The sequence below is a fragment of the Zea mays genome, chromosome 1 (assembly GCF_902167145.1).
Source record: "Zea mays cultivar B73 chromosome 1, Zm-B73-REFERENCE-NAM-5.0, whole genome shotgun sequence".
NCBI classification, from domain to species: domain Eukaryota; kingdom Viridiplantae; phylum Streptophyta; class Magnoliopsida; order Poales; family Poaceae; genus Zea; species Zea mays.
The window spans coordinates 265,451,497-265,523,248 of record NC_050096.1 but is presented as its reverse complement, the minus strand read 5'-3'; the positions used below and the strand labels follow the sequence as shown (position 1 = coordinate 265,523,248).

Below are 71,752 nucleotides of genomic sequence, written 5' to 3'. Positions count from 1 at the left end.
GATGATGAAGTCGTCCTTCAGAGTGGAGACCCTCGGACCGCGTCGCCGCCCGAGGCTAGGTCGGACCTCGCCGAAGGTGTTGTTGACGCTGAGGGTGCTGCTGCTCCCTTCGACCGTCAAGATCCGAGCCTGCAGGATCGGATTATCTTGTAGCGTGTGTTTTCTGCGGCCGCCGAGGCCCAAACACACCCTCGCCGTGTTGTAAAGCTGCGTTTCTTTTCCTCTTGTTTTGAGTATCTGGTCTTCTTTGTCGGTAACAGAATTGTCTGTGTGAGCGAGAGTTGCTTCTCGCGGAAGGTGATGAGTGAGGTATCCGTATCCCGGAGGCGTAGGAGTCCCTCGGCTCGGTCGGCCTTGCCGCTTACGCGCACTCTTACCCGTCCATGGGGTTCTGCCACCGACGCAGTCGACAAGGCTCGAAGAATCGCTTCGACAGAGGAGCTTTCGAACGTGAAGACTTGTTCGGTCCGCGGAATCACTTATCCGAACGTGAGTTACTTATCGCAGAAGGTGATGAGTGAGGTATACGTATCCCGGAGGCGTAGGAGTCCCTCGGCTCGGTCAGCCTTGGCTGCTTACGTGTACTCCGTCGTTTTCAGGATCCACTTTCGAAGTAGTCGAAAAGCACGAAAGACATTCTGGCAGAAAAGATCTTTTTTCGAGGAAAATTTCGACGCAGAGGGGGTTCCCCCCCTTTTAGCCCCCGAGGGAGGGTCGGGCTTTGCCGAGGCGAGGCCGACCCTTCCTTGATGACTAAACTTTGCGTGGGAGCGAGGCATATGAATAACTTGAAAGCATCTTAAGGGTAGAAGCGACGTAGCTGTTGGATGTTCCAAGCGTTGCTGTAGACCTCGCCTTGACTGTTGGCCAGCTTGTACGTTCCGTGCTTCAGAACTTTGGTGATGACGAACGGCCCCTCCCAGGGGGGCGTGAGCTTGTGCCGCCTTCGGGCGTCTTGTCGCAGCCGAAGCACCAGGTCACCCACTTGGAGGTCTCGAGACCGGACCCCTCGGGCATGGTAGCGTCGCAGGGACTGCTGGTACCGCGCTGAGTGTAGCAAGGCCTTATCCCGAGCCTCTTCCAGCTGGTCCAGCGAGTCTTCTCGACTAGCTTGGTTGCTTTGGTCGGCGTAGGCCCTCGTCCTTGGGGAACCGTATTCCAGGTCTGTGGGCAAGATGGCCTCGGCCCCATAGAGTAGAAAGAACGGCGTGAAGCTGAGAGCACCTAGAGGGGGGTGAATAGGTGATCCTGTGAAACTTAAACTTATAGCCACAAAAACTTATTAAGTGTTAGCACAATAATCACCAAGTGGCTAGAGAGAAGGTCTTGCACAATACGATAATCACAAAGAATTCAACACAGAGAAGACACAGTGATTTATCCCGTGGTTCGGCCAAGTACAAAACTTGCCTACTCCACGTTGTGGCGTCCCAACGGACGAGAGTTGCACTCAACTCCTCTCAAGTGATCCAATGATCAACTTGAATACCACAGTGTTATGCTTTTCTTTTCTTATCCCGTTCGCGAGGAATCTCCACAACTTGGAGCCTCTCGCCCTTACACTTTTGATGTTCACAAAGAATCACGGAGTAAGGAAGGGAAGCAACACACACAAATCCACAGCAAAATGCGCACACACACGGCCAAGAATCAAGCTCAAAAGACTATCTCAAAGTTCTCACTAGAATGGAGCTCGAATCACTGAGAATGACAAACGAATGCGCAAAGACTGAGTGTGGATGATCAAGAATGCTCTAAGGTTGCTTGGTGTCATCCTCCATGCGCCTAGGGGTCCCTTTTATAGCCCCAAGGCAGCTAGGAGCCGTTGAGAGCAAATCTGGAAGGCCAATCTTGCCTTCTGTCGTCGGGTGCACCGGACAGTCCGGTGCACACCGGACACTGTCCGGTGCCCGATTTCTTTCCTTAAATGGCGCAGCCGACCGTTGGCCGCCAGAGAGCCGTTGGCGCACCGGACATGTCCGGTGCACACCGGACAGTCCGGTGCCCCCTTCTAGCCGTTGGCTCGGCCACGTGTCCCGCGCAGATCGCGCGGCCGACCGTTGGCCCGGCCGACCGTTGGCTCACCGGACAGTCCGGTGCACACCGGACAGTCCGGTGAATTATAGCCGTACGTCGTCGGTAAATTCCCGAGAGCGGCCACTTCGCTCGAGGCAGCCTGGCGCACCGGACACTGTCCGGTGCACCGCCGGACAGTCCGGTGCCCTAGACCGAAACAGCCTCTTGGCTGTACACAGCCAACTCTTCTCTTTTCTTCTTCTTTCTGTTTCTGATACTTAGACAAGTATATTAGTACACAAAACCAATGTACTAAGACTTAGAAACATACCTTTGCTCTTGATTTGCACTTTGTTCATCCATTGGCATAGATTCACATTTAAGCACTTGTGTTGACACTCAATCACCAAAATACTTAGAAATGGCCCAAGGGCACATTTCCCTTTCAATCTCCCCCTTTTTGGTGATTTATGCCAACACAACATAAAGCGACTAGAACAAGTGCAATATCACTTCAAATAAAACTCAAATTTATTTTGATACAATTTTGGCATATATGGATCCTCCTTTGCCACCACTTGGTTTGTTTTTGCAAATCAAACTCAAATCTCTATCTCTAAGTCAAACACACATGTTGAAGCATAAAGAGTGTCATTCCAAAAGAGATTGATCAAAGATTTCAAAAACTCCCCCTATTTCCCATAATCAACACTTCTCCCCACAAGAAGCCAACTTTTGACAAGAGAGACAATAAAAGAGTTTTGTCAAAACAAAAAGCTCTATTCTACTATTTTCAAAATCTCTCAAGTGGTAGCTGATCCATTTATCGCTTTGGCCTTTATTTTCTCCCCCTTTGGCATCAAGCACCAAAACGGGATCAATCTTGGCCCTTTAACCCCATTGCCTCACCAAATTCTTCAATTAAGAGCAAAATAGGCAATAAGAGTTTAAAGATGAACTTTGAAAAGTTACTCTTTTCATCGGAGTGCAGTGGAAGTCTTGCATGGTCCAAGTCCACCTTTTCCCTTTCAATCCTCCTTGGAGACTAAAACAACCAAACTCAAGCATATGGTTAGTCTCAAAGGGTCAAGTTGTAGCACAACTCCCCCTAAATATGTGCATCACTTACACAAGGACCTGTGAGGTCCGGGGAATGTTTGTACAACTTGAGCACCACAATAAGCAACAAAATGCAGAATGAACATGATCAAAGGCATAAACACATGTATGCTACAATTCAATCCAAGTTCCACGAATCTAAGACATTTAGCTCACTACGTAACCTGCAAAAGGTCTTCTCATCTAGAGGCTTGGTAAAGATATCGGCTAGCTGGTTCTCGGTGCTAACATGAAACACTTCGATATCCCCCTTTTGCTGGTGGTCTCTCAGAAAGTGATGCCGGATGTCTATATGCTTTGTGCGGCTGTGCTCAACAGGATTTTCCACCATGCGTATAGCACTCTCATTATCACATAGGAGTGGGACTTTGCTCAGATTGTAGCCAAAGTCCCCGAGGGTTTGCCTCATCCAAAGCAGTTGCGCGCAACACTGTCCTGCGGCAACGTACTCGGCCTCAGCGGTGGATAGGGCAACGGAGGTTTGTTTCTTAGAGTTCCATGACACCAGGGACCTTCCTAAGAATTGGCACGTCCCCGATGTACTCTTCCTATCGACCTTACATCCAGCATAGTCGGAGTCTGAGTATCCAACCAAGTCAAAGGTAGACCCCTTTGGATACCAGAGCCCGAAGCAAGGCGTAGCAACCAAATATCTAAGAATTCGCTTCACCGCCACTAAGTGACACTCCTTAGGATCGGATTGAAATTTAGCACACATGCATACGCTAAGCATGATATCCGGTCTACTAGCACATAAATAAAGTAAAGACCCTATCATTGACCGGTATGCTTTTTGATCAACGGACTTACCTCCTTTGTTGAGATCGGTGTGTCCGTCGGTTCCCATCGGAGTCTTTGCGGGCTTGGCGTCCTTCATCCCAAACCGCTTCAGCAAGTCTTGCGTGTACTTTGTTTGGGAGATGAAGGTGCCATCCTTGAGTTGCTTCACTTGGAACCCAAGGAAGTAGTTCAACTCGCCCATCATCGACATCTCGAATTTCTGCGTCATCACCCTGCTAAACTCTTCACAAGACTTTTGGTTAGTAGAACCAAATATTATGTCATCGACATAAATTTGGCACACAAACAAATCACCATCACATGTCTTAGTAAACAGAGTTGGATCGGCTTTCCCAACCTTGAAAGCATTAATAATTAGAAAGTCTCTAAGGCATTCATACCATGCTCTTGGGGCTTGCTTAAGTCCATAGAGCGCCTTAGAGAGCTTACACACGTGGTCGGGGTATCGTTCATCCTCGAAGCCAGGGGGTTGCTCCACGTACACCTCCTCCTTGATTGGCCCGTTGAGGAAAGCGCTCTTCACATCCATTTGAAACAACCTGAAAGAATGGTGAGCGGCATATGCTAGCAAGATACGAATTGATTCTAGCCTAGCCACAGGAGCAAACGTCTCCTCAAAGTCCAAACCTGCGACTTGGGCATAACCTTTTGCCACAAGTCGAGCCTTGTTCCTCGTCACCACCCCGTGCTCGTCCTGTTTGTTGCGGAACACCCACTTGGTTCCCACAACATTTTGCTTGGGACGAGGCACCAGTGTCCAAACTTCATTGCGCTTGAAGTTGTTGAGTTCCTCCTGCATGGCCAGTACCCAATCTGGATCTAGCAAGGCCTCCTCTACCCTGAAAGGCTCAATAGAAGAGACAAAGGAGTAATGCTCACAAAAATTAACTAATCGAGATCGAGTAGTTACTCCCTTGCTAATGTCACCCAAAATTTGGTCGACGGGATGATCCCTTTGAATCACCGCTCGAACTTGGGTTGGAGGTGCCGGTTGCGCTTCTTCCTCCATCACGTGATCATCTTGTGCTCCCCCTTGATCACACTCCTCTTGATGAACCTGTTCATCGTTTTGAGTTGGGGGATGCATCATTGTTGAGGAAGAAGGTTGATCTTGCTCCAATTGTTCCTGTGGTCGCACATCACCAATCGCCATGGTGCGCATAGCGGCCGTTGGAACGTCTTCTTCATCTACATCATCAAGATCAACAACTTGCTCTCTTGGAGAGCCATTAGTCTCATCAAATACAACGTCGCTAGAGACTTCAACCAAACCTGATGATTTGTTGAAGACTCTATACGCCTTTGTATTTGAGTCATAACCTAACAAAAACCCTTCTACAGCTTTGGGAGCAAACTTAGAATTTCTACCCTTCTTTACTAGAATGTAGCACTTGCTCCCAAATACACGAAAGTAAGATACATTGGGTTTGTTACCGGTTAGTAGCTCATATGAAGTCTTCTTGAGGAGACGATGAAGGTAGACCCTGTTGATGGCGTGGCAAGCCGTGTTCACGGCTTCCGACCAAAAACACTCGGGGGTCTTGAATTCTCCAAGCATAGTCCTCGCCATATCTATGAGCGTCCTGTTCTTCCTCTCTACCACACCATTTTGCTGAGGTGTGTAGGGAGCGGAGAACTCATGCTTGATCCCTTCCTCCTCAAGGAACTCCTCCACTTGAAGGTTCTTGAACTCGGACCCGTTGTCGCTCCTTATCTTCTTCACCTTGAGCTCAAACTCATTTTGAGCTCTCCTGAGGAAGCGCTTAAGGGTCCCTTGGGTTTCAGACTTATCCTGCAAAAAGAACACCCAAGTGAAGCGGGAAAAGTCATCAACAATAACTAAACCATACTTACTTCCTCCTATGCTCAGATAGGCGACGGGTCCGAAGAGATCCATATGTAGCAGCTCCAGGGGTCTTGATGTTGTCATCACATTTTTGGTGTGATGAGAGCTTCCCACCTGTTTCCCTGCTTGACAAGCTGCATAAGGTCTATCTTTTTCGAAATGAACATTGGTTAGACCTATCACGTGTTCTCCCTTTAGAAGCTTGTGGAGGTTCTTCATCCCCACATGTGCTAAGCGGCGATGCCACGGCCAGCCCATGCAAGTCTTAGCCATTAAGCATGCATCTAGACCGACCTCTTCTTTTGCAAAATCAACTAAGTAAAGCTTGCCGTCTAGAATACCCTTAAAAGCTAGTGAACCATCACATCTTCTAAAGACAGACACATCTACATTTGTAAACAAACAGTTATATCCCATATTGCATAATTGACTAACAGATAGCAAATTATATCCAAGAGACTCTACTAAAAACACATTAGAGATAGAGTGCTCATTTGAGATTGCAATTTTACCTAACCCTTTTACCTTGCCTTGATTCCCATCACCGAATATTATTGAATCTTGGGAATCTTTATTCTTGACGTAGGAGGTGAACATCTTCTTCTCCCCCGTCATATGGTTTGTGCATCCGCTGTCAATAATCCAGCTTGAACCCCCGGATGCATAAACCTGCAAGGCAAATTTAGGCTTAGGTCTTAGGTACCCAACTCATGTTGGGTCCTACAAGGTTAGCACAAATATCCTTAGGGACCCAAATGCAAGTTTTGTCTCCCTTGCATTTTGCCCCTAATTTTCTAGCAACTATCTTCCTATCCTTTCTACAAATAGCAAAAGAAGCATGTAAAGCATGATATATTGTAGAAGGTTCATCTACTTTCCTAGGAACATTAACAACATTTCTCCTTGGCAAATTATGAACAACATTTCTTTTACCAACATGCACATAAGAAGAACTAGAAGCAAACATGGCATGAGAATCAAAGGCATTATATGCATTACAACTCCTATAAGCATTTCTAGATTGTCTCCTATCTTGGTACATAAAAGCATGGTTCTTTTGCATACTACTAGCCATAGGGGCCTTTCCTTTCTCCTTGGCGGAGATGGGGGCCTTATGGTTTGTCAAGTTCCTGGCTTCCCTCTTGTAGCCAAGTCCATCCTTAATTGAGGGGTGTCTACCAATTGTGTAGGCATCCCTTGCAAATTTTAGCTTATCAAAATTACTCTTGCTAGTCTTAAGTTGAGCATTAAGACTAGCCAATTCATCATTAAGTTTGGAAATTGAAACTAGGTGTTCAGTGCAAGCATCAATGTCAAAATCTTTACACCTATTACAAGTTTCAACAATTTCTACACAAGATGTTGATTTACTAGCTATTTCTAACTTAGCATTTAAATCATCATTAAAACTTTTTAACTTAGCAATAGTTTCATGACAAGAAGATAATTCACTAGAGAGCATTTCATTCCTTTTACTTTCTAGAGCAAGAGAATTTTGTGCACTAACAAATTTATCATGCTCCTCATATAAAAGATCCTCTTGTTTTTCTAGTAATCTATTCTTGTCATTCAAAGCATCAATCAACTCATTAATCTTATTAATTTTAGATCTATCCAATCCCTTAAATAAGCATGAGTAATCTATCTCATCATCATCACTAGACTCATCCTCACTTGAAGAAGCATAAGTACTAGCATCATGAGTACTTACTTTCTTCTCCCTTGCCATGAGGCAAGTGTGACGCTCGTTGGGGAAGAGGAATGACTTGTTGAAGGCGGTGGCAGCGAGTCCTTCATTGTCGGAGTCGGAGGAGGAGCAATCCGAATCCCACTCCTTTCCGATATGTGCCTCGCCCTTGGCCTTCTTGTAATGCTTCTTCTTCTCCCTTTTGTTTCCCTTTTCCTGGTCACTTTCATTATCGGGACAGTTAGCAATGAAATGACCAATTTTACCACATTTGAAGCATGAGCGCTTCTCCTTTGTCTTGGTCTTGCTTGGCTGTCCCTTGCGACCTTTAAGCGCCGTCTTGAAGCGCTTAATGATGAGGGCCATCTCCTCATTGTTTAGCCCTGCCGCCTCAACTTGCGCCACCTTGCTCGGTAGCGCCTCCTTGCTCCTCGTTGCCTTGAGAGCAATGGGTTGAGGCTCATGAATAGGACCGTTCAACGCGTCGTCCACATATCTTGCCTCCTTGATCATCATTCGCCCGCTTACGAACTTCCCAAGAACTTCTTCGGGCGACATCTTGGTGTACCTAGGATTTTCACGAATATTGTTCACCAAATGAGGATCAAGAACGGTAAAGGACCTTAGCATTAGGCGGATGACGTCGTGATCCGTCCATCGCGTGCTTCCGTAGCTCCTTATTTTGTTGATAAGAGTCTTGAGCCGGTTGTATGTTTGAGTTGGCTCCTCGCCCCTTATCATCGCGAACCGTCCAAGCTCGCCCTCCACCAACTCCATCTTGGTGAGCAAGGTGACATCATTCCCCTCATGAGAGATCTTGAGGGTGTCCTAGATTTGCTTGGCATTGTCCAAGCCGCTCACCTTATGGTACTCGTCCCTGCACAAAGAGGCTAGCAACACAGTAGTAGCTTGTGCATTTTTATGTATCTGTTCATTAATAAACATGGGACTATCCGTACTATCAAAGTGCATTCCACTTTCTACAATCTCCCATATGCTAGGATGGAGAGAGAACAAGTGACTACGCATTTTGTGACTCCAAAATCCGTAGTCCTCTCCATCAAAATGAGGAGGTTTACCAAGTGGAATAGATAATAAATGAGTATTAGTACTTTGAGGAATATGAGAGTAATCAAAAGAAAAGTTCGAATTGACCGGTTTCTTTGTCTCGTATTCGTTGTGGTCGTCGTCCTTTTGGGAGGAAGTAGACTCATCGCTGTCGTAGTAGACGATCTCCTTGATGCGTCTTGTCTTCTTCTTCTTCCCATCTTTGCGTCTGTGGCCCGAGCCCGAGTCGTTGGACTTGTCATCCCTTGGCTCGTTGACGAAGGACTCCTCCTTGTCGTTGATCACGGTTCCCTTCCCTTTAGGATCCATCTCTTCGGGCGGTTAGTCCCTTTGTGAAGAGAACGGCTCTAATACCAATTGAGAGCACCTAGAGGGGGGGGGGTGAATAGGTGATCCTGTGAAACTTAAACTTATAGCCACAAAAACTTATTAAGTGTTAGCACAATAATCACCAAGTGGCTAGAGAGAAGGTCTTGCACAATACGATAATCACAAAGAATTCAACACAGAGAAGACACAGTGATTTATCCCGTGGTTCGGCCAAGTACAAAACTTGCCTACTCCACGTTGTGGCGTCCCAACGGACGAGAGTTGCACTCAACTCCTCTCAAGTGATCCAATGATCAACTTGAATACCACAGTGTTATGCTTTTCTTTTCTTATCCCGTTCGCGAGGAATCTCCACAACTTGGAGCCTCTCGCCCTTACACTTTTGATGTTCACAAAGAATCACGGAGTAAGGAAGGGAAGCAACACACACAAATCCACAGCAAAATGCGCACACACACGGCCAAGAATCGAGCTCAAAAGACTATCTCAAAGTTCTCACTAGAACGGAGCTCGAATCACTGAGAATGACAAACGAATGCACAAAGACTGAGTGTGGATGATCAAGAATGCTCTAAGGTTGCTTGGTGAAAGGGAATTAGGCTTACACCTAGTCCCTAATTAATTTTTGGTGGTTGAATTGCCCAACACAAATCTATTGGACTAACCAGTTTGCCCAAGTGTATAGATTATACAGGTGTTAAAGGTTCACACTCAGCCAATAAAAAGATCAAATTTTGGATTCAACAAAGGAGCAAAGGGCCAACCGAAGGCACCTCTGGTTTGGCGCACCGGACTGTCCGGTGTGCCACCGGACAGTGTCCGGTGCACCACCGGACATGTCCGGTGCACCAGAGGACTCCAACGCCAACTCGCCACCTTCGGGAATTTCCAGAGGCACTCGCGCTATAATTCACCGGACTGTCCGGTGTACACCGGACAGTGTCCGGTGCGCCATGGAGAAGCGGCCTCAGGAACTCGTCAGCTTCGGGAAACTCCAACGGCTAGTCCGCTAAAATTCACCGGACTGTCCGGTGTGCACCGGACTGTCCGGTGCGACTCCGGAGCAACGGCTATCTCCGCGCCAACGGCTCTCTGCCGCACATTTAATGTGCGCTCTGCGCGCGCAGAAGTCAGGCGCGCCCATACTGGCACACCGGACAGCAAATAGTACCTGTCCGGTGTGCACCGGACACTGAGGCGGGCCCACAAGTCAGAAGCTCCAACGGTCAGAATCCAACGGCAGTGATGACGTGGCAGGGGGCACCGGACTGTCCGGTGTGCACCGGACTGTCCGGTGCGCCATCAAACAGACGGCCTCCACCAACGGTCAAGTTGGTGGTTGGGGCTATAAATACCCCAACCACCCCACCATTCATTGCATCCAAGTTTTCCAACTTCCAACCACTATACAAGAGCTAGTATTCATTGCAAAGCACACCAACAAGAGATCAAATCCTCTCCCAATCCCATTCAAAACCCTAGTGACTAGAGAGAGTGATTTGTAGTGTTCATTTGAGCTCTTGCGCTTGGATCGCTTCTTTTCTTTCTTGATTCTTTCTTGTGATCAAACACTCACTTGTAATTGAGGCAAGAGGCACCAATTGTGTGGTGGCCCTTGCGGGAAGTTTGATTCCCAAGTGATTTGAGAAGAGAAGCTCACTCGGTCCGAGGGACCGTTTGAGAGAGGGAAGGGTTGAAAGAGACCCGGCCTTTGTGGCCTCCTCAACGGGGAGTAGGTTTGCAAGAACCGAACCTCGGTAAAACAAATCCGCGTGTCACACTCTTCATTTGCTTGCGATTTGTTTTGCTCCCTCTCTCGTGGACTCGTTTATATTTCTAACGCTAACCCGGCTTGTAGTTGTGATTATTTTTGAGAATTTCAGTTTCGCCCTATTCACCCCCCCTCTAGGCGACTTTCAATTGGTATCAGAGCCCGGTTCTTCATTAGAGCCTAATCGCTCGAAGTGATGTCGGGAGATCACGCCAAGAAGGAGATGGAGACCGGCGAAAAGCCCACTACAAGCCACGGGAGCACTTCATCGGAAGAGTCCCGCACCAAAAGGAAGGAGAAGAAGAAGAGCTCCTCCAACAAAGGGAAGGAGAAGAAATCTTCTTCGCACCACAAAGAGAAGAAGAAGAGATCTTCCTCCCACAAGCCACATCGGAGAGGGGACAAGCACAAAAGGATGAGGAAAGTGGTCTACTACGAGACCGACACTTCATCAACATCGACCTCCGACTCCGATGCGCCCTCCGTAACTTCTAAACGCCAAGAGCGTAAGAAGTTTAGTAAGATCCCCCTACATTACCCTCGCATTTCTAAAAATGCACCTTTACTTTCCGTCCCATTAGGCAAACCACCAACTTTTGATGGTGAAGATTATGCTAGGTGGAGTGACTTAATGCGATTTCATCTAACCTCACTCCACAAAAGTATATGGGATGTTGTTGAGTTTGGTGCACAGGTACCATCCGTAGGGGATAAAGACTATGATGAGGATGAGGTGGCCCAAATCGAGCACTTCAACTCTCAAGCGACAACAATACTCCTTGCCTCTTTAAGTAGAGAGGAGTATAACAAAGTTCAAGGGTTGAAGAGCGCCAAGGAGGTTTGGGATGTGCTCAAAACCGCGCACGAAGGAGATGAACTCACCAAGATCACCAAGCGGGAAACGATCGAGGGGGAGCTCGGTCGGTTCCGGCTTCGCAAAGGGGAAGAGCCACAACACATGTACAACCGGCTCAAGACTTTGGTGAACCAAGTGCGCAACCTCGGGAGCGTCAAGTGGGACGACCACGAAATGGTTAAGGTTATTCTAAGATCTCTCATTTTCCTTAACCCCACTCAAGTTCAATTAATTCGTGGTAATCCTAGATATACTAAAATGACCCCCGAGGAAGTTATCGGGAATTTTGTAAGTTTTGAGTGCATGATCGAAGGCTCAAGGAAGATCAACGAGCTTGATGATTCCACCACATCCGAAGCTCAATTCGTCGCATTCAAGGCGACGGAGGAAAAGAAGGAGGAGGCTACACCAAGTCGACAACCAATCGACGCCTCCAAGCTCGACAATGAGGAAATGACGCTCGTCATCAAGAGCTTCCGCCAAATCCTCAAACAAAGGAGAGGGAAAGACTACAAGTCCCACTCCAAGAAGGTTTGCTACAAGTGTGGTAAGCCCGGTCATTTTATTGCAAAATGTCCTATGTCTAGTGACAGTGACAGGGGCGACGACAAGAAGGGAAAGAGGAGAGAAAAGAAGAAGTACTACAAGAAGAAGGGCGGCGATGCCCATGTTTGCCGGGAGTGGAACTCCGACGAGAGCTCCACCGACTCCTCCTCCGACGATGAGGACGCCGCCAACATCGCCGTCACCAAGGGACTCCTCTTCCCCAACGTCGGCCACAAGTGCCTCATGGCAAAGGACGGCAAAAGGAAGAAGGTAAAATCAAGATCCTCCACTAAATATGAAACCTCTAGTGATGAGGATGATGCTAGCAATGAGGAGGATAACTTGCGCGTTCTTTTTGCCAACCTTAACATGGAACAAAAGGAAAAACTAAATGAGCTAATTAGTGCCATCCATGAAAAGGATGACCTCTTGGACTCCCAAGAGGACTTCCTTATTAAGGAAAACAAAAAGCATGTTAAGGTTAAGAATGCATATGCTCTAGAAGTAGAAAAATGTGAAAATTGTCTAGTGAGCTAAGCACTTGCCATGAGACCATTGACAACCTTAGAAATGAAAATGCTAGATTAAATGCTAAGGTTGATTCTCATGTTTGTGATGTTTCAATTCCCAATCCTAGAAATAATAATGATGATTTGCTTGCTAGGATTGAAGAATTAAACATTTCTCTTGCTAGCCTTAAAGTAGAAAATAAAAATTTGATTGCTAAGGCTAAAAACTTTGATGTCACTACTTCCGATCTTAGAGATAATAATGATATCTTGCGTGCTAAGATCGTTGAACTTAATTCATGCAAACCCTCTACATCTAGTGTTGAGCATGTTTCCATTTGTACTAGATGTAGAGATGTTGATATTGATGCTATTCATGATCACATGACTTTGATTAAACAACAAAATGATCATATAGCAATATTAGATGCAAAAATTGCCGAGCATAACTTAGAAAATGAAAAGTTTAAATTTGCTAGAAGTATGCTCTATAATGGGAGACGCCCTGACATCAAGGATGGCATTGGCTTCCAAAGGGGAGAAAATGTCAAACTTAATGCCCCTCCAAAGAACTTATCCAACTTTGTTAAGGGCAAGGCTCCCATGCCTCAGGATAACGAGGGTTACATTTTGTACCCTGCCGGCTATCCTGAGAGCAAAATTAGGAAGTTTCATTCTAGGAAGTCTCACTCTGGCCCTAATCATGCTTTTATGTATAAGGGTGAGACATCTAGCTCTAGGCAACCAACCCGTGCCAAGTTGCCTAGGAAGAAAACTCCTAATGCATCAAATGATCATGATATTTCATTTAAAACTTTTGATGCATCTTATGTTCTGACTAATAAATCTGGCAAGGTAGTTGCCAAATTTGTTGGGGGCAAACACAAGGGCTCCAAGACTTGTGTTTGGGTACCCAAAGTTCTTGTTTCTAATGCCAAAGGACCCAAAACTGTTTGGGTACCTAAAGTCAAGAACTAAAATTGTTTTGTAGGTTTATGCATCCGGGGGCTCAAGTTGGATACTCGACAGCGGGTGCACAAACCACATGACAGGGGAGAAGAAGATGTTCTCCTCTTATGAGAAAAACCAAGATCCCCAACGAGCTATCACATTCTGGGATGGAAATCAAGGTTTGGTCAAAGGATTGGGTAAAATTGCTATATCACCTGATCATACTATTTCCAATGTTTTTCTTGTTGATTCATTAGATTACAATTTGCTTTCCGTTTCACAATTATGTCAAATGGGCTACAACTGTCTATTCACTGATATAGGTGTTACTGTCTTTAGAAGAAGTGACGATTCAATAGCATTCAAGGGAGTGTTAGAGGGTCAGCTATACTTGGTAGATTTTGATAGAGCTGAACTCGACACTTGCTTGATTGCTAAGACTAACATGGGTTGGCTCTGGCACCGCCGACTAGCCCATGTTGGAATGAAGAATCTTCATAAGCTTCTAAAGGGAGAACACATTTTAGGATTAACAAATGTTCATTTTGAGAAAGACAGGATTTGTAGCGCATGTCAAGCCGGGAAGCAAGTTGGAACCCAACATCCACACAAGAACATCATGACGACCGACAGGCCGCTTGAGCTACTCCACATGGATCTATTCGGCCCGATTGCGTACATAAGCATCGGTGGGAGTAAGTATTGTCTTGTAATAGTGGATGATTATTCTCGCTTCACTTGGGTATTCTTTTTACAGGAAAAATCTCAAACCCAAGAGACCTTAAAGGGATTCTTGAGACGGGCTCAAAATGAGTTCGGCTTAAGGATCAAGAAAATAAGAAGCGACAACGGGACGGAGTTCAAGAACTCTCAAATTGAAAGCTTTCTTGAGGAAGAGGGCATCAAGCATGAATTCTCTTCTCCCTACACTCCACAACAAAATGGTGTAGTGGAGAGGAAGAATCGAACTCTATTGGATATGGCAAGAACCATGCTTGATGAGTACAAGACTTCGGATCGGTTTTGGGCGGAAGTAGTCAACACCGCTTGCTACGCCATCAACCGGTTATATCTACACCGAATCCTCAAGAAGACATCATATGAACTCCTAACCAGTAAAAAGCCCAACATTTCATATTTTAGAGTCTTTGGTAGCAAATGCTTTATTCTTGTTAAAAGAGGTAGAAAATCTAAATTCGCTCCTAAGACTGTAGAAGGCTTTTTACTTGGTTATGACTCAAACACAAGGGCATATAGGGTCTTTAACAAGTCCACTGGACTAGTTGAAGTCTCATGTGACGTTGTGTTTGATGAAACTAACGGCTCTCAAGTAGAGCAAGTTGATCTTGATGAGATAGGTGAAGAACAGGCTCCATGCATAGCGCTAAGGAACATGTCCGTTGGGGATGTATGTCCTAAGGAATCCGAAGAGCCTCCACATGCACAAGATCAACCATCCTCCTCCACGCTAGCATCTCCACCAACTCAAAATGAGGATGAAGCTCAAGTTGATGAAGTAGAAGATCAAGCAAATGAGCCACCTCAAGATGACGGCAATAATCAAGGGGGAGATGCAAATGATCAAGACAAGGAGGATGAAGAGCAAAGGCCGCCACACCCAAGAGTCCACCAAGCAATACAACGAGATCACCCCGTCGACACTATCCTCGGCGACATTCATAAGGGGGTAACTACTAGATCTCGTGTTGCACATTTTTGTGAGCATTACTCGTTTGTTTCCTCTATTGAGCCACACAGGGTAGAGGAAGCACTACAAGATTCGGATTGGGTGGTGGCAATGCAAGAGGAGCTCAACAACTTCACTAGAAATGAGGTATGGCATTTAGTTCCACGTCCTAACCAAAATGTTGTAGGAACCAAATGGGTCTTCCGCAACAAGCAAGATGAGCATGGTGTGGTGACAAGGAACAAAGCTCGACTTGTGGCCAAAGGATACTCCCAAGTCGAAGGTTTGGATTTCGATGAAACCTATGCACCCGTAGCTAGGCTTGAATCAATTCGCATATTATTAGCCTATGCTACTTACCATGGCTTCAAGCTTTATCAAATGGACGTAAAGAGTGCCTTCCTCAACGGACCAATCAAGGAAGAGGTCTATGTTGAGCAACCTCCCGGCTTTGAAGACAGTGAGTATCCTAACCATGTCTATAAGCTCTCTAAGGCGCTTTACGGGCTAAAGCAAGCCCCAAGAGCATGGTATGAATGCCTTAGAGATTTTCTTATTGCTAATGGCTTCAAAGTCGGAAAAGCCGATCCTACACTCTTTACTAAAACTCTTGAAAATGACTTGTTTGTATGCCAAATTTATGTTGATGATATTATATTTGGGTCTACTAACGAGTCTACATGTGAAGAGTTTAGTAGGATTATGACACAGAAATTCGAGATGTCTATGATGGGGGAGTTGAAGTATTTCTTAGGATTCCAAGTAAAGCAACTCCAAGAGGGCACCTTCATTAGCCAAACGAAGTACACTCAAGACATTCTAAACAAGTTTGGGATGAAGGATGCCAAGCCCATCAAGACACCCATGGGAACCAATGGGCATCTCGACCTCGACACGGGAGGTAAGTCCGTGGATCAAAAGGTATATCGGTCGATGATTGGTTCATTGCTTTATTTATGTGCATCTCGACCGGACATTATGCTTTCCGTATGCATGTGTGCAAGATTCCAATCCGACCCTAAGGAGTCCCACCTTACGGCCGTAAAACGAATCTTGAGATATCTGGCTTATACTCCTAAGTTTGGGCTTTGGTACCCTCGGGGATCCACATTTGATTTACTTGGTTATTCCGATGCCGATTGGGCGGGGTGTAAGATTAATAGGAAGAGCACATCGGGGACTTGCCAGTTCTTGGGAAGATCCTTGGTGTCATGGGCTTCAAAGAAGCAAAATTCGGTCGCTCTTTCTACCGCCGAAGCCGAGTATATTGCCGCAGGCCATTGTTGCGCGCAATTACTTTGGATGAGGCAGACCCTGCGGGACTATGGTTACAAATTAACCAAAGTTCCTTTGCTATGTGATAATGAGAGTGCAATCAAAATGGCCGACAATCCTGTCGAGCATAGCCGCACCAAACACATAGCCATTCAGTATCATTTTCTTAGGGATCACCAACAAAAGGGGGATATCGAGATTTCATACATTAACACTAAAGATCAATTAGCCGATATCTTTACCAAGCCACTTGATGAACAAACTTTTACCAAACTTAGGCATGAGCTCAATATTCTTGATTCTAGAAATTTCTTTTGCTAGTTTGCACACATAGCACACAAGTATACCTTTGATCATATCTTTTTTGTATATGCTATGACTAATGTGTTTTCAAGAGTATTTCAAACCAAGTCATAGGTATATTGAAAGGGAATTGGAGTCTTCGGCGAAGACAAAGGCTTCCACTCTGTAACTCATACTTCGCCATCACTCCAAGCAACTCTCTATTCTTTGGGGAGAAATGAGCATTCAAGAAAAGGACTTCGTCTTTGGGAGAGAGTAAGAGCCCAAAGCTAAAGGACCGGACTTCGCCTTTGGTATAATCTTAACTCATTTATTTATGACCAAAGGGGAAGATAGCACTTCGAGGGCTCTAATGATTCCGTTTTTGGCGATTCATGCCAAAAAGGGGGAGAAATGAGCTCAAAGCAAAAGGACCGCACCACCACCGATTTCAAAAACCTAGTGTTGAATATTTATCAATTGATTTTCCTATTGTGTTCAAAAAGGGGGAGAAAGTAGTATTTCAAAATGATATATCAAAACCCTCTTGAACACTAAGAGGTGGATCTCTTCTAGGGGGAGTTTTGTTTAGTCAAAGGAGAAGCATTTGAAACAAGGCAAGAAGAATTTTAAATCTTGAAAATGCTTTGCATAATCTTATTCATTTACCTGTGACTATTTGCAAAAGAACTTTGAAAAGGATTTCCAAAAGAGTTTGCAAAAACAAAACATGTGGTGCAAGCGTGGTCCAAAATGTTATCTAAGAAAGAAACAATCCATGCATATCTTGTAAGTATTAATATTGGCTCAATTCCAAGCAACCTTTACACTTACATTATGCAAACTAGTTCAATTATGCACTTCTATATTTGCTTTGGTTTGTGTTGGCATCAATCACCAAAAAGGGGGAGATTGAAAGGGAATTAGGCTTACACCTAGTCCCTAATTAATTTTTGGTGGTTGAATTGCCCAACACAAATCTATTGGACTAACCAGTTTGCCCAAGTGTATAGATTATACAGGTGTTAAAGGTTCACACTCAGCCAATAAAAAGATCAAATTTTGGATTCAATAAAGGAGCAAAGGGCCAACCGAAGGCACCTCTGGTTTGGCGCACCGGACTGTCCGGTGTGCCACCGGACAGTGTCCGGTGCACCACCGGACATGTCCGGTGCACCAGAGGACTCCAACGCCAACTCGCCACCTTCGGGAATTTCCAGAGGCACTCGCGCTATAATTCACCGGACTGTCCGGTGTACACCGGACAGTGTCCGGTGCGCCATGGAGAAGCGGCCTCAGGAACTCGTCAGCTTCGGGAAACTCCAACGGCTAGTCCGCTAAAATTCACCGGACTGTCCGGTGCGACTCCGGAGCAACGGCTATCTCCGCGCCAACGGCTCTCTGCCACGCATTTAATGCGCGCTCTGCGCGCGCAGAAGTCAGGCGCGCCCATACTGGCACACCGGACAGCAAACAGTACCTGTCCGGTGTGCACCGGACACTGAGGCGGGCCCACAAGTCAGAAGCTCCAACGGTCAGAATCCAACGGCAGTGATGACGTGGCAGGGGGCACCGGACTGTCCGGTGCGCCATCAAACAGACGGCCTCCACCAACGGTCAAGTTGGTGGTTGGGGCTATAAATACCCCAACCACCCCACCATTCATTGCATCCAAGTTTTCCAACTTCCAACCACTATACAAGAGCTAGTATTCATTGCAAAGCACACCAACAAGAGATCAAATCCTCTCCCAATCCCATTCAAAACCCTAATGACTAGAGAGAGTGATTTGCAGTGTTCATTTGAGCTCTTGCGCTTGGATCGCTTCTTTTCTTTCTTGATTCTTTCTTGTGATCAAACACTCACTTGTAATTGAGGCAAGAGGCACCAATTGTGTGGTGGCCCTTGCGGGAAGTTTGATTCCCAAGTGATTTGAGAAGAGAAGCTCACTCGGTCCGAGGGACCGTTTGAGAGAGGGAAGGGTTGAAAGAGACCCGGCCTTTGTGGCCTCCTCAACGGGGAGTAGGTTTGCAAGAACCGAACCTCGGTAAAACAAATCCGCGTGTCACACTCTTCATTTGCTTGCGATTTGTTTTGCTCCCTCTCTCGTGGACTCGTTTATATTTCTAACGCTAACCCGGCTTGTAGTTGTGATTATTTTTGAGAATTTCAGTTTCGCCCTATTCACCCCCCCTCTAGGCGACTTTCACTTGGTGTCATCCTCCATGCGCCTAGGGGTCCCTTTTATAGCCCCAAGGCAGCTAGGAGCCGTTGAGAGCAAATCTGGAAGGCCAATCTTGCCTTCTGTCGTCGGGTGCACCGGACAGTCCGGTGCACACCGGACACTGTCCGGTGCCCGATTTCTTTCCTTAAATGGCGCAGCCGACCGTTGGCCGCCAGAGAGCCGTTGGCGCACCGGACATGTCCGGTGCACACCGGACAGTCCGGTGCCCCCTTCTAGCCGTTGGCTCGGCCACGTGTCCCGCGCATATCGCGCGGCCGAACGTTGGCTCACCGGACAGTCCGGTGCACACCGGACAGTCCGGTGAATTATAGTCGTACGTCGTCGGTAAATTCCCGAGAGCGGCCACTTCGCTCGAGGCAGCCTGGCGCACCGGACACTGTCCGGTGCACCGCCGGACAGTCCGGTGCCCCAGACCAAAACAGCCTCTTGGCTGTACACAGCCAACTCTTCTCTTTTCTTCTTCTTTCTGTTTCTGATACTTAGACAAGTATATTAGTACACCAAACCAATGTACTAAGACTTAGAAACATACCTTTGCTCTTGATTTGCACTTTGTTCATCCATTGGCATAGATTCACATTTAAGCACTTGTGTTGACACTCAATCACCAAAATACTTAGAAATGGCCCAAGGGCACATTTCCCTTTCAGAAGCCCGTGGCTCGGCTCGGCGTTGTCCTCAGGCTCCAGACCACCGAGGGGAGTTCCTTCATCCATCGCTTGCCGAACTTGTTGAGGTCGTTGTAGATCCGAGGCTTGAGTCCTTGTAGAATCATGCCGTTGGCACGTTCTACTTGCCCATTCGACATGGGGTGAGCCACGGCGGCCTAGTCCACCCGGATGTGGTGATCCTCGCAGAAGTCTAGGAACTTCCTGCCGGTGAACTGGGTGCCATTGTCGGTGATGATGGAGTTCAGGACCCCGAAACGATGGATGATGTTGGTGAAGAACGCCACCGCCTGCTCGGACCTGATGCTGTTTAGGGGTCGGACCTCGATCCACTTGGAGAATTTGTCGATGGCGACCAACAGGTGCGTGTAGCCCCCGGGTGCCTTCTGCAAGGGGCCGACGAGGTCCAGACCCCACACAGCAAAAGGCCAGGTGATGGGTATCGTCTGCAGAGCCTGAGCAGGCAGGTGGGTCTGCCTTGCGTAGAACTGACACCCTTCGCAGGTGCGAACAATTCTGGTGGCGTCGGCCACCGCCGTTGGCCAGTAGAAACCTTGTCGGAAGGCATTTCCGACAAGGGCTCGAGGTGCTGCGTGGTGGCCGCAAGCCCCCGAGTGTATCTCTCGTAGGAGTTCCTGACCTTCAGCGATGGAGATGCATCGGTGGAGGATGCCTGAGGGGCTGCGGTGGTAGAGCTCCTTCCCATCTCCCAGCAAGACGAACGACTTGGCGCGCCGCGCCAACCGCCGAGCTTCGGCTCGGTCGAGGGGTAGCTCTCCTCGGTGGAGATATTGCAGGTACGGGGTCTGCCAGTTTTGATCAGGCGTGACCCCGCTTCGCTCCCCCTCGACGTGCAGCGTCTTGCCCTCTGGGGCCGAGGGTACCTCGGGCTGAACCGAGGGTGCCTCGGGCTCGGGCGTGTCGTCGATCTTGACGGAGGGTTGATGCAGGCCTCGGGAGAAGGCTTCCGGGGGAACCGTTATTCGCCCCGAGGTGGTACAGAGGCAGGCCTCTTTCGCCGAGGTGCGAGATGAAACGGCTCAGGGCCGCAGGACATCCCATGACTCTCTGTACGCCTTTTAAGTCCTTGTTGGGCCCCATGCTGGTGATGGCTGCGATCTTCTCCGGGTTGGCTTCGATGCCCCGCTCGGAGACGATAAACCCCAAGAGCATGCCTCGGGGTACCCCGAAGACACACTTTTCGGGATTGAGCTTCACGCCTTTCGCCTTGAGACATCGGAATGTCACTTCAAGGTCGGAAAGGAGGTCGGAGGCTTTTCTCGTCTTGACTACGATGTCATCGACGTAGGCCTCGACCGTTCGGCCAATGTGTTCGCCGAACACATGGTTCATGCACCGCTGGTACGTTGCGCCCGCATTCCTCAAGCCGAACGGCATGGTGACATAGCAGTACATGCCGAAGGGCGTGATGAAAGAAGTCGCGAGCTGGTCGGACTCCTTCATCCTGATTTGGTGATACCCTGAGTAGGCATCGAGGAAAGACAGGGTTTCGCACCCAGCAGTGGAATCCACGATCTGATCGATGCGAGGCAGAGGGTAGGGAACCTTCGGACATGCTTTGTTTAGACCAGTGTAGTCTACACACATCCGCCATTTCCCTCCTTTCTTTTTCACAAGCACAGGGTCGGCAAGCCATTCAGGATGGAATACCTCTTTGATGAACCCTGCCGCCATTAGCTTGTGAATCTCCTCGCCTATGGCTCTACGCTTCTCCTCGTCGAATCGGCGCAGAGGCTGCTTGACGGGTCGGGCTTCGGCTCGGATATCCAGCGAGTGCTCGGCGACATCCCTCGGTATGCCGGGCATGTCCGAGGGACTCCACGCGAAGACGTCGGCGTTCGCGCGGAGAAAGTCGACGAGCACTGCTTCCTATTTGGGATCGAGCTCGGAGCCGATCCGGATCTGCTTGGAGGCGTCGCTGTTGGGGTCGAGGGGGACAGACTTAACCGTCTCTGCTGGCTCGAAGTTGCCGGCGTGACGCTTCACGTCTGGCACCTCCTTAGAGAGGCTCTCCAGGTCGGTGATGAGGGCCTCGGACTCGCCAAGGGCCTCAGCGTACTCCACGCACTCCACGTCGCATTCGAACGCGTGTTTGTATGTGGGGCCGACGGTGATGACCCCGTTGGGGCCCGACATCTTGAGCTTGAGGTAGGTGTAGTTGGGGACGACCATGAACTTCGCGTAACATGGCCTTCCCAGTACCGCGTGGTAGGTTCCTCGGAACCCGACCACCTCGAACGTCAGGGTCTCCCTTCGGAAGTTGGAGGGTGTTCCAAAGCAGACGGGAAGGTCGAGTTGTCCGAGGGGCTGGATGCGCTTCCCGGGGATGATCCCATGGAAAGGCGCAACGCCTGCCCGGACCAAGGACAGATCGACACGCAGGAGCCCGAGGGTCTTGGCGTAGATGATGTTGAGGCTGCTGCCTCCGTCCATGAGGACCTTGGTGAGCCTGACGTCGCCGATGACGGGGTTGGCAACGAGCGGGTATTTTCCCGGGCTCGGCACGTAGTCGGGGTGGTCGGCTTGGTCGAAGGTGATGGGCTTGTCGGACCAGTCTAGGTAGACTGGCGCCGCCACCTTCACCGAACAGACCTCCCGACGCTCTTGCTTGTGGTGCCGAGCCGAGGCGTTCGCCGCTTGCCCACCATAGATCATGAAGCAGCCGCAGACCTCGGGGAACTCTCCTGCCTAGTGATCTTCCTTCTTGTCGTCGTCGCGAGCCCTGCCACCCTCCGCGGGTGGCCCGGCCCTGTGGAAGTGGCGCCGAAGCATGGCGCACTCCTCTAGGGTGTGCTTGACGGGCCCCTGGTGATAGGGGCACGGCTCCTTGAGCATCTTGTCGAAGAGGTTGGCACCTCCAGGGGGTTTCCGAGGGTTCTTTTACTCGGCGGCGGTGACAAGGTCCGCGTCGGCGGCGTCGCGTTTCGCTTGCGACTTCTTCTTGCCCTTCTTCTTGGCGCCATGCTGAGTTGACGCCTCGGGGGCATCTTCCGATGGGCGGCCCTGGGGCTGCTTGTCCTTCCGGAAGATAGCCTCGACCGCCTCCTGGCCAAAGGCGAACTTGGTGGCGATGTCCATCAGCTCGCTCGCCCTGGTGGGGGTCTTGCGACCCAGCTTGCTCACCAGGTCGCGGCAGGTGGTGCCGGCGAGGAACGCGCCGATGACATCCGAGTCGGTGATGTTGGGCAGCTCGGTGCGCTGCTTCGAGAATCGCCGGATGTAGTCCCGGAGATACTCTCCCGGCTGCTGTCAGCAGCTTCGAAGGTCCCAGGAATTCCCAGGGCGCACGTACGTGCCCTGGAAATTGTCGGCGAAGGCTTGGACCAGGTCATCCCAGTCGGAGATCTGCCCCGGAGGCAGGTGCTCCAACCAGGCGCGAGCGGTGTCGGAGAGGAACAGGGGGAGGTTGCGGATGATGAGGTTGTCATCGTCCGTTCCACCCAGTTGGCAGGCCAGCCGATAGTCCGCGAGCCACAGCTCCGGTCTCGTCTCCCCCGAGTACTTTGTGATAGTAGTCGGGGGTCGGAACTGTAGGATTACGGGGAGGCTACGCTAGCGCAAAACAAAAATTTTCATCCCCATAATACCAAGAACTACTGCGGTTATAGGTCATGGAATTACCACTAGACGCGCAGAGCAGCGGAAGACGTCTCGATGTAGACGAACGCGTCGAGCAGTGTCGTGCAGTCGCCGGCGTCCTTCACGTCCTCGCACGGTTCGCCCAAGTGCTCCAGATGTAGCACCTCCGAGGTATCCACACGTACAGGGAGGAAGCGCCGCGTACCGAACTGCTAGGTTCGCGACGGCGGCTTGGCGAGGGCGAGATGTGGGCGGCGGCTGTTAGTTCGCTGGTGGCGAATTAGGTTATCCTTAACCGCGCCCCCGCCCCTCATTATATAGGCGTTATGGTGGGCTTCTGACGCCGAGGCCCATCATTAACCCTAAAGCCCAGTCTAATTTCGGATCTAATCCGAATTAGGCTTCCTTCCCCTTAAGTGTGTGACCCTATAGGTTCACGTACAAATAGACATAGCCCGAGTACTCTTACTTGGCCCAATAATTGACAGTGGCCTCTAGCAAGACATGTCAACTCCTATGTGTACGTAAAGATCATATCAGACGAACCATTGCGACATTACGTACATGTTGTTCCCTTTGTCTCACGATATTTGGTCTGGCTCTAAGCTGACCTCTCTTTCTCGATACTGTGAATTGGAATCCTTTCAATGGTTAACTCTTAACCCTAGCACGGCCATGCATTTCTTGATCCAATCACTCGAGGGGCCCAGAGATATCTCTCTCACAAAGAGAGGGACAAATTCCATCTTGACTGACCATGCCTCATAGCATGCTTCCTGACAAACCCAAAACTACCTTTATAACTACCCAGTTACGGGATAGCGTTTGATAGTCCCTAAGTAAGTCAATTCACATCTTGAGAACATGCGACAATCTCAGGTCTAAGGATACAGTATTCATGTTGCAAGAAGAGAACTATATTACAATATCTCACGTTGGGTCGGTCCAGCCTCATGTCATACATGCGCCCACATTATTAGTTTAACATCTCCATGTTCATGACTTGTGAAATGTAGTCATCAACTAATACATGTGCTAGTCATCGACTCTGACTAGGGACATCATTTAGAATAACCATATAAGTAAAGAATCTCACAAACAATTCACATAATTGCTAATCAATACAAGGTGCCTTCCATGGATATTCAATTAAGCAATATATATATCATGGATACAAAGAAATATGCTCATCTCTATGATTATCTCTAGGGCATATTTCTAACAGTCTCCCACTTGCACTAGAGTTAATCTAGAAGATATCTAATACCCATAGATCTCACGTGTGCCTCATGCTTAGGTTGTGGAAGAGGTTTTGTCAAAGGATCAGCAACATTCAAATCCGTATGTATTTTGCATATCTTTATCTCACCCCGCCTAATGAATTCCCGTATGAGGTGAAACTTCCGCAGTACGTGTTTGTTTTTCTGGTGGTTCCTTGGCTCCTTAGCTTGCGCAATAGCCCCATTGTTGTCACAGTAGAGGTTCAATGGGCTAGATGCATTAGGAAACACACCAAGCTCGATGAGGAACTTTCTTATCCAAACACCTTCCTTCGCAGATTCAGAAGCTGCAATGTACTCGGCTTCTGTTGTAGAATCAGTCACAGTCTCCTGTTTGGAACTCTTCCAACTAACAGCACCACCATTTATTGTGAACACAAAACCTGATTGCGATTTTAACTCGTCTGGGTCAGTTTGGAAGCTAGCATCGGTGTAACCAGTTACAACGAGCTCCTCCTTACCCCCATATACCAGGAACATATCTTTAGTCCTTCTTAAGTACTTAAGAATGCCTTTTACCGCTGTCCAGTGATCCTCACCTGGATCAGCCTGGTACCTACTCGTAGCACTTATAGCGTATGAAACATCTGGGCGTGTACTTATCATGGCATACATGATTGATCCAATCGCTGAGGCGTATGGTACCTTACTCATGCGCTCCCGCTCATTAGCCGTCGCAGGACATTGCATCTGGCTAAGGTGTTTACCATGTGACATAGGTATGAAACCTTTCTTGGACTGTTCCATGTTGAACCGTTTCAAAACCTTGTCGATGTACGTATCTTGACTTAATCCTATAAGCCTCTTCGACCTATCTCTATAGATCCTTATGCCCAAAATATATGCTGCTTCCCCTAAGTCCTTCATAGAAAAACTCTTTTTCAGTGAAGCCTTGACGGACTCCAGCATAGGAATGTCATTCCCAATCAATAATATGTCATCCACATACAAGATCAGAAATACAACAGCGCTCCCACTTTCCTTCTTGTAAACACAAGCTTCTTCTTCATTCTAATGAAAACCAAGCCCTTTGATCACTTCATCAAAACGAATGTTCCAACTCCGAGATGCTTGCTTCAACCCATAAATGGATTTCTGAAGTTTGCATATCTTTTCAGCATTGATCGGATCGACAAAACCCTCGGGCTGTATCATATACACGTCCTCATCTAGGTTTCCATTAAGGAAAGCTGTTTTGACATCCATCTGCCAAATCTCATAATCGAAATATGCGGCAATAGCTAGAATGATCCGAATAGATTTAAGCATCGCTACTGGCGAGAATGTCTCGTCATAGTCAACTCCTTGAACTTGTCGAAAACCCTTTGCAACAAGTCGAGCCTTATAGATGTGAACATTTCCATCCATGTCTTTCTTCTTCTTATAGATCCATTTGCATTCTATAGGTCTAACACCATCAGGCGGGTCAACCAAGTTCCAAACTTGATTTTCTCCCATGGAATCTATCTCGGATCTCATGGCGACATGCCATTTCTCGGAATCTAGGTCCATCATCGCTTCTGAATATGTTGCAGGTTCGTCGTTGTCTAACAACAACACTTCCCCATTGCCCAACAATAGCACTTCTCCTCGTGCCTCGCGAAGCCTTGCTGACCTTCGTGGTTGTGGTGGTGTTTCTCTTGCCATAGACGTCTCAACTTGTTCTGCTACATTAGCATCACTTGTTGAATCTTGTCCCACTGGCTCATCCTGAACTTCTTCAAGATACACCTTTTGTTTACTTTTCTCTCTTTTGAGAAACTCTTTCTCTAAGAACACACCGTTCCGGGCGACAAACACTTTGCCCTCTGACCGGTGGTAAAAGTAATATCCCAAAGTTTCCTTTGGATATCCCACGAACATGCACTTGTCCGATTTTGGAGTGAGTTTATCCGTCTATAGTCGCTTGACGTAAACCTCACAACCCCAAATCTTCAGAAAAGACAAGCTGGGAGTCTTCCCAGTCCACATCTCATATGGTGTCTTAACTACGGACTTAGACAGTACCCTATCTAGTGTGAAAGCTGCTGTTTCTAGAGCGTATCCCCAAAACGACAAAGGTAGGTCCGACTGGCTCATCATTGATCGAACTATATCCAATAAAGTCCGATTACGTCGCTCAGACACGCCATTCCTCTGAGGCGTTCCAGGCGGCGTAAGCTGTGGAACAATTCCACAACTCTTTAGATGATTGCTAAACTCATGACTCAAATATTCACCACCACGATCTGATCGCAGTGCTTTAATTTTCTTGCCACGCTGATTTTCTACTTCATTCTGAAACTCTTTGAACTTTTCTAAGGATTCAGACTTGTGTTTCATTAAGTAGACATACCCATATCTACTAAAATCATCAGTGAAGGTTATGAAGTATTGGAATCCTCCCCTAGCTGTCGTACTCATTGGTCCGCACACATCAGTATGTATGAGTTCCAATAAATCTAACGTCCTCTCCGGTAAACCCGTGAAGGGCGCCTTGGTCATCTTACCAAGTAAGCAAGCTTCACATGTCTCGTATGATTCAAAATCAAACGAAGTTAAAAGCCCATCAGAATGAAGCTTCTTCATGCGATTCTCACTTATATGACCCAAACGACATTGCCACATGTAGGTAGGACTTAAATCATTAGGCCGAGGCCTTTTAGCACTAATATTACAGATAGGTGCATCATCAAGATTTAAAATGAATAACCCATTCATAATGGATGCAAAAGCCACAAACATGCCATTCTTAGAGATCACACAACCATTGTTTTCACTCGCAAATGAATAACCATCCTTCATCAAACATGAAGGAGACATAATGTTTCGACTCATACTAGGAACTAGATAACAATTATTTAACTCCAAAATAAATCCTGATGGGAGGTGGAGTTGCATCGTCCCGACGGTCAACGCAGCAACTCTTGCATTATTGCCTACCCGGAAATCAACTTCTCCTCTTTTCACGCTTCTACTTCTTATCATTCCCTGCATCGAATTGCAAATATGGGCAACCGATCCGGTATCAAATACCCAAGAATTAATATAAGAATCAGCAAGAAAAATTTCTGTAATGTGAATAGCAAGTGTACCTGCTGCGGCTGTACCCTTACCGCCGCGATCCTTAATAGAGGCCAAGTACTGCTTGCAATTCCTTTTCCAGTGACCAAGTTCTTTGCAATAAAAGCACTCTGCATCTGCAGCTGGTCCAGCCTTGGGCTTTTGATTTGGCTTGGATACTGTATCCTTTGCCTTGCCCTTCTTCTTTTGAGACTTACCCTTCTTCTTAAAGTTGGGTTTGTTTTGGACCGCCATCACATGGCCGCTGCTGCCAGCGCTTTTCTTTATGTCCCCTTCTGCTGTTTTCAGCATGCCACACAGTTCATTGAGGCCCCTCTCTGCCCCATGCATATGGTAGTTCGTGATGAAGTTTCCATAGCTGGGCGGAAGAGATGCCAAAATAAAGTCAGTGGCCAACTCTTGGCTTATTGGGAAGCCTAGCTTCTCCAACCTCTGACTGTAACCAACCATTTTGATTATGTGTGGCCCAATTGCTGCGCCTTCTGCTAGCTTGCATTCCAGAAAGGCTTTGGACACATTGAACCTTTCAGTCCTAGCCTGAGTCTGGAACATATCCTTGAGCGCCACGATCATATCGTACACCTCATGGTTTGTCTCAAACTGCATCTGGAGCTCAGGCTCCATGCAAGCAAGCATTAGGCAACTCACTTCAAGATTAGCATCCATTGCTTTCTTGTAAGCGGTTTTAGCTGCAGCAGTTGCATTTTCACCAGGATCCTCTGGCAGTGGGGTGTCTAGAACGTCTTCCTTTTTTTCAGCCATGAGAACAATTCTCAGGTTACGGATCCAATCCGTATAGTTTGTTCCATTTAACTTATCCTTTTCAAGAATCGATCGCAAAGTAAATGTTGGTGTGCTAGGTGCCATTTATCTACAACAAAATAATGCAAAATACTAAGACAAAAATATCCATGACAGAGTAAATCATATTAAACATTTAATAGTCTACTCCCACTAAAATCAATATCCCTCTATTGATACTTAGTGATTCAGAATCCACAACTAACAAGTCTACTAGTGAGCTTTAGCATCACCGCTAGAAGACAAGGTAGATCGGTAAGCAACTCCTTGCTAATCATATCATATATATGACTTCTGTTGTTGGGTGACATCTCTATGTCACGGCTCCCAACCTTATGCCTCAAAGTCCTTAACCATTAAGCTGACTTTGTTTAAGTTAACCAACCCTTTCTGCAGTTCGTATCCGATACAAACCTATCTAGTCAAGGAAAACTGGTGGCACCCTAATTTCATAGACCCACCACCAATTGTACAAGACTTATGATAGTGCAAGGTTTGGAGAGGCATTAAAGCTTAAACATTTATGAGGGATCGTCCTACTTTTAACATCGCACGCAAGGACATATATGCAATATAAACAAGTAGAACAATAAGAATGGCATTCACACAACAGTTGTGATTCGGTATGGCTTGCTGTCACATGGTGATCCCCATCTCCAATAATCTGTCCATCACGATGATCTCCATCTCCATGATATAGGTATGCCATCCTCCAGGTGATGAGTCCTTCAAGACCTATCTAACGTATGCTGGTAAACAAATTACATATACGCTTTGGATCATCACATGTTGACACGCAGGTCATTACATTAAATTTGGACAATACATGTGGCTCCAGCCGTATTGCCCTGGTCACGACACGCAGGTCATGAATAATTTATTAACATGCATCACATACACATAATAGCCATACCGATCACATGTCCTGCAAAAACAGGTTAGGCAAACACGTTTCTATACGTTCGCCACTACAGCAGATAGCCACTACAGCAGATAGCCACGGCTGCCCTGAAAACCTCACAGGATTCCATGCATCGTATGTATGGAAATTCCACTGGAAATCTCATGCGGTTGATCAAATCAACCCAAATCCGAGACTTTCGACCCGAAGAAGATTACACTCATGACGTTGATCTGTTACATCAATCTGCTAGTTGTGTACGCAGTTAGCCCCGATGGTGATTCCAGCCGGTAGGGGCAAGTCGCGCACATAACAGAGAAGGACGAACTGATCTCTCCAGTCATATCCGATGTAATCAACTTCGACCCTTTATAACCAATTGATCTAATCAAACCGTGCATCAAGTAGATCCATCTCATGAACCTAGATCCAGACCTAAAACTACGCAGAACCTGCTCCGATACCACTGTAGGATTACGGGGAGGCTACGCTAGCGCAAAACAAAAATTTTCATCCCCATAATACCAAGAACTACTGCGGTTATAGGTCATGGAATTACCACTAGACGCTCAGAGCAGCGGAAGACGTCTCGATGTAGACGAACGCGTCGAGCAGTGCCGTGCAGTCGCCGGCGTCCTTCACGTCCTCGCACGGTTCGCCCAAGTGCTCCAGATGTAGCACCTCCGAGGTATCCACACGTACAGGGAGGAAGCGCCGCGTACCGAACTGCTAGGTTCGCGACGGCGGCTTGGCGAGGGCGAGAGGTGGGCGGCGGCTGTTAGTTCACTGGTGGCGAATTAGGTTATCCTTAACCGCGCCCCCGCCCCTCATTATATAGGCGTTATGGTGGGCTTCTGACGCCGAGGCCCATCATTAACCCTAAAGCCCAGTCTAATTTCGGATCTAATCCGAATTAGGCTTCCTTCCCCTTAAGTGTGTGACCCTATAGGTTCACGTACAAATAGACATAGCCCGAGTACTCTTACTTGGCCCAATAATTGACAGCGGCCTCTAGCAAGACATGTCAACTCCTATGTGTACGTAAAGATCATATCAGACGAACCATTGCGACATTACGTACATGCTGTTCCCTTTGTCTCACGATATTTGGTCTGGCTCTAAGCTGACCTCTCTTTCTCGATACTGTGAATTGGAATCCTTTCAATGGTTAACTCTTAACCCTAGCACGGCCATGCATTTCTTGATCCAATCACTCGAGGGGCCCAGAGATATCTCTCTCACAAAGAGAGGGATAAATTCCATCTTGACTGACCATGCCTCATAGCATGCTTCCTGACAAACCCAAAACTACCTTTATAACTACCTAGTTACGGGATAGCGTTTGATAGTCCCTAAGTAAGTCAATTCACATCTTGAGAACATGCGACAATCTCAGGTCTAAGGATACAATATTCATGTTGCAAGAAGAGAACTATATTACAATATCTCACGTTGGGTCGGTCCAGCCTCATGTCATACATGCGCCCACATTATTAGTTTAACATCTCCATGTTCATGACTTGTGAAATGTAGTCATCAACTAATACATGTGCTAGTCATCGACTCTGACTAGGGACATCATTTAGAATAACCATATAAGTAAAGAACCTCACAAACAATTCACATAATTGCTAATCAATACAAGGTGCCTTCCATGGATATTCAATTAAGCAATATATATATCATGGATACAAAAAAATATGCTCATCTCTATGATTATCTCTAGGGCATATTTCTAACAGGAACCGGGTCGGGAACGGCGCCCGTCGTATGGCCCGGCTGAAGGCCTGCGGACCGGATGGTTCGGGCGAGGGACTCCGATCCTCCCCGCTGTCGTAGCGTCCTCCACGCCTGGGGTGGTAGCCTCGGCGCACCCTCTCGTCGAGGTGGGCCCGACGGTCGCGGTGATGGTGCTCGTTGCCGAGGCGACCCGGGGCCACAGGCGCTGTGTTGCGCGTGCGCCCGGTGTGGACCGAGGCTTCCCGCATGAATCGGGAAGTCGCGGCATGATGTTCCGAGGGGTACCCCTGCCTTCGGGAGGCGGAGCTCTCGGCCCGTCGGACCGCGGCGCCCTCCAGGAGATTCTTGAGCTCTCCCTGGATTCACCGCCCCTCGATGGTTGATGGCTCCGGCATCGCGCGAAGAAGCATTGCCGCTGCAGCTAGGTTCTGGCCGACCCCACTGGATGCGGGTGGTGGCCTGACCCTGACATCGTCGGCGATGCGGTGCTGGATACCCTGGGGTAGATGACGCATTTCTCCGGCCGGAGGCTGGCCCGCCCATTCCTGCCCGACGTCTCGACGGATCGGCTCAAGTGCTCCTGCCCCCTCGTCGAGCCTGGCCTACACCCCGCGGATTTGCTCGAGCTGTGGGTCATGACCCCCCGCCGGAACGGGGACCACAGCTAGCTCCCGTAGGATGTCAACGCGAGGCACTGGCCTAGGGAGATCACCGTCCTCCGGCATACCGAGATGGTTGCCTTCGGAGGGACCCCTAGATCGATGTGGAAACATTCGCGGCTTGGGCCGCAGTCCTTGTCACTGAGGCTGCGGCTACCGTCGGAACAGTCAGAAAGGCAGTAGTCGCATGCGGTCATGAAGTCCCGCATGGCACTGGGGTTGCCAAGTCCGGAGAAGTCCCAACAGAAGTCGGGCACGTCGTCTTCCTCGGACCCAGAGGGCCCGTAGGTTGAGACGTCCGTCAGTCGGTCCCAGGGTGACCGCGTATGATACCCCAGAGGGTTTGGACTTGCCTCTACGAGAACGTCCGCCAAAGCGAAGCCGCTTGGCGGGTCGAGGCTGAATCCAAGGGGCGTGAGATGGGAATCGGTCGGTACCTCTTGGTCGACGGGCGGTGATGAAGTCACATCGGGGACTGACTGCACCGTCGTCTCAGGTACGAGGGTGACGTCCAGCAAGCCTTTCGCGAGCGTGCTGGCGTCGTCCGTTTGCTTGGAATTGGCGTGTCGCGGGGAGACGACGCTCGTCTTCGTCTCAAACGCGAGGTCGATGCCCGATGCGCCCCCCGTTGGGGCGCTGGCGCCGTCGACTCGCTCGACAGCCGACGAGGCGCTGCCTCCTGCTTGGCCTTGGTTGCCCCGCCTCCTCCCTCATCGGCGGGGGAGAGGACGGGGCGAGCTCGAATGTTGTTCTTCCACCACGCAGGGAAGACGTCGTCGATTCCGCCGCCGGCGGGCGGGCTGTCGGCCGCCATTGTCGCTGTCGCACGGCGGGGGAAGGAGTATCATGTCGTAGCTGCTGTCGAGGGACATGAACTCAAGACTCCCGAAACGGAGCACCGTCCCGGGCTGGAGAGGTTGCTGGAGACTGCCCATCTGGAGCTTGACGGGAAGCTGTTCGTCAACACGCAACAGGCCCCTACCTGGCGCGCCAACTGTCGGCGTTTCGAGACCGGGGGGTCCCTGAACCGACGAGTGAAATGTCACTGCGTGCCCCAGCCCAGATGGGTCGGCGCGAGGCCGAGCGCGAAGGGGGGAGAAAGGTGGCCGGAGTCGGGCGTGAGAGAGGTGGAAATCCCGCGGCCTTCGTGTTCGTCCCGCGCCCAGGTCGGGTGCGCTTGCAGTAGGGGGTTACAAGCGTCCACGCGGGAGAGGGAGCGAGCGGCCTCACGCGAGCGCCTGTCTCGTCCTCGTCTCCGCGCGGCCAACCCTCTGTAAGAGGGCCCTGGTCCTCCCTTTTATAGGCGTAAGGAGAGGATCCAGGTGTACAACGGGGGGTGTAGCAGAGTGCTACATGTCTAGCGGAGGAGAGCTAGCGCCCTAAGCACATGCCGTCGTGGCAGCCGGAGAGGTTTTGGCACCCGATTCGTGTGGTGTCGTGGCCGTCGGAGGAGCGCTGGAGCCTGGCGGAAGGACAGCTGTCGGGGCTGTCGAGTCCTTGCTGACGTCCTCTTGCTTCCGTAAGGGGGCTGAGAGCCGCTGTCGTCAGGGAGCGTGCGGGGCGCCATCATTGCCTATCTGGCGGAGTGAGCCAAATAGGACGCCGGTCTTGTTCCCCGTAGCCTGAGTCAGCTTGGGGTAGGGTAATGATGGCGCCTCCTATCGACGTGGTCGGTCCGCGCCCTAGGTTGGGCGATGTGGAGGCTCCTCCGAGGTCGAGGTCGAGTCTGTCTTCCGCGGCCGTGGTCGAGTCCGAGCCCCTGGGTCGGGCGAGGTGGAGACCGTCGGCTGAGGCCAGGGCCGAGTCCGAGCCCTGGGGTCGGGCGAAGCGGTGCTCGTCGTCTTCCGGGGCTGAGCCCAAGTCCGAGCCCTAGGTCGGGCGGAGCGGAGTTCGCCGTCTTCCGGGGCTTAGCCCGAGTCCGAGCCCTGGGTCGGGCGGAGCGGAGTTCGCCGTCTTCAGGGGCTTAGCCCAAGTCCGAGCCCTGGGTCGGGCGAAGCGGAGTTCGCCGTCTTCCGGGGCTTAGCCCGAGTCCGAGCCCTGGGTCGGGCGGAGCGGAGTTCGCCGTCTTCCGGGGCTTAGCCCGAGTCCGAGCCCTGGGTCGGGCGGAGCGGAGTTTCCTATGGTGCCTGAGGTCGGGCCTGACTGCCTGTCAGCCTTACTCTGTCAAGTGGCACTGCAGCCGGTGCGGCGCAGGCGGCGCTGTCCTTCTGTCAGGCCGGTCAGTGGAGCGGCGAAGTGACTGCGGTCACTTCGGCTCTGTTGACTGAAGGGCGTGCGTCAGGATAAAGGTGTCAGGCCACCTTTGCATTAAATGCTCCTGCGATCTGGTCGGTTGACGCAGCGATTTGGTCAGGGTTGCTTCTTGGCGAAGACAGGGCCTCGGGCGAGCCGGAAATATGTTCGTCGCTGGAAGGGGGGGCTCGGGCGAGACGGAGATCCTCCGGGGTCGGCTGCCCTTGTCCGAGGCTAGGCTCGGGCGAGGCGTGATCGAGTCCTTCGAATGGACCGATCCCTGACTTAATCGCACCCATCAGGCCTTTGCAGCTTTGTGCTGATGGGGGTTACCAGCTGAGAATTAGGAGCCTTGAGGGTACCCCTAATTATGGTTCCCAACAGTTAGGCTGACTCCAACAGAGGCCATGCAAATCGAGCAGCCATTCAAGCCTTTGGCTAGCGTCCCTGGTTTGCCTGTCCAGGCATATGGCACACGCTTTCAACGACACAGGCAAAAAGGTAGCGGTAGTATAGTCCAACAAATGAAGCAGATGGTGGGGGTCATGTTCTCAGACACAGAAAAATGAAATGGCTGCCAGCAACAGTACAAGCTATTATAGCTTTCCTATCTCTTTCCATCCTTTTTGCCTGGCTTGTTTGACTGTCCTGTTGGAAGGTAATTTGTACTGCTACAGTAGCTCGTGGGTAGCTATTTTAGCTTTGCCTGTCCATTTAGCTGCTCTGTTGGAGTCAGTCTTAGGGTATGCATATGAGCTAAATATTCTACCCATGAGTCTCTTGTTAGGCAAAAACATTTGGGTAAATGGGTATTAGAACGTTCCACCCTCATCCATACCTGTTAACACGCGTGTATAAAATACCCGATATAAACTTAGCCCAAAAGCATGAACTCGAGCTTCAGTCATACATCTCTTTTGACTATTTAACAAACTTTTGGGCAATAATATTATAGAAGGCTTAACAACTATTTGATGACCGTGTAATAAAACATGTAATGTGGTATGTATTAATAACTCAGTGTTGCTACTTTATCCACATCTATGATGTTCTTGAATAGATGATTAAATGATGCTAGAAATTTTGTAATTATATTTAGATGGATATATTTGACATTTGTATAATATAGATGTTTAATCTTTATGGGTAAGAGTGACCCGACGAATAATCCATACCCACATGGGTATGGGGTAAATCCATACTCACCGGTTGATACGGGTGACCCAACGAGACTATTTTTTTTATCATAGATATGAGTATGAGATAGTAATAACTAATGTGTATTTAACCATTGCTATCTTTAGTCTCTATGAATTACAGCTCTAACAGTCAAAAAAATCTTAATATAACATGTAATAGTGCATGGGCAAACCGGTAACCGGCCACAGCCGGTCTACCCTGTTCCCCTACAAAAACCTCCCGCACGCATCTACCTCCCAGTCTCCCACCCACCAGACGACCCCCCTTGCATTCTCAGTTTCTCACGCCCCTGCGCTGTCCCGTCGCGAGATAGATAACCCTAGCTCCCTTCCATTGCTTGCCCTCTTCCCCAACCTCTCTCCAGATCTCTATAAAAGACCAGAATTTCGAATTCCCCCTCGAACCCGTGACACGCGCGCTCCTTTCCCGCCCATTTAGGCCTCTGATTCGGCGCGGATTCGCGGCGCGGAGCCGCCGAGGTTGCGTGCGTGATTGGGATGGCGGAGCCGGGGCTCGAGGACAGCCAGCCGGTGGATCTGTCCAAGCACCCCTCCGGCATCGTCCCCACGCTCCAGTAAGTCCCGGATCTGGGTCGTCTGGGGTTAGGGGTTGCGGAGAGATCCCGTGCCGTACGTGCTAGGGTCGCGCGGCGGATGGCGGTGCTTGGGTTCCCTAGAGGCTGGAGCTGCCAGGGCTTGAGTCTGGGCAGCGGGGTGCCTCTCTGTACTGTGAGTGGTGGTGTGGCTGGTCTGTATCGTGTTTTTTGTTCAGCTTCCCGAGCTCCCCGGTGCTGGGTGCATCGAAATGAGCTAATATTGACTTTACATAGTTGGGACTAAAACGTGAATTATTTTGTTGTCATCCTCTCTCGGATCTGACTTGTGAGAACGAGCCAGGGCCAAACTCAGATCTAATTGAAGTTTGTATTCTTGGCGTAGTAGTCACAGCAAGCATAATCTCTTCTTGACCATATTTACATTCCATGTTTTGATTCGGGAGCATAAACTGTGTAATGACTAATGTGATAAGCAGTCAGCCTCGCGGAAAGAGATTTTGATATCTCATCTCGTGTCAAGGGTTAAATGCATTGGTTGATGTGAGTTGACCATGAATAAAGGTGTTTAAAGTTGCCTTTGGCTCGAGGGGGCAATCCCTTTTTCATCAGTGTTTGGTTTTGGGGGTGGGGGTGCTTGGGACGTATCGTCTCTGCAGTGGCATATTCCTGAAATATGCGGATAACTCGGTCCCCTCAAATTGGGTGGACGAAGTCATTCCTTGCGGAACGCGCCGCCGTGCCATCTTTGTGTCGCCAGGTGCGAGTGCGGTTGGACAGAGGGCTCTGCCATGGGGAAGCTCTGTGCTCAAGGCAATCAGAGGAGATGAGATGGATATAGATTACACAACGTACTGGGATAGCTCTGACAACAAGAGGATTGGGGTGAGGTCCAACATCTGAAGGAAGGAGTGGGTCGATGACCTCTTTATGCCACACGAGAACTCTGGTGGGGGCAGTTTGAGCATCTTTGGCGGTAGCAGCAATGCTGAGATAGCTGCATGAGATCTTGGGTGAATTGGTTAGTCAAGCTCTTGGATGGCGGTAGTGGCCAGCTCTTGGGCACTGGAACTGTGAAATGTTGGGCAATGGCGGTACAAAATCTTGGGAATCGGGCTTTGGCGCTTTGCTCACCCGAAGAAGACAAGAATAGGTGTAGAGACAATGGCTGGTGGGGCCATGGATTATTGCATATGGTGTTAATAATCCAGCTGGCTCCATCCACCAAATCCTTCGAACCAAACAAAAATTGGAATGAACCTATCCCTCCAACCAAACAAGAGCTTTGTCAATCCCGTCCAAAAATAGAGACGTGACCATTCTATCCCACTTCGTCCCCAAACCAAAAGCAACCTAAGGACTGGGTGACGTGGAAGTTTTTTTGCAGGAGCGAGATTTAAGTGTTATGGGCTTATTAATGCCATATTGAGTCCTGAAATCAAGGTTATTAAAACGGTAAAACGTTGGAACGCTCATGGGTCAAATTTTGACTTTTAAACGTTTAAACTTTGTTTAAACGTAGCTTTAAACAACACAGGAAAAATGTAGGTTATCTTGAATGATAGTCTTATGTTTATTTTTTCTCACTCGAATACGCAAGAGAGCTGCACCTCATTGTATTAAGAAGTAAAACAAATAGGTCCAAACGACTATTACAAAGCTAGAGACCTCCTTACGTAGGCCAAGTCTTATGTTTATATGATTTGTACATGTTGGAAACTGGCACAAAGAAGAAATTAATAGGACACACACTATCATATAAAAAAGTACAATAAAAATCATCTTGTAGTGTCTCTACAATAAAAATCCTATGTTGCTTTTACAAAACAAAATCCACATGTTTACTGCAGTTCTATCATGGTCTACTTGACATGTTGACATTATTTCATGACAGGAATATTGTATCAACAGTTAATTTGGATTGTAAACTTGACCTCAAAGCAATAGCTTTGCAAGCAAGAAATGCGGAGTATAACCCAAAGGTATACTGATAACCTCAAAGCGACGGCTTTGCACGGTATTTCCTGGTGGTTTTATCTAGCAGTTGATTTTATGGATATACAACGGATGTCGATCCTTTGTAATGATGTACAGTCTTGTCCGTGAGTTCAAATAGCTTTGTGCTAATAGCTATGTGTGCGGTTAATTATGGACCAGATGCATGCTCATATCCAGCATGTCCTGTGAATAATCACAATATTCTTTGACAAACAAGTTATAAATTTTAGCTTATATATGACTTGCTTGCTCTTATGGCATTCTAAATGCATTCTTTCTTTGTTATGATTATATAATGTAGCAACCTGATTTTTGCTGTGTTTTCTCAGTTATTATATTTTGTATGTTGACTCTTTTATCTGTAAACAGCGTTTTGCTGCAGTAATCATGAGAATAAGAGAACCCAAAACCACGGCACTGATATTTGCATCGGGTAAAATGGTATGTCATCAATGTCTTTTGTCTTATACTGTCAATTTTCAAGGACTTGCATGCTTTTGGTGGCAGTATTTCCCTTGTATTAAATTTATCACATGAAAATTCTTGTTGCACATATGGCCTATGTTAGATTTGATCTGTTGTTTTGGCATGATTTGCTGCCTTGGTGCTGCATTGTCAAAAGATAGAAATACTAATCATTCTGTTTTTGCTGTGTCCAAATCTATGTCTCAATCATGTTCAGCATACGCTAGGCAAATCTATTTTTTCCCTTACCAGATGATATATCACAGTGGATGTTTACTTAGGATTTTATTTGGATCAATATCTTCAGTAATTTAGACTTTCTTTGTTGTCATATTGAATATTAATCAAATGCATTGATGTAACAATATTTTTCTTCCAAATGAAGAAAGTTTATTAGAAGTGCATTTCTTTAATATATAACTACAATCTTGTATCTATTCATCATAAGTGTTTATAGTGCTGAAGCAAGCGACCATAATTTTCTATCACCAGGTATGTACTGGAGCTAAGAGCGAGCAGCAATCTAAGCTTGCAGCAAGAAAGGTGCCATATGGCTTGCTACCATTTTATTAAGTTGGATCTAGTTTACTGAGAGACTTCTGAATTTTCTAACACTTGTCTTTATTTCCAGTATGCTCGTATTATTCAGAAACTTGGTTTTCCAGCTAAATTCAAGGTAGCTATTTTCATACTCGTGTACAGATCTGAGCTTTGAACAATTTGTACATCAGTCACTAAGTTGCTGTTCTATGCCAGGACTTTAAGATTCAGAATATTGTTGGCTCTTGTGATGTAAAGTTTCCAATTAGGCTTGAGGGCCTTGCCTATTCTCATGGTGCCTTCTCAAGTGTATGTCCAATGATTGCTTATTTTGGCATCACAATTTTTTTTACCTTTTTTTTTGTCTCCCTTCTTGGAATTTGACATTTTTCATTTGTTTTACAGTACGAACCAGAACTCTTTCCTGGCCTTATCTATCGGATGAAACAACCAAAGATTGTTCTTTTAATTTTTGTTTCAGGCAAGATTGTTTTGACTGGAGCAAAGGTCAGTTGTCATTTCTTGCACATGCTTAATAATACCGCTGTTTGCTTCACTTTTTCCTTCATTTCATACTCCATTGTTTGTAGGTGAGAGAGGAGACCTACACTGCCTTCGAAAACATCTATCCTGTGCTGGCAGAGTTTCGAAAAGTTCAGCAATGGTATGTAGTTCTTTTTTATCATGTTTCAATCATAGTGCGTGCATGACTCCAGCTACATTCTCTTGCTCTGTCGATAAAATGCTATGGTGGATGGCTGCAGTTCACTATGTCTTGTACTCATTTTGGAACATTTGTGAGACTGCATGATATTTTTCGTTACCCTTGACAGTAAAATGTCGGAGTCATGTTTTCTACTGTATTTCTGAAACAAACTTTTATCGTGGTATTCTGGTTATTCAAACCAGATGTCAGAAAAATGAACCATTTGGCTCCCCAAAATCCTCTGGACGGAGCCGTTCCATTTCAACTGGCTCCGGAACCAAACGCTTCCTAAGCCCCTTTTGAAATGTGGGATCCCCCCCTCCTGTTTTCTGCGTTTCCTGTGAAAATGAACTGATTACCTTGGAATTGCACATGTTTTCTACGAAATTCCTGTGTTCCAAAAGGACCTTTTATTTTAATGACAGCTTGTGTAAAATTAATTATTATAAACTAATGTTTTCTTTCTGATGTCCTCTTTGCAGATGACCTGTTGTGAAGGTCACATCCTTCTAATTACAAGCTTCCTTGATGATTTTCGTGTGACCATAAATTCTAACTGTGTACATAAAAAGTCTGGCGGAATTTATAGCATCTTGTAATTTCTGTGAGCTGCTGTCTGGCATGATTGGGTGGGCGTGTCGTGGTAGCTGGTGGAATTGTCAAGATGATCCGTTTGGGTAGAGGCCCTGGTGAACACGGACACTACATTATGTCGCAGTTTGAGTAGTTTGTGTGAGCTGCAGGGTACATGCTTGTCCCATGTGGTTGCAGCGTTAACTTGAGTGCTAACAAGAGTAGATAAATTTTGGTCTGCTTCGTCTTTGAGGCAGGAGTCCTTCAAAGTCTCTTCTGAGTATGTTTCAGTGTGATGTGCGATGATGAAAAGGCTGGCGCTGTATGTAACGTGGGACAAGGGCAAAGGGCAAGGGCAATGTACTGACGACTGGTTGTAAGTTATCTGTTGTATTTGAGTTTGAGATGCTGTAGCGTTTGACATTGGGGTAAATCTTGCTGGTTATGACCGTATGGAGGAACCGGTCGATTGACCATGCTATTGGTGTGACTCTGTTAGAGACAATAATGTGCACTTAAACCGTGCAATCAAACGATCTGATGTATGCAAGCTATTTTAGATGAAAGATTTCAAATATAAAATTGCTATAGGTTAAATATTGCAGGGATTAAATATAAAATAGTAGTTACTGTTGCATTTTAATTAGACGTCTCTGATAGTTTGATTATATGGTTGTATCAACATGATATTGATTGTATATGTCATGTTTTTCTCTTTGTTGAAGTTAACGATACACATGTATGTATGTAGTTTCTGTCTCCAAATGTTCCTGCACTTAAGGTTTTTAATTTTTTCGATCGATGTTGCATGCTACGGTGAATAAATTGAATTCTACGTACTGTTGAAATCATTGTTAGGGCTTATTCGTTTTGGTCCCGATTCATATGGATTAGGTGAGATTGATGAGTTTGATTCCTAAATAAGTTAACATCTTTTATGATTTTTTTGATCATATCAAATCTACATGGGATAGTAATAACTGAACAAGCCTTAGTGTTGCCAACTTGTTAGGTTGTCCATATCCATCAGTTGCACCGATCAACTGTCGGTAGGCATTAGCGGATGTGACAAACAAATAATATAATCTAGATATCTAGATTATGATAATTTATAAGCAGGTCATTAGATGCTTATATCTATAAGCTGAATTATATAATTCTGGAAGGAGTGCCTCGGTACTCACTGGTGCTTTTCAATCTGCAAATGGTTGGATGTTAAATCTGACTAAACAGATTAGGCTTATTCCACTGATAAAGCTAGCTTTAATTTTTTGTACGCACCGTCGTCGTAATAGTGTAGTACACTAGTAGTAGACCACAGCGTTGACCGGTGCAGCACCAATTAATCCGCACTCAACATCACGTCGGTTGCGCCGGCGCAAGGCGTCAAGTCAACCGCCACCGGCAGCACCAGCCAGCCGCTGCCGCTGCCGCTGCCCTCCGGTGCGCAGCGAAAGCGATCGGTGCTGCAGCAGGCCAGCAGCCAGCAGGGGCAGGAGGTGATGCGGGCGTGAGCGTGACGCGACGGGACGCCACGCCGCCGCCCGCCGGCCGGCCTTTCTTGTCAGCTGCCATGCCACCCCCGACGCTAGCTAGCTGGCCCGCCAGGTCGTCAGCGCGACCGGGCCCCGCCGAAGTACTGGGTGCACAGCTCGTATCTGTTGGAGTCGGAGGCGCCGCCGCCCTGCATCTGGCCGTGGCCGCCGGGAGGAGCCGCCAGCGGCGGGGGCCCGTGCTGGTGCGCGCCGTCGTAGACGATGCGGAGGTCGCCGCCGGGGTCGCGCGGGTGCCACTCCACCTTCTTCTTGGCGCCGCACAGCCTGTGCCGGCACCGGAAGTAGCTCCTGCGCCATTTCCGCACGCACACGCATGGACCCCACCCACACGCACGTCATCAGTTCGTCACGCAGCAACACACTTGCGCAATTTGCTCATGGTTAATAGCTAAAGCGGCCGGGCAAGTAAGGCAAATCCATTCCATTCCATTCCATTATCCCGGTGGTCACATCGACTCAATTACTTCGATGCACAGCAGGAACGACGGTGATGAACGAGTCAGAGCTTGGTCAACGACGTCGAGGTATCCATTTTAATGTGATGTAAACGTATCTTTGGCGAAAACGATTTTGACACGAAATGGTGATATATATGCATGATCGAGTTTGCAGTAGCTTTGAGAGCTCGAGATGAATCTCGATCGCCTCTAGGGCCGGCCAGCCGTCGACGCCAGAAATATATGCTACGTATGCATGGCGGATCGAACGGAGCTAGCTAGCAAGTACGCACCTCATTTTCTGGATGTTCTTGATGAACTTCTGGCCGTACTTCTTCCACTCGTACCCGTCCTCGGGCATCACCAGCTGTCTGCCGTTGCCGGCCTCCGCCGCCGCCTCGTCGTCGTCCTCCTCCTCCCTTTTGTTTCTCTCTCCTCCTCCGCTCCCTCTCGATCCATCACTACAGTTTTTTTAGTGTGTGCCAAGGAATTAACGTTATATCTAGGACACGCATAAATCGTCGTCGTCGACCTATCTATTAGGTGTACAATGATGCAAAAATTCAGTCTTGCTCTATATATATACCAGCTGGCTGATCGTAGTGCTAGGCCATACAGATATCATAAACTTGAACATCCGTTATGCATGGTACCTCCATGTTGCTAGTTGCTACATGAAAATTTGACCCCAAAAGATGATGAACCATGCATGCATATGAGAGAGAAAGAGAGAGATGCGTACATTGCGGCGGGCTGTGAGCTTGAATCCATGGGCGCCGGCCGGCTACCGTACATCTACGTCCTGTGCTGCTCTACTGCTCCTCCCATGTTCTCGCGAAGTTTAATGAATGAAACATTGAGATGAGAGGGAGAGTAGTGACGAAGTTCTTTGGGTGGTATATTTATTACGTTATCTAGGACTAGTCAATCGAATGGAACCTTCTCAGATGTGACGTTAACGTCGTCAAGACGAACACAGATCAGCAATTTTTTTTTTTGGTTCACATGCTGTCGTACCCAACTTTGCCACTGGTTTTGATTGAACCAAAAAACCATCGTCGTCTCATCGTATCCTTAGCTAGCGAACTCTACCAGGTTCCTACTTACGCTCTATAGCAAAATTAAATATGGATCACTAGTAGAAAAGACCTAGAGCCTGCGTCACCCATAATTTATCACTGACGGTTTCAGTTACCGCACATTAGTGAAAAAAATAGGTGGATCTCGCTTGAGAACTACCAGTGGAAAACTATTTTCACTGACGGTTCTCTTAACACATCCGCTAGTGAAAACGAGCTATTTTCAGTGGTGGTTGGTCTAACAGAACCGTCTGTGAAAAATATAATAACACTGACAGTTCTGTTACACCAACCGTCAGTGTTAATAGTCCGTTTTCGCTGGCGGTTGCGTTAATATAACTGTCGGTGAATTTTGTATTGTAAATACCCATTCTTCCCGCCAAGAACAGTATCTCACAACCAACTTCTATTGGAGGCGATTTTGGAGGTATAGATTTCACAAAATACAAGGGGAGAGGTTTTGATCTTTATTTTTTGGAAGAAGATTGCTAAGAAAGGTTGGTTTATGTTTCTTTTGTCAATTTTTGTTCATTCTTGCTCAATTTTAGCCATATTTTGGATCTAGGGTTTCACCATGTGAAAGAGAAGAGTATAGTTAGGTTTAGCCACATTTGGATCTAGGGTTTCACCATGTTGGAAGAGAAGGAGATATGTTTGGTAATTAAGGATTGTTTTTATTAGTTGTTATGAAATGTTGGTTTAATTATGTTTTAATTGCCAATTATTGTTAGAGATAGGTTTGGGTATTAAGAATTTTTGTTTATTAGTTGCTAGGAAAGTTTGGCTTATGTTTCTCTTGCCAACTTTCATTGGAATGCCAGATTTCACAAAATGTAAGGGGTAGGTTTTGATCTTTATTTTTTGGAACAAGGTTGATAAGAAAGATTCGTTTATGTTTCTTTTGCCAATTTTTGTTTATCAATGATATATTTAGTTATTAGGAAATGTTAGTTTATGTTTCTCTTGCCAATTTGTGTTCTTGTGTGTTTTATGTTACTTTTTTACAGGTGATGATGGAGAAGACATCTTGGATGTATAACTTATGAAGGCTAGATCCATCATACATATCCGAGGTCCATAGGTTTATTGATATCGCTACAAACCATGCTTGGAGAACAAAGACAAAACATATATATTGTCCATGCATGGACCGAAAAATTGTTGTTGTATTTGATGACACAGACCAAATCATATCTCATATGGTATGCCGAGGATTTGTGAAGGATTACACAATTTGGACAAAACATCGAGAGAGTAGCTCTTCACCTTATATGACTGGAAACTCTGAGAACATCGACGACAGATTTCAGTTCGATCATGAGACACAAAAACATCTTCCACAGATCATGTAGTGCCAAATGTTACTGATCATGGTTACGCTGGAGGAAATGAACGTGATAGAACTTATGTTCTGTCAAATGTTATGGATGAGGAAAATGCAGAGTTGTTAGAGGCAATATAGCGTCGTCATACAGATCCATCGATGTTCTTCATGAAAGGTTTGGAGTCCCTGAAGAAGACAACTGAAAGGGAAATGTGAAAGGGAAATGTGCCCTTGGGCCATTTCTAAGTATTTTGGTGATTGAGTGCCAACACAAGTGCTTAAATGTGAATTTATGCTCATGGATGGACAAAGTACAAATCAAGAGTAAAGGTATGTTTCTAAGCCTTAGTACATTGGTTTTGTGTACTAATATACCTGTCGAAGTGTTAGAAACAGAAAGAAGAAGAAAAGAAAAGAAGTAAAAAAGACTTGGCTGTGTACAGCCAAGACTCAGCTCAGTCTGGCACACCGGACTGTCCGGTGGTGCACCGGACAGTGTTCGGTGCGCCAGGCTGACTCGGCGTGAAGAGGCCGCTCTCGGGAATTCGCCGACGGCGTACGGCTAAAATTCACCGGACTGTCCGGTGTGCACCGGACTGTCCGGTGAGCCAACGGTCGGCCGCGCGATCTGCGCGAGACACGTGGCCGAGCCAACGGTCGGAAGGGGGCACCGGACTGTCCGGTGTGCACCGGACATGTCCGGTGCGCCAACGGCTCCAAGTCAGCCAACGGTCGGCTTCGCCATTTAAGGAAGGAAATCGGGCACCGGACAGTGTCCGGTGTGCACCGGACTGTCCGGTGCACCAGTCGACAGAAGGCAAGATCAGCCTTCCTGATTTGCTCTCAACGGCTCCTAGCTGCCTTGGGGCTATAAAAGGGACCCCTAGGCGCATGGAGGAGAACCCCAAGCAACCTTAGAGCATTCTTGATCATCCACACTCAGTCTTTGCGCATTCGTTTGTCATTCTCAGTGATTCGAGCTCCATTCTAGTGAGAACTTTGAGATAGTCTTTTGAGCTCGATTCTTGGCCGTGTGTGTGCGCATTTTGCTGTGGATTTGTGTGTGTTGCTTCCCTCCCTTACTCCGTACTTCTTTGTGAAATTCAATTGTAAGGGCGAGAGACTCCAAGTTGTGGAGATTCCTCGCAAACGGGAAAAGATCAAAGTAAAGAAGAACACCGTGGTATTCAAGTTGATCATTGGATCACTTGAGAGGAGTTGAGTGCAACTCTCGTCCGTTGGGACGCCACAACGTGGAGTAGGCAAGTTTTGTACTTGGCCAAACCACGGGATAACCACCGTGCCATCTCTGTGTTTTCTTGTGGTTATTGTGTTTTGACTCCTCTCTAGTCACTTGGCAATTATTGTGCTAACGATTAACCAAGTTTTTGTGGCTTAAGTTTTCAAGTTTCACAGGATCACCTATTCACCCCCCCTCTAGGTGCTCTCAATTGGTATCAGAGCCGTTCTCTTCAAGAAAGGGACTAACCGCCCGAAGAGATGGATCCTAAGGGGAAGGGAATCGTGATCAACGACAAGGAGAAGGAGTCCTTCGTCAACGAGCCAAAGGATGACAAGTCCAACGACTCGGGCTCGGGCCATAGACGAAAAGATGGGAAGAAGAAGAAGACAAGGCGCATCAAGGAGATCGTCTACTACGACAGCGACGAATCTTCCTCTTCCCAAAAGGACGACGACAACGACTACAGGAAGACGGTCAATTCAAACTTTTCATTTGATTATTCTCGTATTCCACATAGTTCGAATTCGCATTTGCTTTCCATTCCTCTTGGCAAACCTCCACACTTCGATGGGGAGGACTACGGATTTTGGAGTCACAAAATGCGTAGTCACTTATTCTCTCTTCATCCAAGCATATGGGAGATTGTAGAGAATGGAATGAAATTTGATAGCTCGGATAGCCCTATGCTTATAAATGAACAAATCCATAGAAATGCACAAGCTACTACTGTTCTCTTAGCATCTTTGTGCAGGGAAGAGTACAATAAAGTGAGCGGCTTGGACAATGCCAAGCAGATATGGGACACCCTCAAGATCTCTCACGAGGGCAACGACGTCACCATGCTCACCAAGATGGAGTTGGTGGAGGGAGAACTTGGGAGATTTGCTATGATAAGGGGGGAGGAGCCAACCCAAACATACAACCGGCTCAAGACCCTTGTCAACAAGATAAGGAGCTATGGAAGCACGCGATGGACGGACCACGACGTCGTCCGCCTAATGCTAAGGTCCTTTACCGTTCTTGATCCTCATCTCGTAAACAATGTTCGTGAGAATCCCAGGTACACGACGATGACACCCGAGGAGGTACTCGGAAAATTCATAAGCGGACGGATGATGATCAAGGAGGCGAGATACGTCGACGACGCTCTAAACGGTCCAATTCATGAGCCTCAACCTCTTGCTCTCAAGGCAACAAGAAGCAAGGAGATGCTACCTAGCAAGGTGGCACAAATTGAGGCGGCCGGACTTAATAATGAAGAGATGGCCCTCATCATCAAGAGATTCAAGACGGCACTAAAAGGCCGCAAGGGGCAGCCAAGCAAGACCAAGACAAAGGGGAAGCGCTCATGCTTCAAATGTGGTAAGCTTGGTCATTTTATTGCTAACTGTCCCGACAATGATAGTGATCAGGATCAAGGGAACAAGAGGGAGAAGAAGAAGAACTATAAGAAGGCAAAGGGCGAGGCGCATCTAGGCAAGGAGTGGGACTCGGACTGCTCCTCTTCCGACTCTGACAATGAAGGACTCGCCGCCACCGCCTTCAACAAGTCATCCCTCTTCCCCAACGAGCGTCACACATGCCTTATGGCAAGGGAGAAGAAAGTGAGTACTCGAGACCCCACTTATGCTTCTTCTAGTGATAATGAGTCTAGTGATGATGATGACATAGACTATTCATGCTTATTCAAGGGATTGGATAGAAATAAGATTGATGAAATCAATGAATTGATTGATGCCTTGAATGAGAAGGATAGACTCTTAGAGAAACAAGAGGATTTATTGTATGAAGAACATGATAAATTTATAGAAGCACAAAAATCATATGCTTTAGAAGTTAAAAGAAATGAAATGCTTTCTTTTGAACTATCTACTTGTCATGAAACCATTTCTACTTTAAAAGGTGTCAACAATGATTTAAATGCTAAATTAGAAGTAGCAAATAAATCCAATTCTTGTGTAGAACATGTTGTAATTTGTACTAGGTGTAAAAATTTTGACATTGATGCTTGTAGTGAACATCTAGTTTCAATTTCCAAATTAAAAGATGAATTGGCTGGTCTTAATGCCCAACTTAAGACTAGCAAAAGTGATTTTGATAAGCTAAAATTTGCAAGGGATGCCTACACGATTGGTAGACACCCCTCAATTAAGGATGGACTTGGCTTCAAGAGAGAAGCCAAGAACTTAACAAGCCATAAGGCTCCCATCTCTGCCAAGGAGAAAGGGAAGGCCCCTATGGCAAGTAGTACTAAAAGAAACCATGCATTTATGTATCATGATAGGAGACAAACTAGAAATGCTTATAGGAGTTATAATGCTTATGATGATTTTAACTCCCATGCCATGTTTGTTTCTAGTTCTTCCTATATGCATGGTAGAAATATGTCTAGGAGAAATGCTATTCATCATGTGCCTAGAAAGAACATTATTCATGCTCCTAGGAAAGTAGTGAATGAACCTTCTACAATTTATTGTGCTTTAAATGCTTCCTTTGCTATTTGTAGAAAGGATAAGAAAATAGTTGCTAGGAAGTTAGGGGCAAAATGCAAGGGAGACAAAACTTGCATTTGGGTCCCTAAGGATATTTGCACTAACCTTGTAGGACCCAACATGAGTTGGGTACCTAAGACCCAAGCCTAAATTTGCCTTGCAGGTTTATGCATCCGGGGGTTCAAGCTGGATTATCGACAACGGATGCACAAACCATATGACGGGGGAGAAGAAAATGTTCACCTCCTACGTCAAGAATAAGGATTCCCAATATTCAATTATATTTGGTGATGGGAATCAAGGCAAGGTAAAAGGGTTAGGTAAAATTGCAATTTCAAATGAGCACTCTATCTCTAATGTGTTTTTAGTAGAGTCTCTTGGATATAATTTGCTATCGGTTAGTCAATTATGCAATATGGGATATAACTGTCTATTTACAAATGTAGATGTGTCTGTCTTTAGAAGAAGTGATGGTTCACTAGCATTTAAGGGTGTACTAGACGGCAAACTTTATTTAGTTGATTTTGCAAAAGAAGAAGCCGGTCTAGATGCATGCTTACTAGCTAAGACTAGCATGGGCTGGCTGTGGCATCGCCGCTTAGCACATGTGGGGATGAAGAACCTTCACAAGCTTCTAAAGGGAGAACACGTGATAGGTTTGACTAACGGGCAATTCGAAAAGGATAGACCTTGTGCAGCTTGTCAAGCAGGTAAACAAGTGGGAGGAGCGCATCACAGCAAGAATGTGATGACCACTTCAAGACCCCTGGAGCTGCTGCATATGGATCTCTTCGGACCCGTCGCCTATCTGAGCATAGGAGGAAGTAAGTATGGTCTAGTTATTGTTGATGACTTTTCCCGCTTCACTTGGGTGTTCTTTTTGCAGGATAAGTCTGAAACCCAAGGGACCCTCAAGCGCTTCCTCAGGAGAGCTCAAAACGAGTTTGAGCTCAAGGTGAAGAAGATAAGGAGCGACAACGGGTCCGAGTTCAAGAACCTTCAAGTGGAGGAGTTCCTTGAAGAGGAAGGGATCAAGCACGAGTTCTCTGCTCCCTACACACCACAGCAAAATGGTGTGGTAGAGAGGAAGAACAGGACGCTCATCGATATGGCGAGGACGATGCTAGGAGAGTTCAAGACCCCCGAGTGTTTTTGGACGGAAGCCGTGAACACGGCTTGCCACGCCATCAATAGGGTCTACCTTCATCGCCTCCTCAAGAAGACGTCGTATGAGCTACTAACCGGTAACAAACCCAATGTATCTTACTTTCGTGTATTTGGGAGCAAGTGCTACATTCTAGTGAAGAAGGGTAGAAATTCTAAGTTTGCTCCCAAAGCTGTAGAAGGATTTTTGTTAGGTTATGACTCAAATACAAAGGCGTATAGAGTTTTCAACAAATCATCGGGTTTGGTTGAAGTCTCTAGCGACGTTGTATTTGATGAGACTAATGGCTCTCCAAGAGAGCAAGTTGTTCATTGTGATGATGTAGATGAAGAAGATGTTCCGACGGCCGCTATACGAACCATGGCGATTGGAGAAGTTCGGCCACATGAACAAGATGAACGAGATCAACCTTCTTCCTCAACAACGGTACATCCCCCAACTCAAGACGATGAACAGGTTCATCAACAGGAGGCGTGTGATCAAGGGGGAGCACAAGATGATCATGTGATGGAGGAAGAAGCGGAACCGGCACCTCCAACCCAAGTTCGAGCGATGATTCAAAGGGATCATCCCGTCGACCAAATTCTGGGTGACATTAGCAAGGGAGTAACTACTCGGTCTCGATTAGTTAATTTTTGTGAACATTACTCCTTTGTCTCTTCTATTGAGCCTTTCAGGGTCGAAGAGGCCTTGCTAGATCCGGACTGGGTGTTGGCCATGCAAGAGGAGCTCAACAACTTCAAGAGGAATGAAGTTTGGACGCTGGTGCCTCGTCCTAAGCAAAATGTTGTGGGAACCAAGTGGGTGTTCCGCAACAAACAAGACGAGCACGGAGTGGTGACAAGGAACAAGGCTCGACTTGTGGCAAAAGGTTATGCCCAAGTCGCAGGTTTGGACTTTGAGGAGACTTTTGCTCCTGTGGCTAGGCTAGAGTCCATTCGTATTTTGCTAGCATATGCCGCTCACCATTCTTTCAGGTTGTTCCAAATGGATGTGAAGAGCGCTTTCCTCAACGGGCCAATCAAGGAGGAGGTGTACGTGGAGCAACCCCCTGGCTTCGAGGATGAACGGTACCCCAACCACGTGTGTAAGCTCTCTAAGGCGCTCTATGGACTTAAGCAAGCCCCAAGAGCATGGTATGAATGCCTAAGAGATTTCTTAATTGCTAATGCTTTCAAGGTTGGGAAAGCCGATCCAACTCTTTTCACTAAGACATGTGATGGTGATTTGTTTGTGTGCCAAATTTATGTCGATGACATAATATTTGGCTCTACTAATAAAAAGTCTTGTGAAGAGTTTAGCAGGGTGATGACGCAGAAATTCGAGATGTCAATGATGGGCGAGTTGAACTACTTCCTTGGGTTCCAAGTGAAGCAACTCAAGGACGGCACCTTCATCTCCCAAACGAAGTACACGCAAGATCTGCTAAAGCGGTTTGGGATGAAGGACGCCAAGCCCGCAAAGACTCCGATGGGAACCGACGGACACACCGACCTCAACAAAGGAGGTAAGTCCGTTGATCAAAAAGCATACCGGTCAATGATAGGGTCTTTACTTTATTTATGTGCTAGTAGACCGGATATTATGCTTAGCGTATGCATGTGTGCTAGATTTCAATCCGATCCTAAGGAGTGTCACTTAGTGGCGGTGAAGCGAATTCTTAGATATTTGGTTGCTACGCCTTGCTTCGGGCTCTGGTATCCAAAGGGGTCTACCTTTGACTTGATTGGATATTCAGACTCCGACTATGCTGGATGTAAGGTCGATAGGAAGAGTACATCGGGGACATGCCAATTCTTAGGAAGGTCCCTGGTGTCATGGAACTCTAAGAAACAAACTTCCGTTGCCCTATCCACCGCTGAGGCCGAGTACGTTGCCGCAGGACAGTGTTGCGCGCAACTACTTTGGATGAGGCAAACCCTCAGGGACTTTGGCTACAATCTGAGCAAAGTCCCACTCCTATGTGATAATGAGAGTGCTATCCGCATGGCGGAAAATCCTGTTGAACACAGCCGCACAAAGCACATAGACATCCGACATCACTTTTTGAGAGATCACCAGCAAAAGGGAGATATCGAAGTGTTTCATGTTAGCACCGACAACCAGCTAGCCGATATCTTTACCAAGCCTCTAGATGAGAAGACCTTTTGCCGGTTGCGTAGTGAGCTAAATGTCTTAGATTCGCGGAACTTGGATTGAATTGTAGCATACATGTGTTTATGCCTTAGATCATGTTCATTCTGCATTTTGTTGCTTAGTTATGGTGCTCAAGTTGTACAAACACCCCTTGGACCTCACAAGTCCGTTGCAAAGTGATGCACATGTTTAGGGGGAGATGTGTTACAACTTGACCCTTTGAGACTAACCATGTGCTTGAGTTGATGCTTTAGTCTCAAAGAAGGATTGAAAGGGAAAAGGTGGACTTGGACCATGAAAGACTTCCACTGCACTCCGATGAGAGGGTAACTAATTCCAAGTTCATCTCATGAACTCTTATTGCCATTTGCTCTTAATTGAAGATTTTGGTGAGGCAATGGGGTTATAGGGCCAAGATTGATCCTGTTTTGGTGCTTGATGCCAAAGGGGGAGAAAATAAAGGCCAAAGCAATAAATGGATCAGCTACCACTTGAGAGATTTGAAAATAGTAGAGTAGAGTTTTTGGTTTGTCAAAACTCTTTCATTGTCTCTTTTGTCAAAAGTTGGCTTCTTGTGGGGAGAAGTAGTGATTATGGGTAAAAGGGGAAGTTTTTGAAATCTTTGATCAATCTCTTTTGGAATGACTCTCTTTATGCTTCAACATGTGTGTTTGACTTAAAGATAGAGATTTGAGTTTGATTTGCAAAAACAAACCAAGTGGTGGCAAAGGATGATCCATATATGCCAAAATGAATCAAAATAAATTTGAGTTTTATTTGAAGTGATATTGCACTTGTTCTAGTTGCTTTATGTTGTGTTGGCATAAATCACCAAAAAGGGGGAGATTGAAAGGGAAATGTGCCCTTGGGTCATTTCTAAGTATTTTGGTGATTGAGTGCCAACACAAGTGCTTAAATGTGAATTTATGCTCATGGATGGACAAAGTACAAATCAAGAGTAAAGGTATGTTTCTAAGCCTTAGTACATTGGTTTTGTGTACTAATATACCTGTCTAAGTGTTAGAAACAGAAAGAAGAAGAAAAGAAAAGAAGTGAAAAAGACTTGGCTGTGTACAGCCAAGACTCAGCTCAGTCTGGCACACCGGACTGTCCGGTGGTGCATCGGACAGTGTCCGGTGCGCCAGGCTGACTCGGCGTGAAGAGGCCGCTCTCGGGAATTCGCCGACGGCGTACGGCTAAAATTCACCGGACTGTCCGGTGTGCACCGGACTGTCCGGTGAGCCAACGGTCGGCCGGGCCAACGGTCGGCCGCGCGATCTGCGCGAGACACGTGGCCGAGCCAATGGTCAGAAGGGGGCACCGGACTATCCGGTGTGCACCGGACATGTCCGGTGCGCCAACGGCTCCAAGTCAGCCAACGGTCGGCTTCGCCATTTAAGGAAGGAAATCGGGCACCGGACTGTCCGGTGCACCAGTCGACAGAAGGCAAGATCAGCCTTCCTGATTTGCTCTCAACGGCTCCTAGCTGCCTTGGGGCTATAAAAGGGACCCCTAGGCGCATGGAGGAGAACCCCAAGCAACCTTAGAGCATTCTTGATCATCCACACTCAGTCTTTGCGCATTCGTTTGTCATTCTCAGTGATTCGAGCTCCGTTCTAGTGAGAACTTTGAGATAGTCTTTTGAGCTCGATTCTTGGCCGTGTGTGTGCGCATTTTGCTGTGGATTTGTGTGTGTTGCTTCCCTCCCTTACTCCGTACTTCTTTGTGAAATTCAATTGTAAGGGCGAGAGACTCCAAGTTGTGGAGATTCCTCGCAAACGGGAAAAGATCAAAGTAAAGAAGAACACCGTGGTATTCAAGTTGATCATTGGATCACTTGAGAGGAGTTGAGTGCAACTCTCGTCCGTTGGGACGCCACAACGTGGAGTAGGCAAGTTTTGTACTTGGCCGAACCACGGGATAACCACCGTGCCATCTCTGTGTTTTCTTGTGGTTATTGTGTTTTGACTCCTCTCTAGTCACTTGGCAATTATTGTGCTAACGATTAACCAAGTTTTTGTGGCTTAAGTTTTCAAGTTTCACAGGATCACCTATTCACCCCCCCTCTAGGTGCTCTCAAAATGACCTTAACTATTTTCTATAATTGATTTTGGTGCTTGATGACCATCTCAAATCTTATGGGCTAACTAGTTTGCCTAGTTGATTAATTCTCAGGAACATAAGTCCATCTATCTCAATTCTAAGTCGACTGTCCGGAATATCGTAGAATTCACCTGTGCGTGGACCATCCGAGCCCTTCCTGCGGATCGTCCGCCACACCAAGGTGTGCCTCACATAGAAACTATTCAAAACTCACATTTACACTACGAACTGTCCGAAGAAGAAGAGAGCACCGTCCAGGACCAAGCTCAGACCGTTCGCCCATTGAAAACCAACAAAACCCGAAGGTGATGGGTTCGCTAAAATGCATTTTTAGCGTCCTTGCAGACCGTCCGGGGTGCACGAACGGACCGTCCACAACTGATTTATCTGACATCTGACGACACATTTATTGCACTTATAGCAGTTGATATAGCAGTTACTGTTGACCGTTACGATTTCAATCGTTGATGTGCAGTGGCGGACCGTCCGTGGTTGGCAGAAAGGAGGCAACTGCTAGGAAGTGGTTGGTGGCTGTAAATACAATCCCAACCACCTCCATTCAATACATCCAAGCATTCCATTCATCTACATTCAATACAAGAGCAAGCAATTCATCCTAAGACACATTCAAAGCTCCCAAGCTCATCCAAGTGCCATAATTGTGACTAGTGATCATTAATGCCTTGTAAAGTCTAGAGAGTTTGTGATCTTTTGATTTTCTTGTTGCTCTTGTTGCTTGACTTTCTTAATCGTGTTTTCTTCATCTCCTTCTAAACTCTCAAGTGACTTGTAAAGCTAGCAAGAGGCACCTAATTGTGTGGTCATCCTTGTGGGGTCTAAGTGATCCTCGAGATTAAGAAGAAGCACTCAACCGGTCTAAGTGATCTTTTGAGAGAGGGAAATGGTATAAAGAGACCCGACCTACATGGCCTCCTCAACAGGGAGTGGGTTCTTTGGAACTGAACCTCGGGAAACAAATCAGTGTGTTCATCTATGTTGATCATTACCTTAAGATTTGATTCTTCCTCTTCTCTCTCTCTTTAAGTTCTCTTGCTTACAATATTTTTGAGTTAGCTCCCAAAGATATCTGCATTGATTGAGCAACTCATAGCAAGAAGAATTCTCTTCTGCACCCCAATTTTGTTATTACTCATTTCTAATCCTAACCCCAGGTGAAGTTCGTGTTCGAAATTTATAATTTTCAGGTTTCGCCTATTCACCCCCTCTAGGCGACTTTCAATTGGTATCAAAGCCCGATACTTCGTTAGAGTCTAACAACTCAAAGTGATGTCAAGTGAACATGCCAAAAAGGAGTTGGTCACCGAGGAAAAGCCCGGATCTTCAGGAAAGAAGCATGAAGACAAGACTCTATCAAAGGAGGCCAAGATATCCAGCGACAAGCACAAGGAAGAATTCGTCGGCTCCGTCAAATCACACAAGAAGAAGGGCAACAAGAATAAAAAGAAGTTGAAGAAGGTGGTCTACTATGAGATCGACTCATCCATGCCCTCAACCTCCGACGCCGAGTCAACATCTTCAAAGTGCTAAGAGCGTAAAAAGTATAATAAGATTCCTCTTCACTATCCTCGCAATCCCAGACATGCTCCTTTACTTTTTGTTCCCTTGGGCAAACCACCATACTTTGATGGTGAAGACTATTTTATGTGGAGTTATAAAATGAGGCACCATCTAACCTCACTCCACGAAAGCATTTGGGATATTTTTGAGTCTAGAGCACAGACATCACAAGTGGGCGATGAGGACTATGACTCCAATGAGGCCACCCAAGTGAGGCACTTCAACTCATAAGCCACCTCCATTCTCCTTGCTTCCTTGTGTAAGGAGGAGTACAACAAGGTGCAAAGGTTGAAAAGTGCTAAAGAAATTTGGGACGTCCTCAAGACGGCACATGAAGGGGACAAAGTCACCAAGATCACCAAGCGAGAAACAATTAAGGGAGAACTCGATCGGTTCATCCTCAACAAAGTAGAAGAGCCACAAGCCATGTACAACTGGCTCGAGACCATGGTGAACCAAGTCCGCAACCTCGGGAGCACCAAGTGGGATGACCATGAAATGGTCAAGGTTATTCTAAGATCTCTTGTTTTCGTAATCCCACTCAAGTGCCATTAATCCGTGAGAATCCTAGGTATGAGCAAATGTCTCCCGATGAGGTGATTGACAAGTTTGTGAGCTTTGAACTTATGGTCAAAGACTCCAAACACATTGTCAACTTGGAGCAAGGTGGCACCTCCACACCCGAGGCGCAACCCATTGCATTCAAGGCAACAGAAGAAAAGGAGGAGCCCACACCAACCAAAAGGCTCCCAATTAATGCCTCCAAGCTTGACAGTGAGGAGATGTCTCTTATCATCAAGAGCTTCCGGTAAATCCTCAAGCAAAGAAAAGGAGTACAAACCCCGCTCCAAGAGAGTTTGCTACCGGTGTGGTAAGTCCGGTCATTAATTTCGTCGTCAGACACGCAACACCCCATCAGCCACACGGCGAAGAAAGGCCCTGCCGCCGCCATTGGTAGCCACGGGGCGACGACGAGCCCCGCCATCAACGCAGGCCACGGGTCGAGCAGTCACCCTCACTGCCAACGAATCCCATGAAGACATGGCCGAAGCCACCCACGCCGAGGAAGATGGTGATGGAGAAGATCTTGGTGGCGACCCTAAGCCCGTCCAACGAGGAGGTGAGCAACGTAGTGGTCACCAGCTTTCGAATAAGGCTTGCATTGAAAGAGACCACTGGCACCCGACGTCGCCCTTGGGCCACCTTCGCCGCCACGGACTCACACCCCAACGCCTGAACGTCACCGCCGTTGGACACGCAACAACCCATTAGCCACTCCCTCAGCACCCTAGCAGCCACACAAGGAAGAAAGGCCCTGCCAACGACGTCAACATTCAGGGGACGATGATGAGCCCCTACCATCACTGTAGGCCACTGGTTGAGAAGTCACCCTCACCGCCGATGAAGCCCATGAATACATGGCCAGAGCCGCCCACGCGAGGAAGGTGATGGAGAAGATCTTGGTAGCGGCTCTGAGCTCGTCCAGCGAGGAGGCATGCCGCACCGTGGTCGCCAGCTTTTCGAAAGGACCTGCATCGACAACGACTGTTGTCACACAGCGCTATCTGAAAGTCGCCTAGAGGGGGGTGAATAGGGCGAAACTGAAATTTATAAACTTAAGCACAACTACAAGCCGGATTAGCGTTAGAAATATAAACGAGTCCGCGAGAGAGGGCGCAAAACAAATTGTGAGCAAATAAAGAGCGAGACACAATGATTTGTTTTACCGAGGTTCGGTTCTAGCAAACCTACTCCCCGTTGAGGTGGTCATGAAGACCGAGTCTCTTTCAACACTTTCCCTCTCTCAAACGGTCACTTAGACCGAGTGAGCTTCTCTTCTCAATCAAACGGAACACGAAGTTCCCGCAAGGACCACCACACAATTGGTGTCTCTTGCCTCAGTTACAATTGAGTTGATCACAAGAAGAATGATAAAGAAAAGAAGCAATCCAAGCGCAAGAGCTCAAAAAACACAAATGTCGCTCTCTCTAGTCACTATTTGATTTGGAGTGATTCCGAACTTGAGAGAGGATTTGATTTCTTTGGAGTGTCTAGAATTGAATGCTATAGCTCTTGTAATGTGTTGAAGGTGGAAAACTTGGATGCCATTGAATGTGGGGTGGTTGGGGTATTTATAGCCCCAACCACCAAAATATGGCTGTTGGAAAGCTGCTGTCGCATGACGCACTGGACAGTCCGGTGCGCCACTCGACACTGTCCGGTGCGCCAGCCACGTCAGCAGACCGTTGGAGTTCGACCGTTGGAGCTCTGACAGGTGGGGCCTCTGGGCTGTCTGGTGGTGCACCGGACAGGTCCTGTAGACTGTCCGGTGCGCCAACTGTGCGTGCTCTGACTCTGGCGTGCACTGTAGCGCATTAAATGTAGTTGCAGTCGACCGTTGCGCGCGAAGTAGCCGTTGCTCCGCTGGCACACCGGACAGTCCGGTGTGGCACTGGACACTTTCCGGTGCTTCACCGGACAGTCCGGTGAATTATAGCGGAGCGGCCTCTCATTTTCCTGAAGGTGGCAAGTTCAGCCTCGAGTGCCCTGGTGCACCGGACACTGTCTGGTGGCACAGCGGACAGTCCGGTGCGCCAGACCAGGGTGCCTTTGGGTTGTCTTTGGCTCTCTTTGTTTGAACCCTTTTCTTGGTCTTTTTATTGGCTTTTTGTGAACCTTTGGCATCTGTAAAAACTTATAGACTAGAACAAACTAGTTAGTCCAATTATTTGTGTTGGGCAATTCAACCACCAAAATCAATTTAGAAAAAGGTGTAAGCCTATTTCCCTTTCAATCTCCCCATTTTTGGTGATTGATGCCAACACAAACCAAAGCAAATATAGAAGTGCATAATTGAACTAGTTTGCATAATTGTAAGTGCATAGGTTACTTAGAGTTGAGCCAATAAATACTTTCATAAGATATGCATGGATTGTTTCTTTATTTTTAACATTTTGGACCACGCTTGCACCACATGTTTTGTTTTTGCAAATTCTTTTGTAAATTCTTTTCAAAGTCTTTTTGCAAATAGTCAAAGGTAAATGAATAAGATTTTGAGAAGCATTTTCAAGATTTGAAATTTTCTCCCCCTGTTTCAAATGCTTTTCCTTTGACTAAACAAAACTCCCCCTCAATAAAATCCTCCTCTTAGTGTTCAAGAGAGTTTTAAGATACCAATTTGAAAATACTACTTTCTCCCCCTTTTTAATACAATAAGATATCAATTGAAAAATTCATCATTTCAAAACCTTTTCTTAGCATTAAATTTTGAAGATTGGTGGTGGTGCGGTCCTTTTGCTTTGGGCTAATACTTTCTCCCCCTTTGGCATGAATCACCAAAAACGGATACTTGAGTGAAATATAAGCCCTTTTAACTACTTTCTCCCCCTTTGGCAAACATAATATGAGTGAAGATTATACCAAAGTTGGAGAGTTGCTCGGAGCGACGGCGAAGGATGAGTTATGAAGTGGAGTGGAAGCCTTTGTCTTCGCCGAAGACTCCAATTCCCTTTCAATACACCTATGACTTGGTTTGAAATTTACTTGAAAACACATTAGTCATAGCATATAAAAGAGACATGATCAAAGGTATATTCATGAGCTATGTGTGCAAAACATTAAAAGAAATTCCTAGAATCAAGAATATTTAGCTCATGCCTAAGTTTGGTAAAAGTTTGTTCATCTAGTGGCTTGGTAAAGATATCGGCTAATTGTTCTTTAGTGTTAATATATGCAATCTCGATATCTCCCTTTTGTTGGTGATCCCTTAAGAAATGATACCGAATGGCTATGTGTTTAGTGCGGCTATGCTCAACGGGATTATCCGCCATGCAGATTGCACTCTCATTATCACATAGAAGAGGAACTTTGGTTAATTTGTAACCATAGTCCCTAAGGGTTTGCCTCATCCAAAGCAATTGCGCGCAACCATTACCTGCGGCAATATACTCGGCTTCGGCGGTAGAAAGAGCTACGGAATTTTGCTTCTTTGAAGCCCAGGACACCAGAGACCTTCCCAAGAACTGGCAAGTCCCCGATGTGCTCTTTCTATTAATTTTACACCCCGTCCAATCGGCATCCGAATAACCAATTAAATCGAATGTGGATCCCCGAGGGTACCAAAGCCCAAACTTAGGAGTATAAACTAAATATCTCAAGATTCGTTTTACGGCCGTAAGGTGAGCTTCCTTAGGGTCGGCTTGGAATCTTGCACACATGCATATGGAAAGCATTATGTCCGGTCGTGAAGCACATAAATAGAGTAAAGAACCTATCATCGACCGATATACCTTTTGATCTACGGATTTACCTCCCGTGTCGAGGTCGAGATGCCCATTGGTTCCTATGGGTGTCTTGATGGGCTTGGCATCCTTCATTCCAAACTTGTGGAGAATGTCTTGAATATACTTCGTTTGGCTAATGAAGGTGCCCTCTTGGAATTGCTTCACTTGAAATCCCAAGAAGTACTTCAACTCCCCCATCATCGACATTTTGAATTTCTGTGTCATGATCCTACTAAATTCCTCACATGTAGATTCGTTAGTAGACCTAAATATAATATCATCAACATAAATTTGGCATACAAACAAATCATTGTCAAGAGTTTTAGTAAATAAAGTAGGATCAGCCTTTCCGACTTTGAAGCCATTAGTGATAAGGAAATCTCTTAGGCATTCATACCATGCTCTTGGGGCTTGCTTGAGCCCATAAAGCGCCTTAGAGAGTTTATATACGTGGTTAGGATACTCACTATCTTCAAAGCCGGGAGGTTGCTCAACATAGACCTCTTCCTTGATTGGTCCATTGAGGAAGGCACTTTTCATGTCCATTTGATAAAGCTTAAAGCCATGGTAAGTAGCATAGGCAAGTAAAATGCGAATTGACTCAAGCCTAGCTACGGGTGCATAGGTTTCACCGAAATCCAAACCTTCGACTTGTGAATACCCCTTGGCCACAAGTCGGGCTTTGTTCCTTGTCACCACACCATGCTCATCTTGTTTGTTGCGGAAGACCCACTTGGTTCCTACAACATTTTGGTTAGGACGTGGAACTAAATGCCATACCTTATTACTAGTGAAATTGTTGAGTTCCTCTTGCATCGCCACCACCCAATCCGAATCTTGAAGTGCTTCCTCTACCCTGTGTGGCTCAATAGAGGAAACAAAAGAGTAATGTTCACAAAAATGAGCAACACGAGATCGAGTAGTTACCCCTTTTGAATATCGACGAGGATGGTGTTCACGGGGTGATCTCGTTGGATTGCTTGGTGGACTCTTGGGTGTGGCGGTCTTGGAACTTGTTCATCTTCCTTATCTTGATCATGGGCATCTCCCCCTTGATCATTGTTCTCCTCTTGAGGTGGCTCAACTTCTTGATCTTCTCCTTCATTATTTTGAGCCTTATCCTCATCTTGAGTTGGTGGAGATGCTTGTGTGGAGGAAGATGGTTGATCTTGTGCTTGTGGTGGCTCTTCGGATTCCTTAGGACACACATCCCCAATGGACATGTTCCTTAGCGCGACGCACGGAGCCTCTTCATCACCTATCTCATCAAGATCAACTTGCTCTACTTGAGAGCCGTTAGTCTCATCAAACACAATGTCACAAGAAACTTCAACTTGTACAGAGGACTTGTTAAAGACTCTATATGCCCTTGTGTTTGAATCATATCCTAGTAAAAAGCCTTCTATAGCCTTAGGAGCAAATTTTGATTTTCTACCTCTTTTAACAAGAATAAAGAATTTGCTACCAAAGACTTTAAAATATGAAACATTGGGCTTTTTACCGATTAGGAGTTCGTATGATGTCTTCTTGAGAATTCGGTGTAGATATAACCGGTTGATGGCGTAGCAAGCGGTGTTGACCGTCTCGGCTCAAAACCGATCCGAAGTCTTGTACTCATCAAGCATGGTTCTCGCCATGTCCAATAGAGTTCTATTCTTCCTCTCCACTACACCATTTTGTTGTGGTGTGTAGGGAGAAGAGAACTCATGCTTGATGCCCTCCTCCTCAAGGAAGCCTTCAATTTGAGAATTCTTGAACTCCATCCCGTTATCGCTTCTAATCTTTTTGATCCTTAAGCCGAACTCATTTTGAGCCCGTCTCAAGAATCCCTTTAAGGTCTCTTGGGTATGGGATTTTTCCTGCAAAAAGAACACCCAAGTGAAGCGAGAATAGTCATCCACAAAAACTAGACAGTACTTACTCCCGCCGATGCTTATGTAAGCGATCGGGCCGAATAGGTCCATGTGTAGGAGCTCGAGTGGCCTGTCAGTCGTCATAATGTTCTTGTGTGGATGATGAACACCAACTTGCTTCCCTGCCTGACATGCGCTACAAATCCTGTCTTTCTCAAAATGAACATCTGTTAGTCCCAAAATATGTTCTCCCTTTAGAAGCTTGTGAAGATTCTTCATTCCAACATGTGCTAGTCGGCGATGCCAGAGCCAGCCCATGTTAGTCTTAGCAATTAAGCAAGTGTCGAGTTCAGCTCTATCGAAATCTACTAAGTATAGCTGACCCTCTAACACTCCCTTAAATGCTATTGAATCATCACTTCTTCTAAAGTTAGTAACACCTACATCTGTAAAAAGACAGTTGTAGCCCATTTTACACAATTGCGAAACTGAAAGCAAGTTGTAATCTAAAGAGTCTACAAGAAAAACATTGGAAATGGAATGGTCAGGTGATATACCAATTTTACCCAATCTTTTGACCAAACCTTGATTTCCATCTCCGAATGTGATAGCTCGTTGGGGATCTTGGTTTTTCTCATAGGAGGAGAACATCTTCTTCTCCCCTGTCATGTGGATTGTGCACCCGCTGTCGATGATCCAACTTGAGCCCCCGGATGCATAAACCTACAAAACAAGTTTAGTTCTTGATTTTAGGTACCCAAACGGTTTTGGGTCCTTTGGCATTAGATACAAGAACTTTGGGTACCCAAACACAAGTCTTGGTGCCCTTGTGTTTGTCCCCAACATACTTGGCAACTACCTTGCCTGATTTATTGGTTAGCACATAAGATGCATCAAAGGTCTTAAATGAAATGTTATGATCATTTGATGCAGCAGGAGTTTTCCTTTTAGGCAATTTTGCACGGGTTGATTGCCTAGAACTAGATGTCTCACCCTTATACATAAAAGCATGATTAGGGCCAGAGTGAGACTTCCTAGAATGAATTCTCCTAATTTTGCTCTCGGGATAAACGGCAGGGTACAAAATGTAACCCTCGTTATCCTGAGGCATGGGAGCCTTGCCCTTAACAAAGTTAGACAATCTTTTAGGAGGGGCATTAAGTTTGATATTGTCCCCCTTTTGGAAGCCAATGCCATCCTTGATGCCAGGGCATCTCCCACTATAGAGCATGCTTCTAGCAAATTTAAATTTCTCATTTTCTAAGTCATGCTCGGCAATTTTAGCATCCAATTTTGCTATATGATCATTTTGTTGTTTAATTAAAGCCATATGATCGTGAATAGCATTAATGTTAATATCTCTACATCTAGTACAAATAGTAACATGCTCAATGGTAGATGTAGAGGGATTTCAAGAATTAAGTTCAACAATCTTAGCACGCAAAATATCATTGTTATCTCTAAGATCGGAAATGGAAGCATTGCAAACATCTAATTCTTTAGCCTTAGCAATCAATTTTTCATTTTCAATCCTAAGGCTAGCAAGAGAATCATTTAATTCTTCAATCTTAGCAAGCAAGTTAACATTATCATCTCTAAGATTGGGAATTGAAACATCACAAACATTTGAATCAACCTTAGCAATTAGACTAGCATTCTCATTTCTAAGGTTGGTAATAACATCATGTCAAGTGCTTAGCTCACTAGATAATTTTTCACATTTTTCTACTTCTAGAGCATAAGCATTTTTAACCTTAACATGCTTCTTATTCTCCTTAATTAGGAAGTCCTCTTGAGAGTCCAAGAGATCATCCTTCTCATGAATAGCACTAATTAATTCATTTAGCTTTTTCTTTTGTTGCATGTTTAGGTTGGCAAAAAGAGTGCGCAAATTATCCTCCTCATCACTAGCATTATCCTCATCACTAGAGGTTTCATATTTAGTGGAGGATTTTGTTTTTACCTTCTTTCTTTTGCCGTCCTTTGCCATGAGACACTTGTGGCCGACGTTGGGGAAGAGGAGTCCCTTGGTGACGGTGATGTTGGCGGCGTCCTCGTCGGAGGAGGAGTCGCTGGAGCTCTCGTCGGAGTCCCATTCGCGGCATACATGGGCATCGCCACCCCTCTTCTTGTGGTACCTCTTCTTTTCTCTCCTCTTTCCCTTCTTGTCGTCGCCCTTGTCACTGTCACTAGATAGTGGACATTTAGCAATGAAATGACTGGGCTTACCACATTTGTAGCACACTTTCTTGGAGCGGGGCTTGTAATCCTTCCCCCTCCTTTGCTTGAGGATTTGGCGGAAACTCTTGATGATGAGCGCCATCTCCTCATTGTCGAGCTTAGAGGCGTCGATGGGTTGTCTACTTGATGTAGACTCCTCCTTTTTCTCCTCCGTTGCCTTGAATGCCACCGGTTGTGCTTCGGGCGTGGAGGGGCCATCTAGCTCGATGATTTTCTTTGAGCCTTTGATCATCAACTCAAAGCTCACAAAATTTCCTATTACTTCCTCGGGAGACATTACTGTATATCTAGGATTACCTCGAATTAATTGAACTTGTGTAGGATTAAGAAAAACAAGGGATCTTAGAATAACCTTGACCATCTCATGGTCATCCCATTTTGTGCTCCCGAGGTTGCGCACTTGGTTCACCAAGGTCTTGAGCCGGTTGTACATTTCTTGTGGCTCCTCTCCTTGGCGAAGCCGGAAGCGACCGAGCTCCCCCTCGATCGTCTCCCACTTGGTGATCTTGGTCACCTCGTCTCCTTCATGCGCGGTCTTGAGTACGTCCCAAATCTCCTTGGCGCTCTTTAGTCCTTGCACCTTGTTATACTCCTCTCGACTTAGAGAGGCGAGGAGTATAGTGGTGGCTTGAGAGTTGAAGTGTCGGATTTGGGCGACCTCGTCCGAATCATAGTCTTCATCCCCCGTTGATGGTACCTGTACTCCAATCTCAACAACATCCCAAATGCTAGTGTGGAGTGAGGTTAGATGATGCCTCATTTTATCACTCCACATATTATAATCTTCACCATCAAACATGGGTGGTTTGCCTAATGGGACGGAAAGTAATGGAGTACGTTTTGGAATGCGAGGGTAGCATAGGGGAATCTTACTAAACTTCTTGCGCTCATGGCGCTTAGAAGTTACGGACGGCGTGTCGGAGCCGGAGGTGGATGGCGACGAAGAATCGGTCTCGTAGTAGACCACCTTTCTCATTTTTTTCTTCTTGTCGTCGCTCCGACGCATCTTGTCGTGTGAAGGGGATCCCTTCACCTTGTTGGCGGACTCCCCGGATGGAGCCTTCCCATGGCTTGTGGCGGGCTTCTCGCCGGTCCCGAACTCCCTCTTGGCGGATGCTCCCGACATCACTTCGAGCGGTTAGGCTCTAATGAAGCACCGGGCTCCGATACCAATTGAAAGTCATCTAGAGGGGGGTGAATAGGGCGAATCTGAAATTTATAAACTTAAGCACAACTACAAGCCGGGTTAGCGTTAGAAATATAAACGAGTCCGCGAGAGAGGGCGCAAAACAAATCGTGAGCAAAAAAAAGAGCGAGACACGATGATTTGTTTTATCGAGGTTCGGTTCTAGCAAACCTACTCCCCGTTGAGGTGGTCACGAAGACCGGGTCTCTTTCAACCCTTTTCTTGGTCTTTTTATTGGCTTTTTGTGAACCTTTGGCACCTGTAAAAACCTATAGACTAGAACAAACTAGTTAGTCCAATTATTTGTGTTGGACAATTCAACCACCAAAATCAATTTAGGAAAAGGTGTAAGCCTATTTCCCTTTCACTATCCCTTGGCCGCTTGCTGGCTAGCCGCGCCACCGCGGACTTGTGCCCCAGTGCCTGAACGTCACTATCGCCAAACACACAGCACCCCAACAGCCACACGGGGAAGAAAGGCCCTACCGCCGTCGCCGACGACCACTGTATGATGACGAGCCCCTACCGTCGCCGCAGGCCACAGGTCGAGCAGTCACCCTCACTACCGACGAAGCGCATGAAGACATGATCGAAGCTGCCCACACCGAGGAAGATAATGATGGAGAAGATCTTGGTGGCAGCCCTTAGCTTGTCCAGCAAGGAGGCGAGCAACGCCGTGGTTAGGGATGGCAGTGGGTAAGGTACCCAGTGGGCATACGAAGCCATACCCATACCCACTAGGAAAATTTTGACCCATACCCATACCCACTACCCATCATGGGTACAAAATTACGCCATACTCATACCCACCATGGGTAACGGGTACCCATACCCATTAACATTACGATAGACATGATCATTTGAATCGCAAAAATAAGTACCAGCATAACAAATGTATCGAACCCAACATAATTTTATCACAAGTTCAACAATATTCAACATTAAATGGCAACACCATGCCTTCAAACCACAAAACATAGCATTGATTCTACAAAACCATGAACAAAATCATGCCTTCAAATCTAATTGTTCAATACACAATACTTAATATTTGAATATATAAGACTTCTGGATGGTCCGTCTGGCGGCTGGCCTGGTGCCTGGTGCGTGGTGCCCTGGTGGCCACATTAGGGTCTTAGGGTTAGCAAATAACGAGAGCAAATTCATTTTATATGGGACATATAAATCCGACCCACGTGTCATATATTAGCGGGTTCCCCATCGGGTAGCGGGTATGGGACAACAGAGAACATACCCACGCCCACCGTACCCGATGAGCATAACAAATGACCCAATAAAATACCCATGGGTATCAAAATCCGCCATACCCGTGCCCTAATAGGGTTTTTACCCATCGGGTTTCGGGTACCCATTGCCATCCCTAGCCGTGGTCACCAACTTTCGGGAAAGGGTCTGCATCGACAGCGATTGCTGGTACCCAACGCCGCCCTTGGGCCACATGCTGGCCGGCTACGCCGCCGTAGACTCGCGCCCGAACATCACCGTCGTCGGACATGCAACACCCCAGCAATCGCTCCTTCAGCACCCTAGTAGCCGCACAAGGAAGAAAGGCCATGTCACCGCCTTCCTTGGGGTCCGCACGATGTCCGACAGGCTCTTCCGGCGACGGCGAGGGGGGAAGAAGGGAGATGGAGAGGTGGTGGCGACTAGATTTGAGTCCTGATTTCCGAAACCACATTAAATTATGCCTTCATCTTATTTTTTATATCTCTTAACATAGAATAAATTAGAACTTGAAATTTGATATTTTGGTAGAATATATAATGAAATACGATAATAACTTTTCTTTTATAATCCTTCATGACATTTAGTAATTTGATTGCACGATAATTGTACGACAAAGAGTATATTTTGGTAGAGTATATAATGAAGTCTATTGTTTTTTTAATTTGTCATCCCTTTATGTACTTTGTTTAATTTATATAGTTTTATTTTGTTTAACGAGCTATGTGTTTTTATGGTTTTTGTATATATAATGAAGTTAATGTCGCGTCGGGTCCCCCCGGCTTGTCTTTCCGAGAAGCTGCTGCAGTCTCTTTCCTTTTCATTTTTGACTACATCGAGATGCAGTAATATTTGTTGTACATTCTATGCATCTCAATCGGTGTGTTTGGATATCGTATAAGTGGAGCCAGGACAGTATGAGTCTAGCTAGTATTAGTGGAACCAGAGTGAGTTAGACGTTTTTATTTGGTTGCTTGTATCGACTCATGCAAAAGAGATATAGACTTTGTTTGCTTGGTTACACTGAAACATGTCTTATTAGAGAAGAGTATATAAAAAAACCTTCAAATATTATGTAGCATGAATGTTCTAGTTTTGTTTCTAAAAATCTTAAAAACATAAATATAAAATCGGTTGGGTGATCATATTTTTAAATTGCATGATATAACAAAAAACTACCTAAAACTATTTCTTGTGAACTGTGTCGTTGTATACCATGAGTTTGCATGTCGGAGTAGGCTCGCTTGGAGCGTCCCGCGTGGGCCTGGCTGCGCCCGTTTTCTTGCATGATTGGAGTTTGGATGGGTAAAGAAGCGAACTAAACAAATACAACTTTACGTACCCACGCGGAATGTGAATGCGAACTCCTCTAAGAAACTGTACATGTGAAACAGCGGTACATCAAACAAAGTCGATCCTTTTTTATATGATGAAAATAAGTTAATTGGTCTGACCTAGCGCTAGCGGCATAAGAGTGTAAACAAGACGACGTGTCATTTGAGTTTTAATCTCAACTTATTGTCTACCTCTTATTCAAGTATTTTGAACTCTTTCTACACCCAGATTTTTTTATTCACTTATTCTTCCTTTTTCCGACGCACCACCATCGCCCACTTCAGACTTACTCCAACAGACCAGCCAAATGGGCAGCCAAAGTCATTTTACTTGCCAACGCGGTACTGTAGCATGAGAAACTGGCCTCCAATAGAGCAGTCATTTGAGCCAGCCAAAATGACGGTAGGAGAGAGAACCAGCCAATTTCGCTGGTACTGTGGTGGGCAGCTATCACGCTGCTCTGTCTCTGACAATATGTCCCCACAATCAACCAGTTCAACTCTACAACTATTCACGACAACAGTATAAAAGAAAATACTTTCTCTATTGGATACCTCGATGACATAGCTTGGCAGCCAAAACAAAGAAGGCAACTAAATGGTCAAATGACTGTCGTATTTGTCTGGCTCCGGTTGGAGCCAGCCTCAAGTGGCCGACTGCATTGGGCCCCTAAAAATTTGAGGGCCCAACTCATACTTTAGATATGCCTAAATTAATATAATATACTCGTACATAGAAAATGAACACTAACTATTACACCGCGCGATACAAATGCATAGGATTGGAGGCAGCTGATTAGCTGAAGCCGATCTCTCCTTTGTGATCTGGGGTATCGGGGTCGACGTGCTCAAGTCTTTCTGTTCGGCAGCAACGTTCCTGCCAAACATTCGGAGACAGCTGAAGCTAACATCAGGGCCCAGCAGGTGCACTGCACGCATGTGTCTCACCCGTGTCCTGTGGAAGCAGCAGCAGCAGCGGTCGTCTGTCGCTTTCGCGTGATGAATGAATGCTACGTGTGCTGCTCGTTTCCTACTAGTCTAGTCTAGTCCTTGTAGCAAAAGATTGTGATGATGAGAATAGTAGTAGCAGATAGAAAGTGAGTGAGATACTTACTCATCAATTCATCAGTCGTAGTAGTCGCGGACGTGTACAGTACGTGCTGCCCTGCCTGCCAGCCGCGGACAGTGCAGCTGCCTGCTTCCCCTTCCGCGTTGCCGCCGGAGTGACATGAAAACAATGGAGCACGAGGCCCTCGTGTTCATTTCCTCTCGATCTCGGTCACTGCACGCCGGCGGCGCGGTGGAGTCGTTGAGCGAGCCTCGTGTTCATTTCCAGGTTGCGGTTAGTCACGTGCCCACATGGAGCGACCGGCCATCCTCTTGCGTCGTTGGCGCTACCCCTGCCTAAACCCCGGTCACAACGTCGGTGTCACCTCCGTTTGTCTCTGTCTCCAATTCCAAATGTTTCTTTATAATAAATTATAGCCCTTAATTAATTTTAGTTTAAAAATAAATACAAATAAAGTTCGATTCTAATTTGATTCGATCATTAAATTTTTTAGTGTAAAACCTAGAGCTCACACGTGACGATCATATGTGTGTCCTTCTCTTCAGGACCTGGCTGGTTGTGCCCTCTTAGGGTCGATTTGGTGATAAATGAGTTGGAGGAAATCCATGTGAAAGAAGATAGCAAGTGGTTTTCTCCTCTACATGTACTCTTGCATTGTCAATGCTTCGAGTGTTAGCCACCAAAGTCAATCCTCGAGCTTCTCTAGTCTCCCATCCAAGCCTCAATATTCGTTCTTCATCGCTCCTAGTCCATCGGCACAAACTTGTTTGATCTTCACCTTTGCCATCGACCGTCTTCTCTGTGCTCTACGCTCGTGCACCACAAGTCAAGGATATGTTGCACAACACCATTCTCAAACTACAATTAGTCTCTAAAGTCAACCAAAGTCGATCATATTCTTGAAAATCACTTGCCACACTTTGAACATCGTCGATCATATGAACCACATGTTCATAACATCTTTGTAATTTTGTACATTGTTATTTGATAATGAAATCAAGAGTTCTTGTTATGGAAAAGCATTGGTACAATTTACTTTATAAAAAACATTATACCCTTTCTGGAGCTAGCGGTGGGGCAGGTGGAGCTCAAGCCTCCTACCACTCCCGAGCCCCACAAGCGCCCCTAAAATTTAAAACATAAAAATATAATATAGAGAGCTTCATATATTATAGTGGTTTAGTTCAGTCACTCAAGTGATTAATATATATAATATATATAGCACATTCGAACAGGACCTTAGTTACATTTGGAAGGTATACCTTCCATCTTGACACATGTTCCACACATGACTTATATAATAAAAAATTCAATTAACAGTGGAAGGCAAACTATTTATGTCGCTGCTAACCATGCATGAAAAGAGAGAGAGAAAGAGAGCTGTCGATTCATCCTCCTCCCCGGTGTTCAATCCTGCCGTGAACCACGTGTGGTTCTTGCATGTGTAGTTAGGATATCTTCATAGCTGTTACTTGCCGTGGTGGTGGTCGTCGTCGTCCGTGGACCTGGACTGCTAGCTGGTGCTAGCCTGCCTACTCTACCTCTACTCCGGACGTCGTCGGGGGTGCTTCTGCGTTGCTGCCAGCTCCGACCCGATCGATGCATGCATCTCGATCGGTGGCATGCAGATGCAGTGCAGGGAGGCCACCTGCATGCCGTTGTAGAAGTGACGACAGGTTCGAGTGCTGTGCCTTGGAAGTTTCGCATCGACCGATGGCGTCGTCGTCGTCGATTCACCCTGCAGAAACAGGACGGGTTGACGCAATTGTTCCCTGCGTTGGGGGTAGTCGTTACTCGTCAGCGCTCAGCCTCAGCGGCGCACCTGCGAGGTCCTCGGCCGTCCGTGTTGCTGTCCTGTCCTGTCCTGTCGTGATGCTTGCCGACATGAGCCAGCCGCCCCGAGGTCAGTCATATCCCGGGAAAATTCCACCGGACTTCCATTTCCCTGGCGTGTGTGTTTGCTCGAGGGCTAAGGGACCGTTTGGTTCAGCTGTGGTAAGAATCTGGCTGTGAAAAGAATTTAAGTATCATTACGATTACGTGTGGAGGAAGATAAAGTTTTTCATAGGACTCAAGATCTAGAAAGTGACGGATTCCTACTATTACAATGACTCAACCGATTATGTGTTTATATTGATTTTGGATGGTTTTTGCCCCCAACAAATTTTATAGAAGCTGGCTGAAAAGCTGAGCGTTTGACAGTTTGCAGCAGCTTTTGGTGGACAAAAGCTGCCAGAAGCCGAAACAAACAGGGCCTAAATATACCGGAGGATTTGAGATCTAGTCTCAGAACCAAGGGTTTTTATTTTTCTAAAGAAAATTAGTTCATTTTTTCTTTGAAAATTAGAAACCCTATTTTTCCAAGGAAATTCTATTTTTCTAAGAAAAAGTAAACTAATTTTTCTTAGGAAAATAAAAATCTCTTAGGGCCCGTTTGTTTCCTTGGAAATGAAACTCATTCCATGAATAACATTCTAGATATTAGATTCCTAAAGAAAGTAATTCCTTAGAATTTGATTCAATTCAATTTTTTTGTTTGGATGCTAATGGAATTCTTTTCCATGAATCAAATTCAATATCTTGTTTGGATAGTTATATATGGAATTTACATATTTGGAGGGAAGTAACCACATCAACTTGCACACGATAAAATACACAAGTTTTCACCCTACAATTTATCAAGCAGCATGCATCACGAGAATAGTAATAATGATGCAGATTTGTCTCAAATGTCCACATATCATTGGAACACATTACTTGCTACTCAATGTGATGTTCAATTCACCCAACATAAACTAAGACAGCAACATCAACAGACCCAACAACAGTTCAATTCACCCAACCACAACTCGGTTCACTTTTTAAGTTGCTTCAACAGTCATTTCTTCCTCAGAATCAATGGAAGTGCCAATAAGGACTCGTACTTGCGCGTATCACCTGTTAAGATATCAAACAAGTCTAAAAATGTGTCTTCATCTAACCCATCTATCTCCTCCAATGTGCTAAAAATTTCTTTTGATGTCGGGCCTTTTGATGCTTCATCCCTAATAGCTTCAGTGAACTTGTCTAATTTCTCCGCCATCATTGAGGTGAAGGAATCACTGGACCGTTGCCTCTTCAAGCTTCCTGAGGTTGTTGATGAAGTAAGCTCTTTATCGGTTCCCTCTTCCTTACTCATATCTCTCGCACCATCAGCTGGGGTCTTTGCCGCTTCACCGGTTGCATGATCTTTCCCAAACACCAAGTTGATCGAGTCCCAATATAAGATTGTCTTGTGTCTGTACCCATTAGCTTCTTTATTTTTCTGCAGAAAACAATTTGAGGTATCATATCGACAAACTTATTAAAGGTTCAGAAAACAGAAAATAGAAAACATGCTGTTCTCAGAGAGCCACTGAAAACACACCTTCCAAAAAGACCAGAACACATCATTGGGGTAGAAAACAGAAAACACACATCT

General features: G+C 46.5%; 2 protein-coding genes across 3 annotated transcripts; one reads left to right on the top strand and one right to left on the bottom strand.

The window, feature by feature from the left end:
- Positions 1 to 35,389: 35,389 nt before the first annotated feature.
- Positions 35,390 to 40,526, top strand: LOC542240 (TATA-binding protein 1). Its single transcript, NM_001111848.2, has 9 exons — positions 35,390 to 35,707; positions 37,581 to 37,668; positions 38,054 to 38,125; positions 38,642 to 38,692; positions 38,781 to 38,825; positions 38,906 to 38,998; positions 39,095 to 39,196; positions 39,280 to 39,353; positions 39,878 to 40,526. Coding segments are annotated over exons 1-9 (603 nt in total). The 5' UTR covers positions 35,390 to 35,630; the 3' UTR covers positions 39,879 to 40,526.
- A 197-nt stretch (positions 40,527 to 40,723) lies between these two features.
- Positions 40,724 to 42,819, bottom strand: LOC100277808 (uncharacterized). Of its 2 annotated transcripts, XR_563403.4 has the most exons (4): positions 42,704 to 42,819; positions 42,255 to 42,422; positions 41,250 to 41,812; positions 40,724 to 41,166 (listed from the first exon to the last, which is right to left on the bottom strand). XR_563403.4 is itself a non-coding variant. In NM_001361300.1 (3 exons), exons 1-3 carry the CDS (start codon positions 42,754 to 42,756, stop codon positions 41,581 to 41,583), a joined length of 453 nt encoding a protein of 150 aa, NP_001348229.1. In that variant the 5' UTR covers positions 42,757 to 42,814; the 3' UTR covers positions 41,168 to 41,580. The 2 variants fall into 2 exon arrangements, 1 of the variants encoding a protein (NP_001348229.1); NM_001361300.1 differs by lacking the exon at positions 40,724 to 41,166 and having other exon boundaries at positions 41,168 to 41,812; positions 42,704 to 42,814.
- Positions 42,820 to 71,752: the final 28,933 nt, after the last annotated feature.

Bases quoted from the DNA above. Each gene is read 5' to 3' on its own strand.
- LOC542240 (NM_001111848.2), top strand. From the start codon at position 35,631: ATGGCGGAGCCGGGGCTCGAGGACAGCCAGCCGGTGGATCTGTCCAAG. The intron at 37,669-38,053 runs GTATACTGATAA...ATCTGTAAACAG, and splicing joins ATGCGGAGTATAACCCAAAG to CGTTTTGCTGCAGTAATCAT. The intron at 38,693-38,780 runs GTGCCATATGGC...CTTTATTTCCAG, and splicing joins CTAAGCTTGCAGCAAGAAAG to TATGCTCGTATTATTCAGAA.
- LOC100277808 (NM_001361300.1), bottom strand. From the start codon at position 42,756: ATGTACGGTAGCCGGCCGGCGCCCATGGATTCAAGCTCACAGCCCGCC. The intron at 42,423-42,703 runs GTACGCATCTCT...AAAAAACTGTAG, and splicing joins AGCTCACAGCCCGCCGCAAT to TGATGGATCGAGAGGGAGCG. The intron at 41,813-42,254 runs GTGCGTACTTGC...GAAATGGCGCAG, and splicing joins AAGAACATCCAGAAAATGAG to GAGCTACTTCCGGTGCCGGC.